Source organism: Aythya ferina (assembly GCF_964211825.1).
Source record: "Aythya ferina genome assembly, chromosome: 3".
NCBI lineage: Eukaryota > Metazoa > Chordata > Aves > Anseriformes > Anatidae > Aythya > Aythya ferina.
The window spans coordinates 115,050,617-115,122,049 of NC_140298.1; the positions used below are offsets into that span (position 1 = coordinate 115,050,617).

General features: G+C 48.5%; 1 protein-coding gene across 2 annotated transcripts; it reads right to left on the minus strand.

Annotated features, from left to right (window-relative positions):
* Positions 1-6,696: 6,696 nt before the first annotated feature.
* Positions 6,697-38,362, minus strand: TNFRSF21 (TNF receptor superfamily member 21). 2 transcript variants are annotated; one of them, XM_084513431.1, is made up of 7 exons: positions 38,047-38,362; positions 33,258-33,912; positions 30,880-31,371; positions 17,832-18,097; positions 11,595-11,648; positions 8,964-9,183; positions 6,697-8,175 (listed from the first exon to the last, which is right to left on the minus strand). In XM_084513431.1, the coding sequence occupies exons 1-7, from the start codon at positions 38,104-38,106 to the stop codon at positions 7,946-7,948; spliced, it is 1,977 nt and encodes a 658-aa protein (XP_084369557.1). In that variant the 5' UTR covers positions 38,107-38,362; the 3' UTR covers positions 6,697-7,945. The 2 variants fall into 2 exon arrangements, with proteins under 2 accessions (XP_084369557.1, XP_084369558.1); XM_084513432.1 differs by lacking the exon at positions 11,595-11,648 and having other exon boundaries at positions 38,047-38,361.
* Positions 38,363-71,433: the final 33,071 nt, after the last annotated feature.

Sequence of the window (71,433 nt, forward strand, 5' to 3'; positions counted from 1 at the left end):
GGAAGTATCCTGAGATCGTACAGAGTTATTCTCCTGGTTGTTTGTGTTGGTTCACCATACCTTGGCCTGAGAGATGGAGCTGATTTTTTGATTTAAACTGGCTTCATCCCTGCTGCCCATTTCTCCCACGGCCCCGTGGACTAGCCCAGGTTGTCCCAGGGGACCCACCCATGGAGGTGAACCACACCATGGAGGTGGAGAGGTGCACCCAGGAGCAGGATGGTTTTGCCACCCACATCAAGTTGTGAAACTATTGCTTAAGAAATCGCCTTCCAGAAACACCTCTCAGACACAGCTGCTCATCTCTTCCTAAATCCAAAATTCCTAAATTTTACTGATTTTATTTTATATGAGATTTGTGCCCGTACTCTGCACAAAGTGCACAGCCCTTTTGCAGCCCAGAGGCCCCAGACAGTTCTGGGGGAATCCAAAGGGCTGCACTTTTGCACTGCTGGGTTTCCAGAAAAATATGTTTCAGATTTTTAGCAGAGCGCTCTGGATGACAGTCCATCTGTGAAGTCCTTCGAAAGAAACACAAGCTCACTGCTGATTTCCAAGAAGGTGTGAATGCTTTCTGCTGCCTCGTGGTAACAGATAAGAGTCAAACAATCTTAAAAAAAAAAAAAAGCAAAACAAAACAAAATAAAATAAATAAGGTTCCCCAGTTTGCATTGAAACTTACAGGACCATAGATTGTAAGGCTCAGCTGAGGTGGCTCAGATGAAGTCTTCATGTGGTCATGCCTTGAAATCTTCCAAGGACAGAGACAGCCCAATCTCTGGGCAACCTGCTCTACTGTGCTCAGGGTGGAAATTTTTCTCCTCATACCCACCAGGGACACCTCTTGTTCCAACTTATGGACTCCATACAGCTGAATAAGGACTTCAAAATCCCAGAGGACAACTTCGACACCTCCAGTATTGAAGAGAAAAGGAAAAAACCAAGAGGCCCCACCTGATTTTTAGAGCATAACAGAAGTCTTTCATCTTGGACCCAAGGTGTTTTGAGGTTAGGGATGAGGTGAGCTGAGGAATGATGATGTTTCCAACAATAAAAAGGGAATTTTCCCTCCTGGCACTGTAGCCAGGTCTGCAGACTTGCGAGGGTGGAAGATTTCCAGAGGAGAACAAGAAACAGGCTGGCTCCTGTGGAGTCATCCCCCTCGGGCTAAGGAGGACCTAAATGTACACTTCCCTGCTTCCTCCAGCGTGGTCTAACAACTGCTTATCAGGCAAAAAGTGGGCAGGAGCTCAGCTCCCCACCAGGACCTGCTGCTGCCAATCGAGGAGCTCCTGCAGGGCAATTTATTCCCAACATTAGGAGAGATATAAATGAAAGGAAAAATTAGAACTTGCAAGGTCACACAATTTTACTAACTTAGAGGTTGAGCTATAATGGGGATAGCTTTATTCTTCACCCCAGCCCTATCTCCACCTCCACCACCACCGTTTTGCCTCTGCCTGGATGCATTTTGTTCCAGTTAAAACAAGACCCCGTTAGATATGCTTGGCTGCCTTGCACTTTTCTATTTTGGAGAAGATTTGGGAAGAGGGCTGCTGAGAACGTTTTTAAACAGATTATGTGATAAAAGTCCCAGCAAATCTGCTGCATGGAGGAGGATCCAAATTTAGTTGCATCAGTCACTGCAGAGGACATTTTTGCAGGGCAAGAACATGGGACGGAGTCAGCCCGGGTTGGCTTCACCTTCAGATGGCTCCTGGGACACACTGGCCTGGCTCCTGCACCTGCAATTCCCTCCAGATGCCTGATGCTGATTGAGAAATTGGCCAAGAGGCAATGAAGGTGCTCTGCAGCTTGACAAAACCCACATCCAACTATTTGGTGAATACGGAGCTTGTCACAGGCTCAGTCTCAGCCTGGTGCTCCAGGAGGCTGAAGCCCCACAAATAGTAAATCAACATCAAAAACATATCCCCGTGGAGATATCCATCCCTGTGGCTGCTCCTCAGGCTGGAAGAAGCCAAGGCATGTTGGGGTGGTTCAGCTGCTCTTCCCTGGGTGGGGATTGATAAGCATCCAGGGCCCAAAAAATGCTTTTGTGGGTTGGGATGAGCATCTGGAGGAGGGGAAACCCACGTGCAGTGATATTGAAGGTATGGCATCCACGGCAGGGGATTTTGGCTTGGCATTCCCAAGAGATGAGCCCTGGCTGGAGGCCACCAGGAAGTCACTCCCTGTCCAGCCAGCCTGTGCACTGAAACCCGGTGGTCTTCTAAAAGCCTCCCAAAATGGAGTTAGGATGACAAAACAAGGTCAGATGCTGAGGGCTGAGCTCTACAAAGCCTCCTTCACCCAAGAGAAACCCAGCCTGGGGGGAATCCAGGGCCACCAGATGCAAAATCATCTGCTGCTGAATGACCTGTGGGTCTTAAGGCCACTAATTGAGCAGCAAACTGCAATGAAATTAAAGAGGAGTCAATGGCCCTGAAAGTGGGTCAAGGACAGCAGAAACCCTCGTGCCTCCATCCTTTCTCCCTTAGCCTCGTGCAGAAATGATGCCATTCATCAAGCGTTTGCCCACTCCTCTTCCTCCACCTGAGCTCACACTGCTGCTTGTGACCTCACTTAAATGCCCTGGCCACTAGCTGTGGTGCCACAGGAGTGTGTTGCTTGTATCATGGGCCAGCAACATATTCATGGGGCTTTCCTGGCCCTGGCAGTCTTCTTCAGGCAATTCTTCACCGAGAAGGATGAGGTAAGCCGTGAGCTAAAACTCAAAGAGTAACTGTGAATAAGGGCTGAATTTTGGAAAAATAAGCCAGCAGTAGCTGTGGTGGGTTTTACACCAGGCTCTGGCTCTTTGTAGGACACTCGCAAATACCAGGTGAATATTTGCTGGCCCACACTTCTGTTTTCATGTGTGCATCCTGAGGAGGTGCAGGCAGAGGGGAGTTTCATGCAGGGGACACCAGGACGAGGCAAAGCATAGAAAGGGGCAGATCCTGATGCTAGCAGTGACCCTGTGCCCCTCAAAAAACCTCACACCTCTTCTCCCTACCAAATATACCTGGGCATAGACTCACACATGGGGCTTTGCTCCTGCAAGCTTTATCCAGCATTTTTGCTTGAAAAGTGCCTCTATCCTTAGTGTGGGCTCCCAGGACCTGGAGGAAACATGGCTTGGGGTATCTCAGCCCGGGCTGCATTGCCACAGCCCTCCTAGCTTAGAGTCTCCCAGGCCCCAGAAAGCATCTTGGTGGGGTCTGATGCAAAGCTGCTCTGTCGTAATTCCTTGGGCAAACACGTGCAACCTCAGCAGTGTGGTGAAAGGATTGAGCAAAGGGCTGATTTCTCTAGAACAAACCTTGCAGAGAAGTTTATTTAGAGCTGATTAAAACAATCAAACAAACAAAAAGATTAAAAAAAAAAAAAAAGTTGTCTTGCAGGGCACACAAACATCTCCAGAAAGCAGTTTCCTGAGTTTATTATTTCCCTGCTCACAGATAATCTTGCCCCCCCTCTGCTCTACCACACTGTGAATCAGTGAAGGAACAGTGATAGAAAACATATTTTTACCCCCTCAACGTGACTGAAAGTGCTTGGGAAATCATTTCTGGTGGGGAGAACAGCATGTGCCCTTCTGGCTGGGGCACTGCCCCCTGCAGTATGTCACCCCACAGGAAGGACTGGCTCCTGATTTGGAGTTAGATGCTTGTTAGGGGTTCATTATGTGGCAAAAGCAAATCCACATAGCGCAGAGAGGAAGATTGCTGAAGTGGCTTTTGTGCCAAGATACTCAACGAATGTTTTTAGGCACCTCCTGAGCCCTGCCATGGGTTGCCCAGAGAGGAGATGGAGTCTCCTCCTTGGAGATTTTCAAATCCAAACTGGCTGCAACCTGCTGTAGGTGGCCCAGAGGTCCCTTTCCCACCCCAGATCTTCTGGGATTCAGTGAAAGGCAGGCAGCAGGAACCATGCCAGGCACCTAAAGCTGCAGAAAGCTTTGGGCAACCATGCTGGGAAACCCCACAGCATCCCTGCCCCAGCTGCTGGTCAGCATCTTTATCACCAGTTTAGCTGGAGGCATCTGGTTTCTTTCTTTCTTTCTTTTTTTTTTTTTTTTTTCCTTTCTTTCTCCTGGATTTTATAGATTAAGGAAAGGCAGGAGGCTGTGCAGGCAAAATTAAATTACAGCAGTCAGAAGGAAAATGTAAACCTTAAATGATCGCGTGGTGAACGGGAAGCCTCATCCTAAAGGCTGGCTTGGTAAACAAGCCAGGATGTCACCACTGCCACCCACCCCGGATGAAAACACTCACAGTGACTTATTTCTCCTTCATTTTCCCGTTTCCAGTTGCCCTGGAAACTTCCTCCTCATGCTATTCAGGGGAGCAAAGTCCATCAGGAAAAAAACCCTGCGGCAAGGGCTCGGGGTGCCAGGGCCACCCAGCGGCGCCCGTCCCCATGCCCCCTCGTCCCCTTTCCACCCGTGGTGGCGGTGTCCTTGGGGTGGCATCGCCCACCTCGGCTGTGCACACAAAGGCTGCACAGAGCCCTCCTCCTACACACAGACTGTGCTGCAAGTCCCTGGCAATTAGCTGACGCAGAGGGAGAGCCGCAGGGCGGAATAACCTCGTGCCAGAGCTTGGCTGCGCCAATTTGTCCATGTTGCAATTAATTCCCCGTCGGGCCGAGCTGGAGGTGGGCTGGGATAGGAGGAAGCTGTACCGGGTGCCTTGATCTTCTGCGGGGACCTCCTGCGAATCACAAAGAAAAAGGTAATTTAAAAAAAATCTCCAGACTTCACTTGCAATGGAGGCGTTGAGTACGGTGGGAAAAGCAGAGCCCTCCAGTCCCAAGGATGCTGGAGGCACCTTCAGTGGGTTTTGAGCCTTGTTTTCTGTCCCCTCTGTCCGTGACCACCACCCCAGCAGCCAAATTCCCCCCCTTGGCTGTCCCCACGTTTCAGATGGCATGCAGGGACACAGACACTGCAACCATGACTGAGGTCTAAAGCTTTTCAAACCTACACCAACCCTACCCAAACATCTCAAACCTGCACCTCTCGCCTACTGATGCAGTCACAAGGGCGTGCTTTGAATATATACTCTGCAAAAAAAAAAAAAAAAGCAAAATGGGGTTTTATACATATTATTTATGTCTTTATAGTCACAGCTTTGCCTTTCAAAACCCTTGCTCTCAAGAGCTTTACCCTTTCCAGTTGCACCGTGCACAGGTCTGAACATTGCCCTCGGCACCTCAAGCCACGCACAAGGACGAGGACATTATTTCTCTGGGTCACAAACCCACAGAGACATTATTTCTCTGGGTCACAAGCCCATCCACTCCACCCAGGGGATATTTTCTTAAGGCATGGGAGCTGGTGCAGAGGAAGGGTGCGGGCACTGGGCTTGTGGCTCCTCGCACCTCCCACGCCCGAAGTGCCAGGAAATACCCTGCGTGCACCAGGGCTCAGCTGCTCTCAGACATTTCCCCCGCACACCCCCAGATATGTAAAGTATTTCTCACGCGTGTGTCTGCTTATATATTGCAGAGAAATGCTTATGCACCCAGCGGATGAAATCGCAGCTAGGAAATGGAAAGGGATGGAGCCAGGGACAAGATCAAGGGCCAGGTCAAGCCAAGGAAGGAGTGATGCTGAAGTGTGCACAGAAGGAGCCCAAAGGCTGTTTTGCCCCACTGTGTGCCACCAGGCCAGGTTAAACGGGATGGTGGTGCTCCAGGAAGGAAGCACTGTTGATTCTGGCCTTTACAACCCATGGGACCATCACAAAAAGGACAAATCCCCACTTTCCCAGCTGGACCAGGCCCCCACTCCAGGAACCTGTTAAGGATTACCTACAGCAGGTGGTTTGTGCTTATATAAAGCTATCGATTGAGCACACCAGTGCATGCCTTTCCATATGCTTGGCTGCTCCTCCCTTGTCAATTCTTGCCCAGGCAACCCAAAACCGCTCCCAACACAGAGATAAAAACAAAACAAACACATGCTTGCCAACAGGGTGGCACTCGGCTCCACCTCAAAATACCACTTTCAGCAATCCAGCATAACCAGGCACACGAGCCATGCTCAATATTTCTTTGCAATGCTCCGAGCACACACTGCAGCCACCGAGAGCTCAACGCCTCCTTCCCAGAAAGGGGGAATCCCATCCCAGCGCTCCCATTAAAGGCTCTTGCTATTTTGCTCTGTATTTCTGTCCGTCGGAGGTATTTCACCCAGCTTTGTGGTCAAAGGTTCATCCTTTCACCCTTAGCAGGGATTTCCGATGCCAGGCAGAGGGAACACAGAGCAGAAAACACCCCGTGCAGCTTGGTATACAAAATGACAGTATTATAAAACAGAAGCTTGCGTCCCACTAAGGTTTCCATTTGTAGAGCAGAACGAGGGCTGTGTTATTTGGGGATGGGAAGGATGTTGCTAACACAACAGGGCAACAGAAATGCCGCAGCTATGAGCCCTTCGCTTCGCGGGGCATCAGCTCAGCAGCTGCATCCCGGGAAACTGATACTTCACACACCCCCAGCCGCCCTCAAGGCAGTGTTTGCAACAGAAAGCCAAGTGCATTTTGGCCTCAAGGCTTTGTACAGGCTGAAGAAGCCCCCCCTGAACCCCAAATCTCTCTCTCTTCACCCCCCATCGCACCCTGCAGCCCCTGCTCCGAGCAAGGTGCCCCCCGAGCAGGGTGTTAAGGAGGTTAACACAGAGGCAGGTCAAGTAACAAACACCTAGTATTTATTAATAAATTAGTACACTGGAAGGCAATTTTTTCAGTTCATTCCCCTCTTCCCCCACTCCCACCCCTTCCCACAAGGCAGCACATGCCACCCTAGTATCGTAATTTCTTCAAATTGAGCATATTACAGACTGTTCATTACGGGAGCATAATAGTTGCAAATATAATCAGACAGACTTCTTATAACGATGCAGCTTTTTTTTTTTTTTTTTTTTCTCCTCCCCCCCCATCCCCTCCCCCCTTTTTCTTATTGATAAAAAGTGAAGTGTGATTTGAAGAGACTATTTTAAGGCCAGGCAGGATCTCGGGAGAACCTCCCCTTATCGGCCATGTCTGTATAAAAAACAAGAGACACGAGTGTAAAAGCGTAGCTCGGTAAGTCTTACACCGCAAGGAGAGCAGAACCAGCAGCCTTCGCCTCCCCGGCTCCAGCACCGGCGCTGTTACGACCTGCTGTCCCCTTCAGCGGCCAGGCAGGATGCTCCTCGCTTGGGTTCCCTTCCACCGCAGGCAAAGGACTGGTTTAGGGCTGTTTTCTATCAGTGTAAGGTCGGCGGAACCGAACCTTTCCTTTCCATTCAACCGCTTCTGCTTTAGCTTATGGGAGCACAATGCATTATTGTCCAGGTGAAAACCATACAATAAATAACCGTGCTAGTAAAACCGCAGCAATGGGCGTGAGCTATACGATAGCACATGAAAAAAGTCAGCTGGGAGTGGGAGGGGGGGAAAGCTTAAGATGCATTAAGAGAAGGTAACCAGCAACAATCGGCTTCGCGTGTTTCACCGTTCACCACTCCGAGGCGGAAGGGAGGTAGCAGGAGACGTCGTTCAGAGGAACAGCTTTGAGAGAATTGAACCAGGCTACAGAGCAACCCCAGGGCTCAACACCTAAGTGACACCGGCTTCGTGGTCTTTTAGTTCATTAACTGCATTTTAAAGTGCATCGACTGATTTGATTGGAATGAGAACAAGACAAAAAAAAAAAAAAAAAAAAAAAAGACAGACTCCGAAGGGGGCAGAGGGTGCAAAGACTTTAACTGAGAGACAGAGTTAAGGTGGAGAGGCGCGACACTGGCAAGCTGCCCCCCTCCAGAAACCAAGGACACCTCGAGGAAATACTGGCCATGTATTCTACAGCAAAACCCGCCTGCGCATCGCCGGTCGTCTTAACAAGTGCCAAGCTAGTTCTAGCAGATATTCGGAGAGTGCGTGGTGACCAGTGCCTACAGTAAATCGGGAAGGTGGCTATAGACAGAGTCCAGGAGGGTTTGGCTGGCTTCCTGGCTCTTGACGCCGGCGATCTCGAATAGCCTGTCCAGCTTGTCCTCCGCCTGCGGGATCTCCTCTATCACGTGGAGCTCCTCGGGGTTGAGGATGTGCAGCATGTCATCGAAGATGGGCTGCAGGTCGCAAGGGTCCAAGCGCACCTGGCGCAAGACTGTGTCCTTCTTTTCTGCAGGAGGAAGGAGCAGGTGGTTAACAAAACACTCCCCTCCAAGAAGCCTCCACTCGGGTTCCTCCAAGGAGGAAAGCTCCTTGCAGACCCGGCCCATCCCCTGCTGCCCCCTCGGGGAAAAAAAAGGGGTGAAGAAGGTGGCAGAAACGCTGCAGAGGCACCTCATGCAGGATCCTGCTAGATCAAATACAGCAGTTATAAATGCTGAATGGCCAGCACTGAGAAGTGAAGGTGGGAAGGGAGCCAGAAAAGCTGAATTCTGCTATTTTGAGTTGTTTTCACTGGGTCAGCTTCATTTCTGCACCCGAGTATAGATTTGTGAGATTGCCTGAGCTCAGTGCTCCACCTTTGTGAGAAGTTAAAGATGACTGAAGGCAGCAAATTAAATGCAGCAAATTAAACCCCCTCAAAAAGCGGTGGGTGACTAATGGTGATTTACATCTCACGTCACACAATGTAGCAAGTGGGACCAACGGTGAGAGGAGAATAGGAAAAAAATATTATTTTTTTCATCTCATGCAATAACACACCCCAAGGACCACAAGCCCCCCTAGACATCCAAGGATGCTACACCTCTGACAGCACCACAAAGGAGTTCAAAACCTTTAAAGGCATTTTCCCTCCCAAATATTTGCTATTAGGATATTCCTGGTCTTGAATTGGCATGTGATGAACAGTTACTTTAGTGACAACACATCCCCATGGTGGGGAACATGCTGTGGTCACCCTTTGGGTACCACACATGGCACTTTGGTCCTCCCACGTCCCCAGGAGGACTTTGGTACCTTTGGTAATAAAGGAGCCCGTCCGGCTGAGCGCAGAGGAGCCGCTGGAGGTGGAGTCACACCGCAGGAGGGGCTCCGACTCGTCGACGAAGAAGCATTTCTTCTCCGAAGGAGAGGGCTCCACGGTGAGGACGGTGGCGTCAGGGGGTTTCGGGCTGGGGCTGGGCGTGGGGCTGAGCGGGCTGGGGTTCACCGGCAGCGCCAGCTTGTCGCCTTCCAGCTTCGAGGGAAAGGGAGAAGGGAAAAAAAACAAAACAAAAATAAACCAAATTGAGCCATGAGGATGCTACACGACAAGCTGCTGCTCCAAACCATCCACATCCCAAAGGGAATTTGCGGCAGCTTTCAATACATCCCAGCCCATCCTGAGCACAAGCCAGGAGAGCAGATGTCTGTGAGAGGTCACCACGTGCAGGGAACCTCCTCGGAGGGGACCTGCTGACCCAGAACGGGCACCAGAGGTGACTTGTGGGGGACATCAGTGCTAGTATTAGGTGTATTGCACGCAGCTCAGCAGGCATGAGGGGGACCTGCACCCCTGCTGGGAGCAACCACAGCACCGGGGTGGCATACGCAAAATGTCTGCCCAGGAATTTACTTACTTTAACTGTCTTTTCCTTTGCACTGTTCCTAATGCCCAAAGTACGGCTCCTAGGGGCTAAGTGCCATGATGACCTAGCAGGTGATCCACTCCCATCCCAAAAAACCTACTCCACAGCTCTCGTTTCTTAAGAACGAGGCATAGCCTGGCTCTGCACTTCCAACCAAGAGCTACTACCCCCTCGGTGAGGTCCACGAACCACGCACACTTGACCAGGGTAGCAATGCTGAACCACTTCTGGTGGCTTCAGATGCCAGTTCCTCACGCATTACTGGGATTTCAGCTTTTGGGGACACAATGTTCCTGATTTACATCCACTCTGCCTTCCAGTTGGGATGCTGAGCCACATTCCAAGTTAATCATTTGTATGCCCCGTCTGGCCCCTGCTCCCGTGAGCACCCCATTAATGTGTTATGGAGAAATCCATCCCCACCTGACTCGGGGTCAGAAAGGACAAGCAAGGCCTCGTGTTGACCACACCATCACCTCTGCACCTTCACTTTTGCCCCATAACCCTGAAGCAAACCATCAGCCTGCGTTTGGCTCCACGGTCGCAAAGGCACGGAGAGCCCAAAGCGCCACGTGGACCTGTGGAGATGCAAACCCTCCAACTCATCCCATGCCTTGCATCCTTCTTCCCATGCTTCAGCAGCCAACATTTGATGCCTTCAGCATCTCAGAATCCCCTTGGGGTGGGGAGCCTCAAGCACAGCATTTTTGGTTTCTACTCCCACAGGCAGGAGAGCCTCAGGGCTGCGTCCCCATGTCCCTGGCCAGCAGCTCTGCCCCTGCTGCTCTGAAGACCACAGATTATTTAACATCATCCCAGACCCTGTGCCCTTGCTCGACACACCAAAGAGCAGAATTCTCCTCCCGCAGAGACCAGACATGGCCATTCCTCCCTGCATCCCTTCACCTGCTGCCCAGAAATTAAACAAAAAGCTAAATCTGGATGAGAGGCAGGGCGCTGCAGAGCCACCTCCATGCTGGGGAGGGACAGATCCAGCAGCAGAGGCACAGATGTGCCCGTGCGTTCCTCATCTGTGTCGAGGAATTCGCCGCCCACAAATCACATGTCCACTGAGACGCCTGTTAGCTCACATCAAATTCACATTTCAGTCTGTTTGTGGAGGAATAAAAAGGCTTGTGTGGTTGTTTTCTTTATTTTTTATTTTTTTCCTTTTCTTTCCCCTTTTGCCCCCATTGAAAATAAACAGGGAGGAATTGTTCTGGCTCAGCGCGTTATGCAATAGGCGTGTTATAAATAAAAGTCAGCTTTAATTTTTAATTAAAAGAGCCTGCATTCTGCTCTCAGACTCCCTCCCCGAAGCAGTGCGCTGACGAGCTGCAGCCCGCTGCCACCAGCGGGGGAGAAGCAGTGCCTGGCTGCCCTCCAAGCTGCGGTGTGCTCCTGTTTCCCCTATAAAACCAAACAGGGTTCATTTCTCCCTCCTTCAACCCCATTTAGTATCCAGCTGCAAACCTGAGCCCTGATTTCCACACCAGACCTGGCTGCCAAGGACCCCTGAAATGGAAGGCACAGAGAAACCACCCACCTCAACCCTGCCTTCCCAGCAGAGGGGAAAACACTTCCCAGAAGCGTGCGAGTTATTTGGAGTTTAATTAAACAGCTGCTAAAGCACGCTAGAAAAAAAAAATCACCCGGGGTTATTTGACTGTAGGCGTCCTCGGAGCCTGAACCCTTGCGAATAGCTGAGCGTTCGTCAGCTTATTAGGCAAAGCAAACAGGATGCTCGGATGAGCGTTAATATTTAAACCGCGGGAGGAAAGCAAGTGGGAATGAGGGCTTTGAAAGGGCAGGGAAAGTAAAAGGTTGCTCTGAGGTGAAGCCTGTGGAATAGGTGTAAAAACACCATTCATAGCCTGTGACTCATCTGCTTGAAACCAGCGCCGCAATTCCTATTTCAAGCGAAACCACAGCAGCCGTGCCCCTGCTCGGGCTGGAAAAAAAAATAAAATATAAATCCTCTGCAGTACTTTTGCCCTTCCAGAGCGACTGTATTTCTCACCTTTCCATCATCGTTAGAGCAGTCCTGCATTTGCCACTGAGGCTGCATTTGCACCTGCACAGACAGACAGACAGACAGAGCCGTTAGATGCGCGGTCCCGCGAGGCGAGGCGAGAAGCTGATGGCTTTTAGCAGAACACCAAGCGTGGCTTTGACGCATCAGCAACCTCCTGCAACCAAGCGCAGGTCCATCCTGCTGGGATGCTGAGCCTTTTTTCTTTTTTTTTTGAGCACTGCAGCAAAAAGTTTGCAATGCCAAAAAAAAATCCTGAAGGCTCTCCTGTATGCTCAGAGCTCTTTAGGATGCAGCTCTAACACGCTGCAGCATCCCCTTGGATCTTGAACTGGCTGGGAGGATGCTCTATGCAGGGGAGGATTTCTGCAGGCTGTTCCCAAATGCCTTTTGGGGAGGGAGGAGGAGGACAGAAGTAGAAGGAAGGCGTAAGCCTGGCCTTGCATTCATTTTATGTAACATTTATGGAACTGCCCGGTGCCAGCACGGTGATCCCGCTGGCTCTGCTTGAACTACTTGGTCCAATTTTCTGGCTAAAAAACGTCTGCCTTCATTTTACTGTACCGCAATAAAAGATCAGCTGGGACAAACGAACTGCAACCCCTCTGCTATTTTTATTTTAAAAATCAAATCAAATCAAAATCCCCCTGAGGTGATACCTCCTAGCGAGGCAGCAACCAGCCGATCATGAAAGCCCTGGGGACACAAAAAACAGCCCAGACCCCAAACCACCCAGCCTGAGCACCGGCAGGTCTCAACCTCAGACTGCATCAGCTCAAAACAACCCTTGCAAGCCGGTTATCAAGCTGCTGATCCGATCTGCAGAAGAAATGCTGAGGAGGAGGAATGCGTTTGTGTTTGCTCAGTCCAGGCGGCTCCTCCAGGGCTCGACATCGCTGTCTCCGAGTGACACCGGCCTCAGGAGCTTGGCGGCCTCAACCGTGGGAGGATCGAGCCTCAAACGCTGCCGAGAGCCGGGAACTGCTCCTTCTCGGCCAAACCCCAACCCCCAAAAGGCCGCGTTTGGGGTTGGGTCAGCCCGGCTCTGGGCACGGAGCCCACAGCAGCTGCCGCCCGTGCTGGGGTCAGGTCGGGTTTTTCCTGCCCAACACAAATAGGGATGAAACAGCCGCTGCTTTTAGAAAACAAGCACAATTCCCAAGGAGGGGAAACCTCCGCAGAGGGAGACGGTGGGGTGATCAGGTCAGGCGGCCACGTGTCATCCCAGAGGGGATAAATTTAGAGTTGAGGTCATGGCTTCCCGGCTTGCCAGCCAACAGATGACACCGGGCAGACACCAGGCCCGGGCTGTAGGCCTCAACACAGAGCTCATGGAGGAGACAGGAGGAGAAATACCAGTCTGCAGGAGCCCTTAAACCTACAGGACACCCTCACGAGACCACCATCTGGATAAAGAGCTGGATAAAGAGCATCCAAACTCAACTATGGGCCGAAGAAGTCACTGTCTCCTTTGTTTTTTTCTGATCCCGCCATCTTCCAGTTTCTCCTCACACTCCTGAGCCCAGTACACTGCAAACCAAAAGGAGATGGGGCTACAAAAGCCACGAAACCTCAAACCCAGCTGCACCTGCTATGAAGTTATATTTGTGCTTATCTCCAGTTCTCCAGCCTGGTTCAAACACAGCCTCAGTTCACTGAGAACTGACCCAGGGTTTAGAGCAAACCCGCCAAAAACCGGCGATGCCCAGTCCTGCCACCACTGCGAACCCAACCAGCCCTACTCCTTCCCCTGGCTCCTAGCCACTTCATACTGCAGCTTCGTGCCAACACACAGTCAAATTACTGGCCCCAGCCCAGTTCTGCTTTGACAAAAGAGGAAACGAAGCAAATCCACAGGAGCTTGAAACCGCCCGAAGCCAGGGCTGGATGCAAACATTGTTGCGCCAGCCTCCTGACCCAGAGGTTTTGGCCTGCAAAAGAGGAAGAAAAGGCCCCCAAAAGTGCTGCCACTGCCTCACCCAGGGCTTTCACATCCCTCTTCTGCCCAGCAACCCCAAAAACTGCACAGCTTAATGTCGCACACTGCTAACACTGGGCTTTTCCTCTGCCATATGTGCTGATTCACAGGATTATCTGCAATGGGAAATTAGCAATGGACCTAAATCTCACTGGGCTCAGGGCTGCAGTTCTCCTCTCTGTATTCAAGCCCCTCCATGTCTCCCCTACTATCTATTATTTTGCTGCTGAATACCCCAAGCAAGGCTGCCTGCTTCCCTCCATCAGCTCCCCAAAAGATCTGGGGAGCCAGCAAAGCCATAAATGTGACGAGCTTGGAGCCGCGCTCTCAGTAGCAAACACAGCATGGCTTACAGGCACCACTCAGCAGCCACCTGAAAATGCTCTTATTCCCCAAATTTCCACTCGGCGTCCATGCCGCATTGAACTTTTCCACTTCTAACCCCCAAACTGCAATCTACAGGGGCTGCAGTGAATTCTCCCTCTTCTCCGCCCTTCGCCTCCCTTTTTCTGCTGCCGTCAGCATCGCTAACCTGGGGTGTGCCTGGGCTCGCATGCTGCCCTCGCAGCCACCCGTCTGCCCTAGCAAGCATGCCTGGAAGGGCAGAGATTTTGCAAAGCCTTCCCTACGAGCTGGAAAAAGAAAGCCTTCGTTGCCAGTGCTGAACGGGAGCCGTGCAAACTCAACATGCCCCAAACCCCTTCCCGCAGCCACCGTGCTCTTCTTTGTTTTCTGGATCAGCGACTGCTGCAAAAACTTGTGAAGTGATTCAGGGGGCTAATCCAGTTTTAACCTAAATTCACGCAGTGTGGTGTAAAACCAGCATAATCTTTTGTTGCTAAAAAAGCTGTCAAGAATTCAGTGGAGCTCTTCTTTACGCAAAGGAAAGTCTTCATGCCACATACCACAATGCTCCAGAGGCTTACATTAATTCCCTTTTCCTACGTTATCAACAGTTGTAAGTATTTATATTTCAGAGCCCCAGAGGCTCCTGTGGGCATGGGGCACTACGAGAGCAGCTTTGCTCCTGTAGATTGCACAGGCTGAAGATGGAAGCTGGATACGGGATCTGGGACAAGGATGCAACAGAGAATGGGATGGTGAAGGAAAGCTGGATTTAGGGTACTGATTTGCAGCCTGAGAGCTATGTCAGCTCTGAGCTGGGGGTGTTGGTGTTTTCTTCTTCACCTTACCCTACCATAGCTGTTTTCTGCAGGAAAGGGGGATTTCCAAGCATTTCCCCATACCAGCACATGCTTGCTGCTTGCTCCTGCGCGCACAGTGCTGGCACCGCATCGCCCCGCTAGCTGCCATGTGCATTACTGAGTCGCTTACAGGAGCCCTCACTCCCTCACAGCATAAAAAGCTCTTTTTATTTTATTTTTATTTTCATTTTTTTTTGGCAAGACTGCTCCCACACGGCTCATTGCTCGAGGGATGTAACGCAGCACCGACTTCTGCCACGACTCCTTCAGATCAAACCAGTTGGGTGCAGAGAGAAACCGCCTCGACCCGGGCTGTGTTTGGACAGACAACTTGTTGAGAGCCAAACAGATTAGCGCTAATTAAAGGCTTTCATACCAGAGCAATTAAAAACAAACCCAAACAAAACCTCAGTGTCTGCTCCCAGCATTTAGCAACAGGCTGCCCTGGCCAGGACTGCCGCGATGCAGCTCAGCTGTGGGCTTGAGGCTCCAGGCCTTGGGGGCTACCTTGCACAAGACGCTTCCCACAGCTTTCTGCCTCTCTCCGTGTGTCCCAGAGGGATGGAACAGCCCCTGAGGCTTTCAGCATGCCCAACCTGCAGAATCTGACTCAAGGAAATGGGTTACAGCAGGTAACACCTTGCAGGATCCATGCCCTAGGGCACTGCTAGGATTCAGCATCCCACGCCCTGCTGCAGCGAAACCACCAGCCTTCAGGAACAGCCACAGGTATGGTTGATCATTACAGACTCATCCGAAAAAAAACCCAAAGGATAGATGGGGGAAGAGAAAGTGCCAGCTTGGGTGAATTTGTTAAAATAGGCAGAAAAAAAAAATCCCACTTTCTACAGGCAAAGCAGACAACATGCTTGTTTTCCTCTTAGCACGAAGATGAGGGTTTTGTGTCTACTGGGATTCTTTAAAAAATGAAATCAAGCACTTAAAGTATCTCAAACACAGTCAAATCCTAATAGACAAAGCTTTGAGCTGCTCACCAGAACACCCCTGAGGGGCCCTGTAGCATCTCCACGTGGTGAGCATCAATTCCCCAGCGCCTTCTACCCACTCAGCCACCACAGCGATTCTGTAGGGTTTCCTCCCGGGAGGCTGATTGTTTTTTTCTGGCCCAAGTTTCCAAGCACCTTGCCTAACAGGCACAAGATCCAGAAAGCCTGTGTACAAGTATCTACAAGATCAGGGTTTGCTTATTCTGCAAAATATCCACTCACTGGATTTTCAGATTAATGGGCACTCATCTAAGCAAGTTCCTCAGTCATCCGAAGTCCAGGGTCTCAGTGGGTCACTCTATAAAGCCAATTCCCAAAGTTAACACCCTCTTTTTTAATTTCTTTTTTGTTGTTTGAGAACAAGCACTTGATAATCCTGGCAGAAACAGAGCAATGTTCAAGAGCATTGAACGCTGCACAATCTAGGTCTGTTAATTAGATATTGTGCTGACAAACCAACCCCAGGTTTTATCTGATGTCCTAGCCCAGCACTTTACTGTAACACTCAAAACAGTAACCAGGAGAACAGAGTTTACTACCTGCTCGAGGAGACCAAAAGGACAACGTGTCCTCCTGGCACATGGCACAGGCTGGAAGCTTTATCCACATGTACCAGAGACTTGTAAGACAACAAGTTTGTTTGTTTTTTTTTTTCCCCTCTGCCTGATTTCCTAACTATAATTTTGTCTCAGGCTTTCACTTTTAAATAAAAAACAAGCAAAAAAGCCCACCAAAAATCTTGGAGGATGGTAGGAAATGGAGAGCGTGACATACTGGAGTAAGAAGGAATAAAACAAATTATGAAGCACTTTGCTGATGAACTCAATGCAAGCCAAGGACTTCCACTAATACATAGAAACTGGTTTTGTGCTGTGGTTACGAGAGGCCAAGATGTTCAGAACACAGCTGTGCTACACAAAGTCATGCAGGGTATGCAAAGGGACCAGAGGCCTGCTCAGAGAGGCCACCTGGGGATGGCCCTGCCCCAAAAAGGGGATTTAGGAATCCCCTGCCCCACAACCTTCACTATGTACAACCATGAAGGTGCCTTGCCTGATCCCCACAAGCTGCACGCAGAGGTTTGTAGGAAGCCACCTGCTTCTCTTTGGGTAGAAATCACTTCCAAGACCAGCAGGAGGTGTTTCATAAACTGGTTTAGGGGAAAGAGCCCTCCATTGACCTCCCCACCTCCATCTATGTATTGTCCCATTGGCTTTCACGTTCAGAAGAAGCCCAATCCACCACCTTCCGAAACTTCTTCAGAAGACCACTGAATTACAGCCCCTCAAAAAAAAACAAAACCAAAAGGTCCAACAGCTAGGGCAGCAGGTAGCCAAAACAACCTGAAAAGGTCACCAATGTTGGTTTTTGATCTGTGTTCCCAAAAACATCAACCCAGCCAAGACCTTGCTACAGGATATCCTGCAGCCATTATTTATTCTCCAAAATTATGGGAAAGCCTGTTCTATAGTCAGAGCTGCTGCAGAAAGGCAACAGTTCTGGAGGACAGCACACACGGACCCTTTATCTATGCAGGGGACATGGCTGTCCCCATGCCACCAGTCACCACCATGGAGGAAGCAACTCACTGCTCCACAGTGGCACCATTTAGAGCTTGAGGATGCTTGGCTCTTCCCACAAAAACCTGGTGATTCGGTAACGGCCTTTACAAGTGAGTCTAAAGGGGGATGCTACCTCCCCAGCACAAGGACCAGGTCCTCCATGTGACCTTCAAAGATACACACAAACCACCTCCTGCTGACCTTCAAAGATACACGCAAACCACAATGCACGAGACCCGAAAGTTGATCAAAACTCAGAGAAACCTCACTCAAAAGCTTGACAAAGCTCTGCTCAAAAGCAACACAGGGCATAAACATAAGCCTTTGAGGAGCTCTGGGGAGAAACAGTGGTCCAGCTACTTGGCTTTTTTAGCTAAGCTTGAGACCACAGCTGAGTCCCAAGCACCCAACCACAGCAAACCAAGGCATGCAACGCGTCAGAGAAGCCAGCATGAAGCCCAGCCCGGCATTACCGGCGTGGTATCCTCCATCAGGCCTCTGATCTTCTCCACCACGTCGTTGCGGCGGTGCTGGCGGAGGGCACTGATGAGCTGGGCCAGGCTGGCCTCGGGCCCGCGGATGGTCCAGTGCTGCAAGGCGGCGTAGGCGCGCTCATGGTCGGCCGCGTAGCCGTTGGAGAAGGCGGCCACCTCGCGCTCGCTGGCGTTGCACAGGAACTGGTAGATGTCCTTCCACTGGCTCCCCACCTGGGCTGCCACCAGCTTCAGGATGTCAATGCCTGCGGGGGACAAGAGCCACAGGTGAGGCATGGGGGGGCCGGGAGGCTCAGAGACACACAACGTTGCACACATAAGCTCCAGGAAAAGGTTTTCCTGTCCCTAACCTAAACAGGCACACTTTACTTTTTGTTTAATAATAATTTTAAAAAAAATCCTCATTTTAAATAATAAATTAATATTTTTTTAAAAAGAGTATTTTAAGCAAGAGGGAACAGCTTATGAGCCTGGGGTGCAAGGAGCTTTGCAGACAAGCAGCCCCCATAACATGTTCAAACACATTTCATAGAATCATCGAATCATAGAATCATCAGATCCCAGAATTACTAAGGTTGGAAAAGCCCTCTGAGATCATCTGGCCCAACCATCCCCTACCAACAAAGTCACCCACTACACCATGTCCCTAAGCACCACGTCCAACCTTGCCTTGAACACCCCCAGGTACGGTGACTCCACCACCTCCCTGGGCAGCTTGTTCCAAGGCCTGAGAACCCTCTCCATGAAGAAATTCTTTCTAACATCCAGTCTAAACTTCACCTGCCACAAACTGAGGCCATCTCCTCAAATCCTATCACTTATCACCCAAGAAAGGAGACCAACACCCTCCTTGCTGCAGCCTCCTCACATAGTTGTAAGAGAGCCAGGTCTCCTCTCAGCCTCTTCCCCAGACTAAACCCTAATACCCTCAGTTGCTCCTCATAACTCTTGTTTTTCTAGCCCCTTTGAAGAGCAAGAAGATCAGGATTTCCCCCAGAAAAGCTCTTGAGACACATCAATTCAAGACTGGGAGAATTTCCTCCCTTTAGCTTTGGGAGCAATGCAAACAGCACTCCTTGCCTCGGCGGTCAGGCATTACACCTTCAAATAAACCCATTCCTTCCCCCTAAAAGCTCGTGTGGTCTGTTTTCACCCAGCTGAACACCACCTTGTTCAGAACAGCCCCACAAATGGGAGACTTCGAAGATCTGCAAGAAGCAGCTCACTTTTTCCACAAAGTTACCACACCTCGGGAATCCCCACGAGCCAGCGTTCCTCCACGGCTATGCACACCACTTCCCCTTCCAGCTACAGACACAACATCTCTATCAGCAGAAACAGCTGCCATGGGGAACACTACACTAGAGCCAGGGCCTTTCCTGCTGTAGTAAAAAATTAGCAATTTTTAAAGCTGTCTAGGCCCAAACCTCCAAAGTGCATCTTCAGGTCTCAGCCCTGATATAGCTAAATATATATTATATAGCTAAATATATGCTATATAGCCTGATATAGATATTTTTGACCAACACCCCTCTTCTTTCTGTTAAAGCAGGCTTATCAACACCTGCCATATCAAGACACCAGTTGTTCTTTTCAATCTAGATAAGGACGTGGCATTTTCCAGTAGCCACCAGCCTGAGGTGCTCAGAGTATCCAAAACCGGTGTTCAACCCGCTCTACAGCAAAAACCCCAAAACCCAGACTTTTACAAGTTTCTGCCCTCCTCCCATCACAATCCCGATCCCTTCCTTCCACAGATTTAAGAGCGAGACCTGGTGATGGGTTGGGGACTGCAGCTCTCGCTCTGCTTCTCCTCTTCCTCCCCCTAGGAGGGTTTGCCCCAGCTTGCTGCTGGAAGGAGCTGGTGGTTTCCAAAATACGTGTGTAATTTTTCCCCAGCCATCCTAGCTGTGTGATTGCTGGGCTTTGTCCTCACACAAAACCTCAGCCCACCAGCCCACCTGGGGTAGGTTTGGGGGAGAGGGAAGGAAAAAATAATAGAAAAAAAAATAGGTGGGAAAGGGGAGAAAGACTTTGTCATTATTCAAAATAAACCCAAGACAAAAGAAATGTTCCCCAGCATTAAAGAACAAAAAAAAGGCCTGCCAACGCGCTATTGTGCTTTATGACGGGGCTAATTATCCGAGGCACATAAAAAAATGTTATTGCCCATAAAATCTCAGCACGCGGCCGCCAGCAGCCATAGCAGGCGCTTGGTCTGGTCTCGTTGCGTGAGCGGCTGTGGGAGGCAAGGAGCCGGCCGCCCTCTGTTCAAGTCAACACAGGTCACCTGTGTGCTTCCCAGAAAATCCCAAATTCCTCACCCTCGATGCCTGTGCATGCCTGCAAGCCATCTGTATGGCACAGCAGCCGCACGCACCCTGAATGGTGCCAGCAACCAAGCCCTGTGCCTTCGGGCGCTATGGAGCAGGGCTTGGAAGCAGCACAAATGCAAACTGGGGTTTGGGGTTGGATCCTTTAAAGCAGCGAACGCAACAGCTTCTGGGATAAAAGCAGCAAAGAATCTCAATTTTGTCATTCAATCCAAGGGAACAATAAGAGTTTAGCTGGAATAGGAGGGTAGGAAAAGCTCTGCAAAGCTTGTGCACCAAGATACAGGTGGGAACGCAAAAAGGGACGAGCATGGCTGATGCTGCTCATGTAGGGTACCTGCAGCACACTGCTCGATGGTAGGTAGCATTAAAATGCAATTGCTGTTTTACAACCCATGCAATGCACCGAGACTTCCCAGAAAAGCACCTGCTCCTGCCTACGCACTCAGTGCTGATAAATCCCAGCCTTTATTGCTGCGGCGGGGAGAAAAGTTTTCAGCCGGCTGAAACTTGATTTGCACTGGCTTTACACGGCATCTCGTCCGGATGTTCCTGATCGAGATTTACAGCACCAAGCAGAAATGCGCCTCCTGACGTTTTCCATTTTGGTGTATTTAATCTCCCAGTTCAACAAAGTGGCCCCACAAACATGTTTATATCTCCTGGCAGTGATATCACAGGGCACCAGAACGCACCGCGCAGTGGAGAACTTAATGGCGTGTAATAATCTTTAGAGAACAAATGTTCCATTAAAAATGAATTTGGAAATTTCTACCTTAATACTATAAGAACCTTAAACTCATTTTCTCGCAACTATTAAATGAATTTAAGCCCCATATGCTCGCTACATTCACTACAATGTTGTGCAAACACAACCCCGAAGAGATATGGAAGAGACAGACTTGAGCACAGATTTGGCTCGAGTCAGAAAACCATTTACTCCCTCTGTTCTGAAAAATAAGATTAAAACCAGGACATGACAAGTTGCTGCCGCACGCTGCCAACTATTACTGCTCCAGCCATTTACAGTAACTTAATTCAGTTGTTCAAAACTAAAATAAAATGTTAATGCTTCTAATAAGTTTACAGTCCTGCTATTTCCATATCTCTAGGACCCTTATGAAGTCACTCTGTGGAGCACTAATAGGGCCGGAGCTTCCTGGTGGGATGGGACAGGACAGTGCCCACCGGGGTGCAGCACATTTCTCATTTCACCTGCATGAAATCTGTTCTCTCCCATCCTACTAGGAGCATGGCCCAAGGAACCTCAGGTCTTCCCCACCTGCTGACCACGTGGATCTTCTTCCACCATGCTCATCCACATGCTGAAGCTGGAGCTGTGTCTGAAGCCCTTTGGAGGTGAGTAATCCCAAGTAAAATGGTTGAGCTCGGCAGGGACAGAGCTTGAACCCATCCGTTTCATGCTTCCTATGGTCACAGCCACGTTGGCATGACGCTAGAACTGTTCTGAGCTTGTGGATAATGGAGAAGAGCCTGAGGAGCCCTCCCTCCTGCAGGAGGCCCTGTGGTCACATCTCAGGAGGCTTGGGACCAGCACATCCATGCATCTCCTGTTCACCCATCCAAATGTTGTGGTGGGCCTCTCCATAGAAACAACCCAATATTTTGAGGTCCAAACCACCCTGACTTGCTACCTTAGGCAAAGCTTTTCAAAGATAGCCAATCTCACTACTTTTTTTTTTTTCATATTAAGACAAAAGCAGATTTTCTGTAGAAATTGAATAATGCCATTTAAACATGGTGTTTAATTTGTCTGCCAGGAAACTGCATGGGTATCGCTCCCTAGAAGACAGCTGCAGTGCAAGAGTAAAGGAACTTGGCAAAGGGATGGCTCATCTGAAGTCCCTTTGGGGTTACCTCAAGAGTGCTGATATAGGATGGCACCTCCATGAGCCCAAAGGAAATGTCGGGGTGTGGGGTAGGATGGTGGTGGCTTCGCTATAGCCACCAGGCACCCAGCACAACAGCCTGGAGGAAGCCTCTAAGACAGCCCACTTGTCCTCTGCTAGGACTGGCTGTACAGCTCCATCCCAGCAGGATATGGCCCATAACCAAGGTCAACAAGTGTCCAGGTAAACACCATGTCTGAGGGTGTGCATACGTGTGCAGGAACTGCTGCGGCAGCTCCGCATCCTGTCTCCAGCTCATCTCCACCCAGTCTTACATAGAAATTAAAAAAATAAACATAAAAAATGAAACATACCAAAAAATAAAACAAACCAACAACACAAAATAAAATAAAATAAAAAAAAACAGGTTGCCCAGAGAAGTGGTAGATGCCCCATCCCCGGAGGTGTTCAAGACCAGGTTGGACAAAGCCCTGGTCAACCTGGTCTGGTGGGTGGTATCCCTGTCCATGGTAGGGAATGCGATGGCCTCTAAGGTCCCTTCCAACCCAAACCTTTCTGTGATTCTGTGATAAATGCTGTTTTGCCCACATGACCTGACTTTCAGTTGCTTATTTTGAATCAGATTGAACATATTTTCCCCTCACGTTTCCATCTCCTCTACATATCTCGTGCCTCTCTCTGGTTCATAGTTCAGCTGCTGCCTTTCATGAAAGCCACCAAGATGGCCAAAAAAAGCACACAGGACTTTCACATGCTTTCATAGCTCTTGAGCTTCTTTCGGACAAATCTTGCTCAACTCCCGTAGCCCAGCTGTTTCCAGGTTGGGAACAAACCGAGTTCTTCCATGACTGTGCAATATCACACCATGCAAGAAGCCTTCAAGACACCACTGCCCTGCCATCACTGGCTGACATCTGCCAACAAATTCAAGAGGAGTTGAAGGGCTACCCTGCCAGAAGGCCGCACCCATCCACCCAAGAGCACACAGAGAAGTCTAACCACAACCCAACCACAGCAAAACTTCGTTTCCTTCCCCTCCCCACCCTCTCATGAACAAAAAGCTGCCGTCGTTTTCATTTTCAGAGCTCAAGGCAAGCGTGATTTGGTATTCTTCAGAAGAGCGTTGGCTGAGAAACTGCTGCCTGTAAGGGGAAATCTCATGCTCAGGTCTACAGAGCCCTCCTAGGCCCTCCTGATGTCCCTCTAATAATGAAGGAGAAGGGGTTAACGCATCAGCTGTGTTCTTACATGGAAGCTAAGGAGATCCTCCACCACCTGCAGGGATGGGGCCCACCAGTCCTCCCCAACCCCTGTAGCATCCCTGTATCAGCCTGAGCCAGGGTCCCCAGCACCTGGAGCTTCCACTACGTGCCTACTGATGCAGCTCTGTGAGCAATATTAATGGCTCTACCCACGCAACAACCAGGCTAATGGCTTGATCATCAACATAACCCAGCCCTCCTGTAATGAAGCCCTTGAAAAATTTCTCTCTTCTCCACCAAAAAGGCAACAGTGGCAAGAAAAAGAAAGCCCCGCATGGCAAGGGCTGCCCTTGTATCACCTTCTCCTTCTCCACCCGCTGTTTTTTTGAGCACACAGCAGCATGTGGAGGGATGAATCCTGCATCAGGCTGGCAGATTTTGACATTTGCACACATTTCAAGGATGGAGAAGCATCACGGGCAGGCAGCTGAGCCAAAACGTGTGCAAGTCAGGCAGGAGAAGGGCGGTGATGCAGCCCGACCCTCAGATAAAAGCTTCCCATCGCTGCTAGCCCAGCTCTGCTCCTGAGCTCATCCCACCTACCTCCTCCAAATATCTTCCTGACTCATGCAGAACACAGCCCCAGCAGCCTATTTTTACCTCCAAAAATACGCCGCGAGCCTACAACTCAGCTGGGAGGCAGCACATCCAAATCCCAGCTGTCCACAGCTCGGGCTTTGAAATCCCCGAACCCTGATTGATGCAAAGACCTTCCCAAAACGAGGATATTTCACCACCCTCCCCAAAATAGGGGGAGTTACTGGAAGATGAATCCTTTCACCACAAATCCCAACTCTAAATAAGTTTTGGAAAACGTGCATATGATCAAGACAGGCGGGAAGGACATTTTTATGAGGACTTCTGAGCAATGTGATGGTTTTTCCCATGGTCAGTGCTGGTATCAGATCCTCCCAGGAGCCAGTGATTCACATCCTCAGCGAGCATCATTTGGGCAACAAACCACTATTTTTTGTTCTTCTTTTTATTTTTTTTCCAAACCAAAAACCTTGCAGGGCAGGAAACGGACTCGCGACAAACACTTCCCACACCCTTTCTGGAAACTAACTCCACCAAGACGGTTGAGGAAGGCTTGTGATCATCACTGGGAGTTTATGGATGTGTTCAGACCCGGGGACCTGAGGGTCAGTGCTGGACAGGAGCATTACAGCTCTCCATCACACCTCTGGAACCAGCACCAGCCTTGGTCCTGACCCCTTGGGACATGCATAACCTGCCCACCTCCACAGCAAGGTCTCCCTGTGGTCTCTTGACCTCCATCTGCTTGGGATGCTGCAGAGAAACCTGGCCAGGCAGAGCTGCTCTTCCTTTGGTTAAAAAGGGAACGGTCAGTGTAAGCACTCCATGTAATTATTACATTTTAAACAGCTTTTGTAGAGTTAATTTTCATTATAACCCCCTTGGACAGGCAGGTAACCCTGAGCAAGCACACTGCCGCAGCCAGAGTCATCGATACCGAGACACACAGATGCCAGCCTGAGGATTAAATTCACTTGCTGGTTTTTTATGTTTATTTTTTTCCCCACTCAGATGAAGCCCTGGCAAGCGGGTAAAGTCTGCCTCATTACTTGAGGAGTTATGTGCTAGGGCCTCACGGAGGTGAGAAATCACAGCTCTCCCCACACAGAAGCAGGTGCAGGGTTTTCTGGGGAAAAAAAAAAAAAAGTCTCAAGTGTGTTTTTTCTGCAAGAAACACTGAATTTCTGTGCCATTAACACTCAGCTGTGCCTTAATGGGCAGGCACCAATCCCCATTCCTCATGCTCCTTATTAAACTATCCAGGAATTTTGACCTTTTCTTGTTGCTGTTGCTTTTTTTTTTTTTTTGATGACTTTTTTTTGGAGCAGATTTTGAAGCAAATGGACCATTGTCCGGGGCAGCCCTGTGCATACTGCGGACAGATGGCTGGTGTAGCAGCACGCATTAGAAGTGATCGAGCACCAGTCTCCTGGCCTGCTAATGCAATAAGACTCAGGAGCAAGACATAATAAACCCGCCCCTGATTAGGTTTCCCTTTAAGCAGAGCAGCAGTCGCTCTCTCTCATTTGTGTTTTCCACAGCTCCCTTTCACCACCCAAGCTGTGGTCAGCCCCAAAAAGGTCAGTTTGGGGGCAAACCTGAGCAAAGCCAAAAGGCTGAGTGGTTTGAGGAACACGGTGATTCAAACTCATCGGGTATCACCGCAAAGCTCCCATGGCAGAGCTCTGTGTTGCTGGAGTTGAAGGGCTGCTTTATCCCACCCTGACACAAAGCATCCCACCTCCACAGGTGCAGGATGTGCAGGGCTCTGAGCATCCCCATGGTGTTTTCATTTCATTTCTATTTCATAGAATCATTCAGGTTGGAAAAGCCCTCCAAGATCACCTGCTCCAATCATCCCCTACCACCAATGTCACCACTGAACCATATCCCCAGGCACCACGTCCAACCTCTCCTTGAACACCCCCAGGGACAGTGACTCCAACACCTCCCTGGGCAGCCCATCCCAATGTTTTATAGCTCAGTGGTACCCACAACACCCTCTGAGTGCCTTGTTCATCCCTGCCCTACCCATTTTCAAGCTCCCTTTCTCTGGGTCTCATTTTCAGGAGGACCGGATGATATTTGAGGGCCAAACAGACATCTGCAGATACCAGAGGAAAAACAGCTTTAAAAAACAAACAAACAAACAAACAAAAAAAAAACCCTCTGGCCTGTTTGTTTTGGCAGGCAGACAGACATTAATCCCTCAGCTCTGCCAGGGGCACGTTAGGGTTTGCACCCAGGCACAGCACTGCTCCTCAGTCAATAAATTATTGGCAGCAACAGGCACATCTGCCCCTGGGAGATGCTGCTGGCCATCCTGCCCCTCGCTGCGGTCCTTGAGGTCACCACAGCGTGAGGCTGATTGAATTCTTACACCTCTCCCCAGGCTCTGCAGATGTTCAAAAGGAGAAGTAATGGGGTCCCCAGTCTGCTGGAGACAGAATATCCCAACAGCCAAGACCCCAAATCCTAATGCTTCTCGCCTTCCCAGCATCACCTCTTGGCTCTCCCCTCTGCTTTCAGACAGGGCCTCAACTCAGAGCTGCTTCCAGTCAGGGCTCTTCTACCTGCAGCCCCAGCCCCAGCCCTGCTGCACACAGCTCTGCAGCACGGCTTATTTCCCTTGATTACTTAACCAGAGGCTTCCTGGCTTTGGTCTCGCCACCCACTGCAATAACGTGCAATTACCAGACTTGAAGGAAAAAAAAAAAGGCAAGTGGCATCTCCTGCCAGGCCAGCACTGCCAAGATCTGCTCCTGTCTTTCAGCTCCAAAATTACCAAATCCTCTGATTGCCTCTCAGCACGGCATTTCAGGCAGCTTCTTCTATACACAGGAGTTTTTACCCCAAAAGACCACTTTTGATGCAGCTCATTTCAGTCCTTGCCTTTCACTCGCTGCTACTCAAGAGGTGGAAGTCAAAGACAACGCTACCATGAGTTTCTGAAAGATTATTTCAAACCCACCCTCATGTTCAGTGCAGACTGGTGTAATTCTTGGAAACCCCAAAGATTGCAGGAGTCAGGCTTCAATTCTCTTATTTTTACTAAAAATTCAATTTTCTATGTGTACTAAAAGGGCTCCACTCATTCAGTTCCTTGCCTTTGGAAGCAGCTGAAGAAAGGGAAGGGGATGTGCTAAAATAAAGGGAATGTCTGGAAGAAAACATCTCCACTAGGCAGGGCTGCTCTCAGTCTTCCAAAAGAAAGCTGCACCAGGTTAAAATCATTTCCCTGTACCCACACTAATAATTAACCACCACTTTCTTTGGAAATGGTGGGCAAAATGCCCTTCCCCTTCCCACCTGCAGGGCAGGAGAACTGAGCCAGATGAAGCAGCCAGAGATCCAGCTGCACCATCAGCACTGCTACTCGTTTAGATCCCATGAAATGAGAACTTGGGGTTCTGAGGGGAGCCAAAAAAAAAACCCAGGTGGGGACAGACGTGGGGACATGCTGGCGGTGCTAGCTCAGGCCAGCAGGCACTGCAAGCTCTTCCCAGACCTCCGAGCCATTTAACCCAGTGAGAAGTGCTGGCATTTGTTGCCTGAGCTGGAACGTGTCCATGCTGAGGGCACAGGTCTTGTTTTAACACCAGCCTCCCAAGTCGCCTCTAATTTTAGGTGTAGGCAGTTATTTAAGGCACATATTATGACCAGGGGGAGCACGGGGAGTAGACACCTGCTCATGGGAAGATGAGGACAAGTGAAATGCCCCCAATAACAACTGCTGTCGAGGACAGCAAGCACATTGCAGGTATTTCAGCAATTCGGTATCGAGTGCCATCAGGAACAGGATTTAAGCCACTGCTTCCACTGAGGTCTGTCAAAGCAGCAACAACGTGGGCAGAAATAATTTAACACTGCAGATCCTGTGTGCGGGTGAGTTAATCACAGTATTACTACAAAAAAACCCTTGCAAAAAAAAAAAATATTGAAAATAAAAATCACACTCCCACCCCCAAATCTTCCTTTTTCAGGAAGAAGCCCAGCCCAAGCGAGATGCTCTGCTCCAGCACCAAGCACTGCTAGTACCGCCCTGACCATGCTACACCCAGCTGAGAGGGATCAATCCTAAAATCTTCCCAAAAAAGGGCAAAATCTTCAAGGTTGGTCACCATGATCGCTCCAGCACCACCGGAGTGCACCTCCCCAAGCACAGCTCCTCCGCACCAGGGCTGGGGCACCCATGTCCTAGTACGTCTTCCCTTTCAAAGGTTAAAGCTGTTTACTGAAAGGATTACGAGGGAGGAGCTGCAAAACTAGGAGGAAGCAGGGGGGGAGACTGTGCGCAACTCTTACGTAGGCAATAAATGCCCCACAACCCTGCTCCCGTACAGGTTGGGAGGTCATAGGGATTTCCTTTCTGCTATGGTCTTAAGCTCATTTTGGGCTACGTTGACCGTTGTCTGAAATGTTGCTTAAGGACGCAGCCTGCAAAGCATGGTTTGGGTACAAGAACTGCTCGAGAAGCAGAAAGCCAAGCTGTGCTGCTTCAGCTCTGCAGCGTACCTTGGCTGCGTGGACAGCTGTTTAAAAAAATAAAAGGTTGATTTTGTTTTACTGTGTTGCCTCTCATTTCAAGTAAATGAAATCTGAAGAGCTAGACACTTCAACATACACACGCAAAAAAAAAAAAAAAAAAAAGAGGGATTTCTACACCACCATGGAGAAGAAAAACTTATGTGCCTGGCACAGCAGAGCACCACCAAAGAGAAACTAATGAGCAGGGCAGATCCAGCTAAACACAACGCAATTTAGGCGACGTCCAAGCTGCCCTTAAAGCAAGACAAAGCATTAATTGGTTCTACTTGTTTTGCCTTTGCAGCAAAAAGTTCAGCTGAGGACATCTGATGGCAGGAGCAAGCCACGAGGCCACCTGGACAAGCAGGCACCAGTGTGACCGCTGGGTGGGTTGTGCAAAACCCTACTGGGAGCCCTGAGAAATGGGAAATTCGCCTCCAGACTGGAGGGGCTGATCAGATACTGGGCCAGTTCATTAACCAAGTGCTGCTTCTGCAGTTACATCACCTCGTTTCCCAAGGCGGAAAGTGAACTTAGCAAACACGTTGTGAATTTGATGCACTAGCTGAATTCAGCTGTTAGAGGATGACAAAGGGAAGAGGAGATGTGTCCTGGGAAGCAAAGGGTGACCCATAGATTACACCGTCCCTCTAAAAGGATGACAAGATCTGTGAAGGTGGGGTTACATCTGAATGGTCTCACACAGCCTCATTGCTCACCACGTATCACCTTATCTTATCTGCGTGGTTTCTTTAACCTGACTCATCCTGGGTGAGCAAACACAGAGCCCTGCCCAAAGGGAGCAGATGTAGTGCAGGCGTTGCAGGAGGCTTCTGAACCACCAGGTCAGGAGCCACAGCTGGTTCTGCCCAAAGCAGCTGGTTTGCTCCTGCACTGGATTGCTCCCCGAGCTGTAAAAACTCAGCCCCTGCTCCGGGATGACAGCATTCACTGCTCCGAGACAAGGAAAGAAACAATGAGAAATTCAACCAACCCAAGGGAACTGGTAATTAAGATCTTGGGAGGGGAATAAAAAAACAAAAGGGAAAAAGAAAAACAGACTACAGGTTAGTAGCAACCAGCCCCTTTTGGCCAATGAACCACAGCTGAAGTGCTGAACCTTGGTATTCCCTGAAGCGTGCACAAATAAAAATATTTAATAGGCTCTGCAACCCTGCTGCAGATCACTAACCATAGCCCAGGGTCCACGCTTTTGGTACCACTGATTTTAGGGACAAAGAAGTACAGGCCTTACAGAAAAAAAAGATATTGGAACTTATTGCAAAAGGGAAAAAAAAAAAGCGCAAGAAATGGCACCCTGGGAATTCAAAAGAGTTAAAAGGAAACTGATAAAAAGCACAAACACGAGAGAAGGCACAAAGCTAATTCCATCACGGCCTTATTGGTTCTGTATATGCATTAATGAAAGCAAACAAAGTGTAGGTCTGTTAATCAGCAGGAAGGAGAGCAGAGTACATAACAAGACGCCCTGCTCAAAGCCTTCTCTGCTTTGTACTTAAGCACCCACGGATGACTGTCATCAAGCACTGATCTCTCTTAAAACCCTCAAATCTTTTCTTTCCAATCTGCTCTTCACTTGGGTCCCCTTGTTAAAAGTGCTCTTCTAAAGGTTAACCAGGAAGGGATGTTTAGCTATTCCTTAGTCCTATCTTCAGGATAAGGGGGTCGATTCTGCCACGGTGGCTGTGTGAAGGTAGAACCTCCTGGGGAGCCCATGACCACTCAATATTCACATTCGTGCCACCATTCATTTATCATTGACTTTTATGAGTCCCTATTTAAGGCCCCAATGGTTCATCTTTAACTCTCATTGAAAAGCAAATAGCAAGTTTTTCCACCAGAGGACCAGAAAACACTAAGAAGCAGAACCCCCAAGATCCCCCAAGCACAAGGAGCTGCGCCCATCTGTGACACAGCCGCTAAGGATAACCTCCCTCGCTCCAGCAAAGGAAACGGGCTGGGGAATGAAGCCAGTGGTCAGGATTTTGGGCCAAGAACCTGAAATTGAGGTGCTGCCAACGGGCGGGGGATGACTCAGCCTTGCAGAAACAGAAGGGGTGAGGGGAAAAGGACAGAACAAAAGATAATCAGACACACGCCTGAGTCACTGGTAGATAAGGAGGGACGAAAACAGAAAAGAGGTGGAAGGGCAGAGATTTAAAAAAAAGAAGTCTTCTTTTGAGATCCTCCAAGCAAGGGGTAGGTAGGAAGCAGAAGCAGAGGAGCTAAGGAGAGGTGATGCTCCCTCCATCAATCACTGCGTCAGGAATGGGAAATGTGCCAAGGGAACAGGGATGGGGAAAAGCCAAGGATCAGCTGAGAGCTGGGACATCTGCTTGCCCTTACCACTGGGCTCAATGCACCAGGAAAGCGACCCAGCCATGGGGTGGCCCATCCAAAGCACTGCGAGATCGGAAAGGGGAGAGGACACCGCTCCCCAGACCGGCTGCTCCAGCCCCCGGCTGGTACTGCTCACCGTGCCCGTTGCAGTAATAGATCCACTTCTCCCTGTTCTGCGTGGGGGTGGTGGACTTCTTCATAATAGCTTTCTCCACAATGGCACTGGGATCTTGCCTCGGCCCTTTCTTCAGAGTCCGTGAGCTCTTCCTGACGCTGCAGACCACGATAACCACCAGGACCAGCAGCAGGAAGAGGACAATCATCCAGGGCAAGTGTTCGTTGATATCGAAGTGCTGGTGGACGTTCTGAGGCCCTCTCCGGGGTGGCCTGTAGGGCATGCTGGACTTCTCGCCCCCTGCCATCTCCAGGGCCGGCTGCTTCTCCAGAGCTTGGCTGGTGTGCTTGTGCCGGTAGCTCTGCGCCTGGCCGGCGGTGCCGGTGCCTACCAGGCTCCCTCTGGTACCCCCGGTCTCGTTGGCCGAGGTCTGGTTGTAGTCGCTCGTCAGCCCCGTCACACCGTCGGCCGCGGGTGGAGAGGGAGCCAGGTCGGGAACTGAAGAGTTCAGACCTGCAGGAGGAGAGGAGAGCTCAGTGTCACGGCGCTGGGGAGGTGACATGGAGCCACAGCACAGCCTGAGACCCCTCTGAGTGTCTGCATGGCCTGCAGGCCTAAGCCCAGCACCAGGCAGCGAGAGAGGGAAAGCCAGACCTTAATGTCACCTCTGTATCAGATAGCTACTGAGTCAGGTTCAAGATAAAACTGACTGGGTTAACACTGAGTGGCTGCTCAACAACAAAAAGGAGCGATTAAAAGCACATTGGTTGTCTGTGTTTGACCCAAATTCAGCATTTCTTAGAAAACCCGTAACTTTGAGGCAGTTGGCTTTCTTTTCCTAGCTTTACACTGATATTATTATTTTTATTATTTTATATTTTTACTACATTATTAGCTTTACAGTGATAACGGAAAATTTGGTATTTGGGCTAGGAACACACACAAACATTAGCTTTACTTTTTACTGATGATGGAAAACATTTTCATATGTGTTTTTAGCCCAAATACTATTAGCTTTACAGCCATCATAGAAAACTTGGTATTTGGGCTAGGACCACACAAATTCAGAGGCTTAGTATCTCTCAACCAACTCTTGTCAGAGAAGCACAAACATTTTATCAGGCAATCAGGCGTGGATGCATCAACTCCAAACGAGGTTCTGAAGTGACTGAGATGACCCAACTTCCTCCTAAGAGCCACTTTCCACTTTTATTGAGTTTTCTTATCAACAAGCAGCGCCTGGTGAGAAGAGGAAGGGCGCTGCAGCACGAATTAGAGCCTGCTCTGGAAACTTGGATGTGAAGATCGTGTCTCATCCCAGCTGAGCCAAAGCGCGGGTGTAACCATCTGCGATGTGAGAAGCCAAACCGCTCTGACCAGGACACAAACAGGGAAAACGCTAACTTTTATCTGCTTGTCTACGGTTGATATCAAAGTTCAGGGAACACCCTCCCTTCCTCACCCAGGGAGATGCCAACGTCACATCAGGCTTCTCATTTGTTAGGTCCCAGAGCCCTGCAGCCTACAACCATCACCACCTCCCCGCACCTGTATTTACTGGCTCAGGTGTAAAGGGCATCAAAAATTGCCTTTTATTGTTGAAATGCCCCATTTTGGACACTATCAAGGAGTGCTGAGCAGCAGCTCACAAAGAGTCCCATTGCACCCAGCCATGGCTGAAGCATCTCTGCTAAACACAGCAGCACCCTGCCCATGGGTTCTCTGCCTGGTCTCCTACCCCAGCAGTCTCCCAGTGAAGAGTGTGACATGTCATTTCCAATTAAGTGAGAGAATGGGGAATTCAAGATAGTTTTCCCCACCAGTGGTAATTAGTGGAAGCCTTCGAGGTTAAAGAAAAAAAAAATAATAGCACAGCCTAGGTGCAGTTTTGGCAATGGTCCCCATTCAAGCCAATAGTGATACAATTCAGGGCAAAACATAGTAGGGAAAGCACAGGCAGAGAGGCAGCAAACCCATCAGGACACCCAAAAAACCCATCCAGAGATCCAACAAACCCATCAGTGGGGTGGAAAGAAGCCCCCATCTCCCTGCAGGGCTTTGCTGCTGCACCCACTCCCTGCTCAGGTTTGCCACAAACACACCGAGACTTGTGCCAGCACAACACGTGGACTGGAAAAATGGCTGGGGAACACGATGTCCTCTTAATCCAAACAGTAGGACAGCCAGAAGTCCAATCAGGAGTAAAATCTCGGGGAAAATATTATTAAATGTGGTTTAACACAAGCAATGGCAACCTGATGTAGTCCAGAGCCATGTCCTGGCCAAAAAAGCAAAAGCACCATCTGCACTTGAGACCAGGTTGACCTCCAACAGCCTAAAAACAACTGTGACCGAGGCAGGAATGCAATCCCATGGCCGAAAACAGCTGTGCACGTTACCTTTGGGAAGATGAGCAGTTGGTGGAGCCTCGTAGGTCTCTCCACCTGCTTCTGCATCTGACGAAGCCAAAGATGTGCTTGGCAGAGACGCCGGAGAACCGCAGACGTTATCGCTTTCCTTCGTCCCCGGCTTGACCACCACCATGTTCTTCCCGAAGCAGTCCGTGTAGGTTTTGCACTTCATCACGCTAGAAGGCACATCAGAAAAAGTACCACGGGGGCACGGCTTGCACCTCACGTCTTCCGTCTCGGTTCCTTTCTTGCGGACGCCCCAGCCGACCGGGCACACCGTGTAAGGGACGCAGGTATCGTTCGTCTGAAACGTACCCGACAGGCAAGTGCACTCGCGGTCGGTCAAGGCAGTACAATGGGTTTTCTCAATCATTGGCAGTTCGCAGGGCTTTCTGCAAGGGTGGCATCGCTCTATGCCGTTCTCGTGCTTCGTAAAAGTCCCGTCCGGACACGGGCTGCACTCCCTTAAGGTGCTCTTCGTGCAGTGCTTGGACACGTAGGTTCCCGCGGGACACTTGTCGCAGATCAGCTCCTGGTTGGTGGCACGGTCGAGGTGGCGGTACTTGCCGGCGGAGAGGCTGATGGCATTCTGCTCGGAGGTCAGCTGGGGCTGAGCGCCAGCGCTGCCAAGGAACACGAGCAACTGAAAGACAAAGGCAAAGCGTTAGTGCATCCGGGGCCCCCAGTGCCAAATTCCTTCTGGAGTGCCAGCCCGGGACAGGGCCACCGGGGCAGCAGGACCACGAGGGAGGTTTTGTCCTCTCAAGGCTGAGAGGTCCCAGCAGTGCTCAGGCATTTGCCAAGAAGACAAAAACCACGCAGGCGGTGGCTCTGACCTGCGGGACTTCCTTCCTCTGTGTTTGTTACCCTGCGGTTGCTCAGTTATTTGCCTTTTAAAATAAGGCAAAACAGGATGAAATCTGGGCTGGCGTGCGGTACCAAGTGTGTTCTCAGCCCCGCCACCCTCCCACACCCCTGTGCAAGGGTAAGGCTTGCTTCAGGGGCTCTGCTTCAAGCCTCCCACACCTGAATCCACTTGAAACCAGATTTATTTGCAACAGGAGAGGGGAAAAAGGATGCTATTCCTAAGCTCTTTTAGGGGCTCCACTGTAACTTTGTTCCTCATTGCATCAGATACAGGTAAAAGCTCTCACGTTTTTACACACCAAGCGCACCCAGCTGGGTTTGGCTGGATGATGACTATGGGTCTGTTCACCTCCACCTACTTCTAGCCCCATGATTTTTTTCCCTTTGGTCCTTTGTGTTGGTACCATGGGGCTGCTCCTTCCCCAGGAGAAGCCCTCTCTCCATTTCTACCTGGGGGACCTCTGGACCACAGATACGCATCAGTTAGGCCAGCAGAAATAACGCACGGAAAACAAAAGGCAGCTCAAGAAGAGCTGCCACAATCTCATCCAGCATGCAAAGCAGCTGGAAATGCATTTCCAAACAGCAGCAGGCTGAGTTCAGAAGGAAGAGGACCAGGATAACATTACAGCAGCTTTACAAAGGTGATTTCCTACACTAAGGTGGGAAGACCACCAACCCTAACGCTTCTCAACCAAGCAGCCAAGGACATAAATCACCTTGCTAGGCTATACGGGACCTTGCTCTTGCTCTGCTACGTATCCTGGGCTATCAGCCAGCAAGAATATATTATATAAAAAAAAAAAAAAAGCCTCCAACAACATGACTCTGCAGAACACACATCGCAGCAGAGCTGCAAGCTGCGCCGCGTCATTTTTGGTGCAGTCTCTTGCTTCCTGGAAAACACATGCTCTGGCAGCGCATTTCTCTTTCACCTGCTAAATAATTTATGGCCGAGGATTTGTACAAAACACTTCAAGTCTTTTTTTTTTTTCCCCTCCCTCCTGAAGCGGCAATTACAGAGGCGGCAGCAGCAGACAAGCCTGCAGGAGTTGACAAGGATCCTGCGGTGGCCAGGCCAATTACAGCACGTCAAATTAAAACAACAACAACAGAAAAAAAAAAAAAAAAAAAGCGAGAGGCTGCTCTGGCAGGCTCTAACGGCTCACCCGATGCATGTTCCACCCCTCCCTCCTGCAAGACACGATTTCACGAAGCACTCAGCTCGCGCTACAGAAACCTGCCACCCGTAATCTCCCTGACGCAACCGCGAATTAGCAAACCAGATGCAACAGGATCCAGCCTCCCCGGGGCTCACCAGTGCCCTACACGGGGGATATGAGCCCGTGTTGGACCCTGGGGGGGGGGCATCAGGAGGTGTGGGACCAAGGGGGCTCTGGTGCATGCGCAGCTCGGCGCTTATGGACAGCAGCGAGTCGCAGCGGGGGAAGGCTGAGCAGCCTGGAGCATCCATGCGGGTGTCGTGTGGATTGGTGCTTCTGGTCCCTAAAAATAACCCGCTGCTGGGAGCGTGCGGCTGGCAGCGCTCGCGGCACTGTGAGCACCAGCCGGGAGCAGGAGGATGTCTCTGCCTGGGAGGACGTCTCCGCCAGGGAGGATGCCTGCTGCTCAGACCCACCACGAGCAGCACAAGAATGGAGCAGGGTCTCCTTAGCCACTGGATTCCAGTTCGTTACTCCAAGCACCAAGGCACACAGGGCAAGAAAAAAACACAGAAAAAAGGCATTGGTGCAAGATGACCCTGGTACGACCAGATACCAGCACACCTGGGTTTGATGCAGCTCCTCACGCCTGCAGAGCATCCCCAGCTCAGTGCCCACGTCCCTCCCTGGCCACCCAAACCGCCTCCAGCACATGGAGGACTTCAGTTGGGGAATGGGCTGGGATGAGGGAGCCCCTGAGCTGGCAGACGACGCAGGCATGACCCATCTTACTGCCAGCAGCCCGGTGATGCAGCCAAGCACCTACGCAGCATCGCCATCACCACTCTCTTCAGTTGCAGCCACTCATCGGACGGAGCTGATGAGCAATTTGCAGGGACAATAGTTTGTAGGGAGCTACCCGCCTCCCAAGCACATGTACGTGGGATGCGGCAGGGAATGGGCCAGCTTGTGCAGGAGCAAAATCCGCTCCTCAGCCCTGAGAGGCTGCCAGGAGAGAGACAGAAAGTTGGCGAGAAAACGAGCATTTGGGTCCGAAACAGGGCAAATTTGGGTTGAGTGTGGCGCCGCCCCACTGCTGCCAGCCCCGCGGTAGGGAGCAGAGCAATGGTAAACTTCACAGCCATACAATGCATTCAGCAAAAAATAAAAAGAATAAAGGTGACTTAAAAAAATAAAAGAATTAAATTGACTTTAAAAAATAGAAAAAAAAATCATTAAAAAAAAAGAATAAAGAAAAAGCAACTAAAGGCAACTAAACGCAGCGTATGTGATGCTGGTAGAGCGAAACCAGAGCAGAGGCACAGGGCTGTAGGTGAGCAGGGACTGACAGCACCAAGGTGATAACCCAGGAACTGTTTCCAAGTGAAAATACCAACATTTCCTGAATTCGTTGAAATTGCAGCTAGCCCACACTCTCCGTAGCAATGCCTCAGCCCAGGTCGGGCTGCACAGCTCCCCTTCCCGAAGGTCAGCTACACTCTCTGCGGAGCACCTCCGGGAAGGCATTCGTGACACTGAAGGTGGAAAAACAAACAAACAACCCCCCCAAAACACCAGTAAATAGGTCCAGAAGTTTGATGGCAACTTTATGGAGATAAGCAGCCCATCTCCTGCCCTGCGCCCCATAGGCAGGATCAAGTTACAAACTCCAAAAACACCTGGGACGAGGGTCTTGGGGAAGAAGGAAAGCGAGATTTCGCTTCTTTAAGGGCGCTGAGTTATTTTCAGCCAGTTTGGGGTTTAATGAAACTGAGAGTCCAGGGCTTGGTCGACTCAGCAATCCCACTGCCATGGCTGGGAAGGGCAACGGCAACAGGGGAAAATGCCAAAACAGCAGCACAGGCGCACGGTCCCCGTGAAGGGGAACTCAACAGCTCTTCCCACACTGCACATCAGCCGAGAATCGCTGGCTGCAGCGAGCCCACTAGAGGCAAACGAAGCCCCCACAGCCCTCTGAACACACCTGGGATGCACGAGCAAACAGTGATCCAGGCGGCAGCCACGAGAGCATCCCACCCACGACCTTGCCATCAAATGGGAATTCTGTCCCACGGCTCATCTGGTCGCACACCCGCACACATCCAGGTTGAGGATGCGTGTGCACGAGCAACGCTTGCCTGCACGTTTGGATCCTTACCTTCACTCTGGGAGGGGGGAGAGCACTCCGCTTGTATTTACCCACGTACTCGGACCCCTTTGATTTTTCCTCGGGGAAAAAGAGGCCGGGGGGAATCCTGACACTGCCGACCACGCAAAGTTTTGCTTCGCGTTCCAAGGGGCGATGCCGCTCCCCGTGCAAGACTCACCCCGTTGCGGCTGCCCGGCGATTCCCCAGTCCCCGCAGCAGCTCGCTAGGACCCACCTGGAGCCCAGCAGGAGCGGCCGCGGCGCTGCTTACACAACCCAGCCGCAGCACGGACCCGCCGCCCCCAAAAATCCCTCCGTCTCTCTCTCCCCAAAACGACAGCGTTTCGCCCCAAAGCGCCGCTCTGCCGCGGTCCTACGTGGGATGGCAAAACGGGGAAGCCGGGGGAGCTTGGCCTCTCTCCCAAAGCACGGGGGCAATAAAAACAACATCAAAAAATGGGATGAAGGAGGCGAGGGTTGAGAATAAACACCCCAATAAACAACCCCAACACCTCTCACGACCCCCGGGACGCGCAGGCATCCCCGCACCTTACCACCCGTCCCCCACCTCAAATCTCCGGACCCCCCAAAAAACTCACCGAGAGCAAACCGGCGAGCACTGGGCACGCCGCGGCGGGGCGGGGGGCGGCCGCCCCCATGGTGGACGGGGGGTCGGGGTAATGGGGTGGGAAAGGGAGGGGGGGGGTGGCCGCAGCGAGCGGGGAGGGGGGAGCGCGGGCGCTGCCCGGCTAACGGCGCTGCTTCATGGGGCGGCGCGGGGTCGGCAGCGGCGGCTGCTGCCCGCGGCGGGGGGCGCCCATGGTGGCGGGGCCGGGGCCGAGGCCGGAGCCGGGGCCAGGGCCGGGGGGGGGAGCCGAGGCGGGGGCGCTGCCGCCCGCCGCGCTCCCACCTGCCTGCGGGGGCTGCCGCTGCCGCGGCGGCGGGGCGGCGCGCACGTGGGGGCGGCGCGCCGGCGGGAGAAAGAGGCGCGCGCGCGCGCGCGCCCGTGGAGGGTGGGCGGCACCGCCCTTTGTGGCGTCACCGGGCGCGCGGGGCCGGGGCGCGCCAAGGGCGCCCCCTTCCCGCGCGGCGCGGGGAAAGGGGAGAGCGGTAGGGGCGGGTGGGAATTTGGGGAGCAAGGGGAGTTCAGCGGGGTGGGGTTATTTTATTTTATTTTATTTTATTTTATTTTATTTTATTTTATTTTATTTTATTTTATTTTATTTTATTTTATTTTATTTTATTTTATTTTATTTTATTTTATTTTATTTTATTTATGTTTTATTATTTATTTTATTATTTTTCATTGTTTTATTATATTTTATATTTTCATCTTATTTTATCTCATTTTATTTTATCTCATTTTGTGTTTTTTTTTTCTCCTGTTCTCTGACGCGAAGCACATAAGGAGTAAGGGGAGTAAGAGGGAGCAGCAAGAATCATACAGAGACACGGAATGGTTGGGGTTGGAAGGGGCCTCAAAGCCCATCTAGTTCCAGCCCCATCCAGCTTGGCCTTGGGCGCTGCCAGGGATGGGGCACCCACAACTCCTCCGGGCAGCCTGCGCCAGGGCCTTGGTGCCCTCTGAATAATAATAATAAAAAAATCCTAATATCTCATCTAAACCTACCCTAAGAGCGGAGCTGACCCCCATAAGAGGGTGAGCTGGAAGCCCTCACAGACAAGGGCCAGATCCTGCAGCATCCACACAGGATGGGCAGGGTGCTGGGCACAGCATCCAGCCCCAGGAAACAATGGGAAAGACCTGGATCTACCCAGGGAGTCAGGAGCAGCAGGGATGGGGCCAGAGATGAGACTCCATGGGTCCAAGGTCCCACCAGTGCAGGGGTGGGGTGGCCCAGGCAGGGCTGGGCACCAGTAGGGTTTATGGGTGCCTCAGGGCACTCAACATCCATGGGTGCATGAGATCCAAGCCTTCCATGGTTATCGATGTTGCTCATTGCCCATGGTCACACACCTGATTCCCAGAGCCTGCAGAAACCTTGCCAACCATCACCTTCTGGGGGCATCCCGAAGGCAAATGAGACAAGGCAGGGTTTTGGTGCCACACCAAAAGCAACGGCACATGTCCCCCATGAATGATAGAAAATCTCAAAAAAGAGATAAAAAGAGATATCCTCACTCTGCAGGAGCGTGGGCTTCATCCAAACCCTTCTGAAGTCCGCACAAAGCCTCCTTCTGACTTCAGGGAGGTTTGAATCCAGCTGAAGGCTCCTCTCCCAGCCGAAGCAGACCTTTTCTCCCTGCACTTTTCCCCATTCCCAACCCTGGAAAGGAGCAACGACCTCAGGGAGCCTGGGAACGAGCCCGGAGCAGAGCTCCTCTCCCCAACCGGGATGGCAGCGGCAGGACAGCCGTTCCCAGGAGAAGACCGAGTCACGTCTGCAGGGAGAGGACCTTCCTCCACAGCTGACTGTGCTGCAGAGCCCTGCTTCGAGCTCCTCCATCCCCTGGGGCCACCAGGACCAGGAGCAACGTGCTCATCCCAGGAAGGGAAGCCAGCTCCGTGCCCCCACAGGAGTCCCCATGCAAAGCCCAGGCCACTGGGGCTGCCCAGCATGCAACCTGGGATGCCCACAGCTGCTTGTAAATCCAAATATTTGGGGTGAATAACTGGCCATAACCCAGCTGGACTCATGGGAGGGGGCTTTAAGTTTAAAGATGTGCAGCTTTCTGGTGAAATTTGGGGTGAGTCTGGGCTGACGGTGGCTCTGAAACCACACCGGGTCTGCTGGCGGCATAAAAGACCTCAAATTGGGTTAGGGAAAAACAGGAAAATAATCATCGGGAGGACGGGGTGACTCAGGGGACTGGCAATAAGCTGGATCATTTTACTGCCATGGACTGCATTCTAATTAGTTATATCCGCTTTTAATTATTGGTATTTATACAGAACCTACAGGCTGTCCATGGATTATCCCCAAATGCACAGGCTGCTCTGGAAATCTCTCCCCCATGCCCCTTGCAGCCTTATTTGAGACAAACCCTGGTCACGCTGCCTACACGGGGTCACGAAGTGCTGCAGGAGTTGCTTACTGGTGCTCTTCTTGCTGCCTCCCTGCTTTTCTGGGTCTTCAGAAGGAAAAAGGGGAAGTGGGCAGCTGAGGTTAGAGCTTCATGTGAAGGGTTTCTGGCGGCGGCAGCCTCCAGAAAGAGCCTCCTCGTCTCTTACATTCGGTTCCTTTTTCCCCCTTGTGCCACCCCGCGAGTCATGCAGACGCTCCCGGTCACGGGCTGCGGGATCAAGCAGGTCAGTGACCTGGGAACTCTTAAAAAGCACAAAGCGGGGGGATTTTGAGTCGCAGTCAGGGAACCTCGCTGCTCACATTCATCACAGACCCGTGGGCTTTCAGTAAGGTGGTGGCAGGAGCGATGGAGCGATGCCCACCCTCCTGCTTTGCCACCAAAAGCTATCTTCTGAAGCTGCAATGTCTCCTCCTGCTAGGAGAACCCAGAGATGTTTGGTCATTGGAGGCTGTTTAAAGCCCTTCCCAAAATTTCATGAAATGGGAAGAATTTTTTCATGGGAAATGTTAAAGGATACCCTACACAGCCACCACTTGCTTCGTCCTGAGGAAGCCAGAAGCTTGTGGGCAGTGATTTTGCAATAAAAGAAGCCAGGCTAACGAGGCAGATATTATTTACTTAGAGACCTTTTCATGGACCATCGCTTTCACATCTCCTGTACAAAACGTATTTCTATATTTCTGGTTGCTGTTACAGGAAAACAGCCCCTGCATGGGAAAAAATTCAGTTCCAATTCATATGGAAACCACATCTACCGCTTGCACAAGCATAAATCAGGAAGTTAAACTGACACAGTCTGAGGACTTACCCCGGGTGAGAGGAAGAAGCCTCTGGGTGGGGGTTCTCACCCTTGTGGTCCTCCCTGGGATCTCCAGGGAACAGGGAAGGGAAACGTCAACCAAGAGCAGCTGTTCCCAGCAGGAAGATTTATATATAAAACACACGTGTGTATGTATATATGTATACGGAGGGGTTTTTAGCAGGATCTGTGGCAAACGTAGGATGACCTGCGGGAAAAGTCTTTGGGGTGGTCGAGGCTTTTTGACGTGGGTTTGGTGGCCATCACCTCCGAGCTCTCCTTCCTGTGCACAAGGCCGAGCAGTGTGTTTTCCCAGGTGACCCGAAGAAAGGAGAAGCTGGGCAGCAGGCAGCAGCACCAAGTGCATAAACGGGAATTTAACCTGGGGTAACATCTGTGAGACACCCAGTGGGCGCCGTGGGGAGATGCTGCCGCAAATGAAGCGCAGCTGGGGCTGCTGCTTCTCCCCTGGGGAGAAGGGTGCAGGGAAATCCAATCATTTCCAGGTCAGCGGGCAGCCGTAAAGAAGCTTTCCTTCTGCCCCCAGAGCAGCACGGTGATGCAAGTGCTGTGAAGCGAGGAAGAGAGGTTTGTCTCTCTTTCATTGGGCTGCCTGCACACCCAAATTGGTGTGGGTAGAACAAGCCCGGCAGCCGCCTCTGTGCCTTTCAGAGCAAGATTAACAAAGGTGTGAAAATTAGTGTTTCATTCAGGGTGTTGCAGCCCTTTGATATATACAGAATATTGTTTTGCTGGAGGTCCTGCAGTGCCTGCTTTGTCCCTGCTGGCTAGGAGCAAGGCTTGCCCCAGCCGCTCTGACTTCAGGTGCATCACCCAGAGCCCTTGGTCATTTCCCTGCCATGCTCTCTGCTGGGGCATCCTGGTGGTTGGGGTGTTAGAAATGAAAAATTACACGTTAGCCAAACATCTTGCTATGCCCCTGAGCTTACACTGGAGAAATCAAGCGCTTTCCTGGGAGGACTGCATGAACTTCTTGGTTTAGCATCAAAAAAGACACCGGATGAGCCCTGCTGGTATGGAGATGAAGCAGCAAATGACCCTCACCACCTTGAACCCAGCATGGTTTGTTTAGCTCAGCTCAGCACTTTTTTATTTATTTTATTTATTTTATTTATTTTTGTCTGGAGTGAGAGCTCAGAGCCAGATGTACAGCCCTGGGGTTATTTTTGGAGCCCCAGGAGGATGTCACTTCCCGAGTGACCTTGCTTGGCTGCACCCAGAGGACCAGACCTCGTTGTGGACAGATCTTGAATGATCTCAGTTGCAGCTGAAGGTCTGTGTCATGGCTCCCGTTACCAGTGTGGAGGATCAGATATCCACAGAGGCTTTATCCCAAATGCAGGAAAAGCATCGCTAGTTAGAGATTTGGGGTCTTGGCACCACCGACAACCACTACGCAGCCAAGGGTTAGTCACCAACCTTCAAGAAAAGTGTCACTCTTTATGTTCTTAGAGCAATGGGATCAACATAGGTGGGATAGATCTACTTTTTGATGTGGTACCTCTTTTTTAGAGGCTTTTAGGGGAATGGGTCTGTCAGTCCCAGGTGCTCCCTGATATATGGGTTGGCTGCTGCAAGGTGGCATCGGCACGGAGGGGTTAAGCCCTGTCGGTGGCTGTCCTTGTCACCACAGGGAAACAGACAGAGCAGCTGGGGACTGCATGCTCTTTGCACCTTTAGTGAGCTCTTGCACTCCAGCACACGTGCAGAGTATTGAGAAACCTCACCCAGGTTTGGCTGTTGTGCAGCAGTTCTGGCTGTGAGGTGTCTATGGAACAGGCTGTCCGTGAAAATGAGCCAGGACATAGTCCTAGAGAGCCAAGATGCTGTGCTGTCTGGGGGTAAGGCTGTAATAATAAAGGCAACCTTCCTGGCAGCAACAACAAGGCAATTAAGGACCCCTCAATTTCCAAGGGTCCTTACAAACACATCACTAATCTTCAGCCAGAAACAGGGGAAAATTAAGTCAGCTTGGGTACTCAGGGATGGTGCCGTGCTGTGAGCCTTTCCTCACTGCCACCCTACAGCTGTCCTTGCCCTGTTTCCCATCCCAGCTGGCCTTCTCCATTTGTGAACAAAGAAACTTAACACCAGAGTCCTTCACGGAAAGGAGGAGAGGCAAGGGAAACAGGAAAGCAGATAATGTAAAAACAAACAAGCACCCCATCCAAAGTACACAGAGAAATGTTCAGCTCTCTCTTTCTCTTTGCTTTTCCGGGGCCCCCTAGGAAAGCTGGCTACTTCCTCCGTCCTGCAGCCTCCTGCTGTGCTCAGTTCACTGGTGTCACATCTCAGGCCATGCATTTCTTCCAGGAAGATGTCCACCCATCCATTTGTCCATCCATCCATCCATCCTTGCATCCCGCTATCCACTGCTCATCATTTGTTATTTGTTGACTTCTCTTCCATATGAGGAACCCTCTATTGAGCTCTATCAGAAGAAGACCTGATAGTGGTCACATCAAGTTGAGGTGTCAAGGTTACAGAGTGAGAGGGACCTGACCCTGGGACAGCAGTGTGCGTGGAGCTCTGGTTTTCATCGATGGGTTTGACTTGTGTTCATGCAGGAGAGGAAGGGGAGAGCCTCAGAACAGGAGCACAGGATGTGCATTTCTGGCTGGATCGTCTGATGAGTGGTGAATCCCAAGAAAGGGATGAGCTGTTCCCTGCTCGTTATTGCTACCAGATGATTAGGGGACTTTTATGATCATTGTTTTGGATCATCTCATGCTGACTGTGACAGAGGAAGGAGGTCTGTGCTCCCGTCCCCCTTGCACCCCACGCTCAGTGCTGAGCCCCCCTCCTCTCCCGCAAGGCTTTGTTGTGGGGCTGGTGTGCAGCATCCCGGACATCCCTCCCCCCCCACGAGGTCCAAAAGCTCCATCTGGGGTTGTTGAATGATGCCCAGAACAATGTGTTGTGGTTGGAGTAACAAGCCTGGGATGCCTGGGAGAGCGCCAAGGGGCTCTTGCTCCCCCTCTCTGCTGGTGCTGGGGGGTCAGCAGCTTTGGTGGCTGTGGTGTTCGTGGTGGTCCTGCAGCAAGGGGGAATAAGCAGCCCCCAGAGCCTTGTTCCCAGTCAGGAAGGCTGGCATTTGGCACCGACTCTGCCACAGATGTGTTGTGTGGCTTGGGCACAGCTGTGTAGAGCATGCCTTCATCATCTCAACAGCTTCCTTGCAGGTATTGAGGATGCTACCAGACACCTCCTGAGCCTTCTCCAGACTGAACCAGCCCTGTACCCTCAGCCTCCCCTCCTGAGCTCCTTGGTGGCCCTTCACTGGACTCGTCCTCTTGTAGTGGGGGCTCAAAACAGGATGATACAGTCTCTAGATGGGGTCTCACTGGGGCTGAGCTGAGGGAAAGGACCCCCTCTCTCAACCTGATGGTAAGGCTCTACTTGGTGCAGCCTGGTATGCTGTTGGCCTTGTTTGCTGTTACAGCACATCACTTGCTCATGGTCAACCTTGCATCCACTGAGACCCCCAGGTCTGTTTCTGCAGAGCTGCTCCCCAGCTGGTCAGCCCCAGCCTGTGTTGTAGCAGCAGGTTATTCTTTCCCAAAGACTTGGCATTTGTCCTCGATGAAGTTCATGATTATCTCTGATCTGTCTAGTCAAAGAGAATGATCTCTTCTCCCAGCCACCAAGTGATAAGACAAGAGGAAATGGCCTCAAGTTGCACCGGGAAGGTGGATGTTGGATATTAGGAAAAATTTATTCACCAAAAGGGTTGTGACACATTGAGCAGGCTGCCCAGGGAGGTGGTTGAGTCACCATCCCTGGAGGTATTCAAGGAATGTGTTGGTGTAGAGCTTAGGGACAGGGCTTAGTGGTGGACTTGGCAGTTGGGTTAAAGCTAGGTTAAAGGTTGAACTAGATGATCCTAGAGGCCTTTTCCAACCTGAATGATTCCATGATTCTGTGATCAGCCTACAAGTGCCTTCTGGGCTTGCCCTGTTCACATGGATTTTTTGCTTTGGAATGGTTTGGAAATTCCCTTCCAGGACCTACCTGCATCTTAGGAGTCAAAAATGTCTTGTTATGCTTCTCTGCTTATTTAGGATATTGTGAAGGCTGGAAGCTTGGGCAGTTGTGCAACATGTGTGTGGCAAGGAGCTAGGCTTTGGGTGGCCTGGATGTCTGTGTCCTTGCTTCCTGGTTGATTCCCTTCGTTTCACAGGTCACCTGGGGCTGAGCCAGCCCTCAGAGCCAGCTTGGTGCAGGGGACGTTTGGTCCAGGAGCTGTAGGTCGTCTTCCTTTGGTGTGAGCAAGTCCTTGGCCAACAAGGGTATTAGAAGATGGTCATCACCTCCGCTGATGGAAGGCAGAATAATGTTCTCCAAGGAGTGACAGTGCACAGAGGCAAGCTGCCGTGCTCCTGGTCTGAGTATCGTTTAGGCCACACTAAGCCAGATGTGTAAGAAGACACCAGCACATTTATGAGGCTGAAGACAAAGACCCCCTTTGCTCCTTTGTCAAGGAGCTCCCATTCTTCCCCAGCTCTCCACAGCAGTGGTTTGGGGTCTCACCCTTGCAATAGAAAGGTCCCTTCCCCAGACCAGAGCATTTATTGTGATGCTGACATGTAAGGAAGCATTCCCAGGACTTCCCCGCTCCGGGGCTGCTCATTCATCTCTGGCAGACAGAATGGAGCCTGTCACAAGAGCAGATGCAGAGCAGGCAGAGCTCCCCATGAGATCCTTCACCACCAGAGATGATAAACAGATGGGGAAATCTGCTGGGAAATGCATTGACGTAAGAAGTAGGTGAGAGGCTGAGGCATTGTCCCCAGGGATGTGGAAACACGCTGAGAAAGCCGGAGGCAAAGGCCCAAATGCCAAGGCACAATGGCTCTTTGATTCCCCCAGACAGGGAGCTGCTAATGGACCATTTCCTCTCCCACCCCTCCCAGTTGTCCCTGAGATCTCTTTTGCCCTCGTGTTCCCTCTCACCCTGACTCCTCTTTGGGATTTCCTCTGACCTGCTTGCTGCTCTGTCCCTGGCCCTCCAGTGTCCCTCTGTCACCAGAGCTGCCCTCGAAGGACAACATATTGGGGCAGCTGCAACACAGCCCTACAAAGCACAGCCCCATGGGACAGCCTCGGCCTTTTGGGTTGCCCAGAGAGGTTGTGGGGTCTTCTCCTTGGAGACCTCCTCTGGATGTCCCTTCCAAGCCCAACCGCTCTGGGATTCCCATCCAGAATGAGAGCTGGGGTCAGGCTCTTCTGGACCTCAGGAAGGTTCAAGCCTGGCCCAACAGCTCTCCTTCAAGGGGTCTGCTCCCCACGGCATCGCACTGGGGCTGTGTCACAGTGAATAAATCCTTCTCTGAAGGAGGCTGTTATCCAAAACCATAAATACTGCTTGCACTTGGCTTAAGTGCTCCTGCACCCACCAGGGACCAGACCCACACGAGGCTTTGGTTGCTTCTGAGCTTCCATGGGCAGGGTGATGGACCCCAAAAGAGGGATGCAAAAAGGACCCTTACGTTGAGTGGAGGCACCCCAAAGTCAGCGGGAAGCGTTGACCCCAGGGGTGCATCCGAATTTTACCCATTGGGGATGTGATGGAGCAGGGGAGCCAGCAGTTTTTCTTGGAAAGTCTGGAGTATGGCTCCTCTCCCAGGCTCTCTGCCTTTGTCTGGCTCTTCATGCACATCCCAGGGGAGCGGGAGAGCAGCCTCAAAGCCTAGAAATGCAGTTATTTGTGTATTTGGCATAATGCAGCTCTCTCTATCCCTCCAAAAATTAAATGGGGAGCAGAGACCCAAACGCTGCCCACCCTGTCCCAGCCTTGTCCCACAGCACCAGGCACACACGGGATGGGAGCATGCTTGGGAGATTCATCCCTGACGCATCTGCCTGCTGAGCTGGCCTTTGGTATTAAATTTTAATCACCAGGGTTGAATTGTAATAGAGAAACCGTATAATTGCACTTCGCATCCTGGCCCCAAGGCCAGGATGCAAGCATCAAAGAGTCCCTAATGATGAGGTGAAGTTGTTGTTGTTGTTATTATTATTATTATTATTATTATTATTATTATTATATTTTATTTTATTTTTATTTTTATCTAATACAACAAAAAATCTGATTGTATTTGGAAGTCCAGGAACCAAGATGCCCTGGGGGGAGGCAGTTATCAGGGCTGCTTTCTTCATGCTTGTGATGCAGAGCTGCCAGGAGGCTCTGACCACCAGATCTTTATTGCTTTTGTAATGCTTAATAGCGAGCAGCGCTGCACAGACCTTTCTTTATTCATTCCTCTCCACAACACTTCACAGCGTGCAATAACTCAGATTTGTAAAATTGAACATGCACCTTGTTTTAATGTATCATCTACTTCTGTAATGAGGTTTTTAATTGCCTGTCCTAGAGTCGTGTGTTCTCCGCTCGGTCTGGGGGCGCGAGCGCAGCCATCGGCCCGTGCCAGCAGTAAGTGGTGCATTTAAATCTTCACATTAACAACCCAGAGCAACATGAGCAGGAACACAGAACAGTCATCATTAGGAATTGTTTTCTCGGAAAAATAAATAAATAAATAAATTGTGGAAAACCATGCCAAAAATACAAACAGATTTTTTATTTTTTTTCCCCCCAAAGGGAAAGGCATTGCACAGTGTTTTGATTACTGATGGTTTTCTTTTCAGCTGACGCGTATCCAACATCTTGCACTTGGACTACAGTCCAAAGGGCTGGGCAGAGGGCTAGAGGACCCTCTCTGAGGTTGTCCAAGTGCCCTGTCCCAGGAGATTTTGCTTAAATTGCACCATCCAGCTTCCCTGCCCTGGTTTGTTTGCTGCAGGGACATCGCCTCGTTCCCTGCTTTGGTGGGGCCACGTGCACTGCTGTGGTCCGTGCACCCCAAAATGGGTGTGCTGGGGTGGAGAAGGGTCAGAGAAAGGTAACTAGACAGTTACGGGGATGGGGCAGCTGCTCTGCTGCCATTTAATGTCATTTACTCTTGTCTCAGTTGAATATCTGCTCTTCGGAAGAGTTGGCTGTATCACAGGGCTTTTATCATGGCTTTTCTCTCCTGGCAAAACAAAGATAAGCCCTTCCACCTTTCTACTTTTTCATATCTTAATCTTTTTAATTAAGTAACATCCTTTTGAAAGTGTACCCTAAACAGGAGACTTGCTCCATCTGAGACCTCATTAGCATGGAGCAAAGCCGAATAATTGCCTCCTCTGGCTTACACACAAAGTCTCGTTATTACATCCTGCAAAGAGATTTGCTCTTTTTGTTGATATTTTCCCAACAGCAAATTTCTCATTCCCATCCTTTTGTGACTTGCCCTACCTCCCCCTTTCCTGCCCTGCCGTCCCCTGGTGAGAGCTCCCTGCTGGATTTTTCCCTCCTTCCCTTCCTCATTGGATCTCATCTTGCTCATTTCAGACTTTTTCTCCAATTTTTCAAGGTCATTTTGAATTCCCATCCTGGTCTCTGGGGTGCTCACACTCCGGTACTACCCATGTATTTTATAAGTGAGCTCCCTGGGCAGTTGTTCGAGTGAGTAAAGGGAAATGTTGAATAGCCCAGGCTGGGAGGATGCTGTTCAAAATGTCTCTCTCATCTGGCTGAAAACCATCAGCAGTGTCTTTTATTCAATTGCTCATAAATTCCCTTTGTGGAGGTTTTACCTAACCTGTATTTATTTCCTTAACTAACAAGAACTTGAGAGGCAGCCATATGAGACCACTTTAACAGCCTCACCTGCACCAAGGCACACTACAGCTATGGAAGAGGGAACCCAAGCTGAACATTACTCTAGTTTTGGCAATTTATTTGACAAATTCATTTTCTTTCCTTATTACCATGTTTCCCTCTGGCTTTTTATCAACATTTTTTTTTTTTTAATATAATTTTCTCCGGGACCTTTCCAAGGCTCACCATCAGGCTCCCCATGTGTAAACCTTTCTTTTCAAAGAGAGATTCCTCCTGGCCCATGGAACATCTCCTCAGCCCCAGGAGCTTGTGGGGTGACAGGAGCAGGGCAGCGATTTCACCCCATGGCACCAACCTCCGTCCCACCTAACCCACCCTCAGCAGAGCTCTTTCTGCCCTGAGGTTTGATGAATGTGCAATTAAAATGAATTATCTGGTCACAAGGAAGAGCCTTTTTTTTTTTTTTTTTTTTTGTGGACACAGCACTGAGTCATCCCTTTCCTCTTTCTTTTCCCTCTGACGTATTTATAGGTCCTCCTGTTGCCTTCCCACCCTCTTTAGCTGAAACTCATTCATCCTACCCTCGCGGTTTCGCAATGGGGTGTTTTTGGCTGGAAATGTGTAACCAGCTCCCACGGTCCCCACCTCCCTTGGCCCTGTGGGTTGCACCAGGACCATTGGGGTGGGGATCCCTGCTTCTCACCTTCCTCCAGGCAGCACAAACCTCCTGTTGCAGCCCTAGGAGCTACCAACAGCTTCTCCGCGTGTGTTGAACTCAGCCATCTTGAACCCAGCATCCCACATCTCTCCTCATTTAAAAAAAAATAAAATAAAATAAAAAAATGAGTTTTGTCATTTTGTGACCAGCCTGCTGGAAATCAGCCTCCCCTCTGGTCCTCATCCAGCTCATCACAGTCACAGTCTGATCTGGGATCTGGAAGATCTTCACCTGAGCTGAAACCTTGTCACCAGCAGCACGAGGACCCAGTGAACTGCCTGTCACCTGCCCAGCAGGGTGTAATTACAGCTCTTCGTTAAAACGCCCTGTGCTGTGGCTCTTCTTGATAACTGCACACAGAAACCTCTCCCTCCTCCTTTGAAGGATGCCCATCTCTCCTCCCGTGGCCACGTGCCCTTGCAGCGCTGCCTCCTTACCTCTGCAAGGACAGAAGTGGGCTCGTGTGCTGAGTTTGTGATGCAAGGTGTCCCTGCAGTGGTGGTGTCTTAAGAAATCATGTTATTTATTAATCAATTTTATTTATTTTCTAGATTCCTGGGGGTTGCATGGGTGTAGTAGATAACCCCCGTGTTGCCCTTTCTCCTTTGCTAGCCAGAGCGAGGCGATGTGTCATCCTTCTGGGATCTCATCCCGTGACTGTGCAGGCTGAATTCTGTATTTGCTGTGTTCAGGGAGGGGACCACTCACCTTCTGGCTTTGCAGATCCTCTTTTTCCCTTCTCTGCCCCACCCAGGTTATCTGTTGTAACACAGAAACCCTATAAGAGAAAGAGAACCAACCCTATGAGAACCCAGCGCTCTCCCTCCCTCCTCCCGTATCCGCTTCAGTCTGTCCCAGCACCAGTCTCTGGGCTTCAGAGACACAATAAATCCAGGGTATAGATGATATAATAATAGTAAATCACCCAAAGGGAGTGTCACAGGCAGCCAAGCCCAGGAATTGAGCTCTCATGGTTTTCTTTGTCACAAGATGGGTCTGGACCCTTCCAAACCCCATGGGAACAGGGGGCTGGGACTCACAGGTTTCATCTGCTACCCAACCCAGCAGGTTAAGGGAACCTGCATCATCACAAGCAAGACACTCAGGATGTAGGAGAAGAGTATTTAAAATGGACTTGGAGTCATATCTTGGCTATGAACAATTCAGGAAAATGTTATAATCAGTTGTGAGGTGCTGGTGCAAATAATGCTATCTGTAGCAAGAGATTCGAGCATCCTTTCATGGGTCTTCCTCTTCAATGCAAGAGTTTATTTTCTGTATGTAGCAAAATAGAGCCCTTCCTCCCTCCCCATTTTGTGTTGAACAAACAATGCTATGTCTCTCCTGCCGCTGCAGTATTAGGGAAAACTGGGTCATGCATATAATTCTGCAGAGGGAAACAAAAGGCCATTCTGCCCCTGTTGGAGCTTTTATTTATGGATGCTGTGGCACATTATGGTAATTTTCATTTGAATCCAGCATATAAATTAATAGCTAATAATTCAGTAGCAGCATTTTTTACATGCAGATTTGGGAGAGATTCATGCCACAGTGGTTACACTGTAAAATATGACTTGCACATAAAACCGCTTGCAGACCTTCCAAGGCACCAAATTCCCATCTCCAGTTTGCATTCTGGCTCTTCATGCCTTCCCCCATCCTGGAGGATGTTGTTAATAGCTGATTATTTCCTCTGTTTGTATTCTACACCATTTTCTAGACATTACGAGTGTGTCTGCATGCAAAATGGTATGCTCAATGGATTTATTGGAAGTGTAATGTAGACATCTGTTCTGTGCTCGCAGAGGGGCAATTCGAGGAAGGTGGTAAATTGTGGAGGCACAGGGATATGTCACATACGCTTGCACGTAGGCTGTATGTGTTGGCTTTATAGTTGCTCATGTACAAAGAGGAAAAATTCAACTTGGGCTTTGGTGAACAGGCTGATATCAGCAGGGCTGAGTGTTGGTGTAAATCTCCTGCTTTCTGGCACACTTCACTGTTCCTTTGTGCTCCCTGTGCATTTGGCCATGCACTACCTCTAATCACGTGTGCTCCCAGTGACTCATCGCTGTAAGAGTGATCTCAGGCCAAAGAGATGAAAATGAAATGAAAATCCAGAGAAATGTTTCCATGGCTGTGACAGACCGCCCCCCTGCCTGAGCAGGGCTGAAGCGAAGATGATAAAGCAAAAATCACAGCCATTATCGCCTTGGGGTTATCGGGCCTGATCCTGCGGGGTGACACGAGGTCTCAAGGCATTGATATTTTCACCCAGACATGTCCATTCCTGCATTTCTCTAGCAAATCTGAGGTAACATATGGTCTGGGAAAGCAATGCTCTATTTTACCCAGGCATACATTCTCTCTCCATCATTACACATCACCTAAAAACTCAATTCCTTCTGCACCTTCTTGTTTCTGGATTTGTTTTTCACCCAACAGTCAGCTAAGGCTGAGGGGCTGCACTCCCACATTCCAGCATCCCCTGGCACTGCAGTGCCTGTATGTGCTTTAACCCCCAAAACAGCCTTACTAAAAAAAGCCCTGTGTGTATTATTTCTCTTCCTTGACACACCAAATAAATTGTGTGACTTGAGGTAGTGCTTGTAGATTAAGAGTACCCGCATCAAAGCTGCTTTTAACTTCCAATATTAGGGTAACTCAGGGGGATTTTCAGTAGTCCAAGCCCTGGTACCCATCTCTATGGCCTCGGATGACCTGGGAAGAAAAAAGGGCAGCTCTGGGAGCAATGGCTGCAGCCTTCCTGCTCCTGGAGGAAGCTGGCACTGAAATAAACTTTTGGCCACTCTCAGCATCTTTGGGCTTAGGTTAGATTGGCGTAAAAGAGTTGGCATGCCCTGCTCCCAGCCTGCTCTCTGCTCAGCTCCTTCCTTGCTGGTTTTGTTCCTACCGTAGCTTTTCTGCTTGGATGCAAGGAAAGCAAAATGCTACTGAAAAAAAATAAAATACGGTGAAGCATATGCACGTTTCATTTTTAAGGGGTTTTCACTGCATTTAATTTATCTTTCCTTTAATACACCAGTGACATTTGCGTATTCCCAGAAATGCCACCCATGAAAGAAAGCACGATAAAAAATAGCTGGGCGTAAAGGCATCCTCCAGCGGCAGGCAGAGGGCTGCACTGCAGATCAAAGCAGCTCCCACCCTAGGGTTTGCCTCGTGCAACCCTGCTGCCACTTGCAAGCGAAGTCGGTGCCTGGAAAGCAGCAAGCATCGTTGCACGGGGATGCTCCCCCACCATCTCCTCTGCTCTCACAGTGTGCTGCTGCTCCAACACTTTAAGGACTTGTCTTTTCTAGGAAATTGCAGGCAGACGTAAAGGAAGATGTAATGCTAGCAGTATTGCTGGAGGCGGATAGTTCTGGGGTGTGGATATCTCCCAGCTCTGGGAAGCTCTGTGCCAGGCACCCAAGTCTACAGGAGCATCTGCAGGCTGGTGAATGAGTCCACTCTGCGGACACTGGGGATTTAATATCACACATCCTTCACCAAGCAACTGCTGTTTGTACCCTTAAACTGGGAGACTGGAGGGAACAAAACATCCCTGCAATTGTAGCTGACAAGTCTGTAGGCAGAGAACGACACTTCTGATCTGCGATGTTGTACATGGCAGTGGACTTGGGTGTGAAAACAGAGAGGCAATCAGCCCAGAAGCATATTTTACCTAATCCTGGCTGGAGATCTTACCCAGCACATGTGTGTGCCCGTGTCCTTCCCAGGAGGATGGAGGTGAGATGCTCCAGAGGTCCACGTCTGGCCTGGGCACAGCCCTGGGGCTCTCTGGCTCTGGGCTTGGGTCCAGCCCTGGAGCTGCCCAGGTTCATGCTCTTGGGCAAATCCTTGCCACGGGGATAACAGTGCCTGATGCCAGTCTCCGAGGGGAGCACTGAGGCTTCATTAGCAGGTGTTTAGGAAAGGCTTTGAGCAGGGAAAGGGTACTCAGCGTGAAAAATGAATGAGCATCAGCAATGCCAAAAATGCATGTGATAGAGAGGGAGAGAAAGACGATGCTGGAGGACTAAATGCTCCAGGAGCAAAGAGCTGGCCCAGCCCTCAAGGGCCTTTTTCAGATTATCTGGTCCTGGAAGACTTACTCCCACCCTGTGGCACTGGATTTCCCTCAGGAAGAGATGACCTGCACCTCCTCACCTGTTTGATGATGTCTGTATCCTTGTACGTAGAAACATCTGATGGGAACTTGAGGAGCACAGGATGTGCCTTATCGCCCCTGGCTACCCAGCCCCACCTGCTGCCCCTCAAACTGCCCATCAGTAGCTTCTGACATTTTTTTCTGTTTCATGCTCGGGGTCTTTACAGTCTCCCCTGCACTGTCTCCTCTCCTCTCTCTCCTGTTCTCCTGGTTGTCCTGAGGCAGCTTTTCTGACCCCATGCCACATTTCGCTGGTTTGTCAGTTTGGTCAAGTGCTGCTCACCATACATCGTTGCTGAGATTTTCTTTATTTCTTTAGGGTCTGTCAGGTTTTCACTTGTGGTCAACCTGACTTGGCGATGTTGGAGCATAGCTTCAGCTGCGGCCATCAACTGCTCTTCCTACATTGGCATCAGAAGGGAAATATCCTAAAGATGCCCACGTTGGTGGATGGCCACAGCAGGTTCTATGTGGGCTTGAAGAGCATGGGAGCGTGTTCTTCTGTCTGCAGCATTGCTTTTCCTTGCCCACAGGCTCTGTGGTGGTTCCTCTCTGGCTAAAGTCAGCATTGTCACTCTAGACAACACTTCTTTATAATTTTTCTTAAAATACACCACTTGCAGCCTTAAAATATGCCATATATGCAGTCTGAGGAACACCTCCACCACCCAGGGGAAAATTCAAACCATGCTAAACCTCCACTCTGGGTTTTCCATCCCAGTACTCCACTAGACTTGAGCCATTCAAGCCATCATGCTTGGACTGGAGCAGCTCTCCAAGTGCAGAGGAGACCCCAGCTCACTGATGGACCAGCTGCCTGATGACCATGGGCAGACACAAGCAAGGGAATGGGTGTGGGGATGAGGGAAAGAGGGGATGGGATGAGCCTGGGCAACTCCGTGGCTGCTTGCTGAAGCCATACAACCATCCACATGTGTCCACCATCCAGCTCACCAGAACTGAGAGAGCCAGCGAAGCGCAAGGAAATCAGCAGATTTTGGGCATCTGAATGTCTGGGAAAATCACTGTGGAGGAGGTCTTGGAAAATTGGGGTCTTCCCAGGTGGGGCTTATTAATGCAACCATTAGGATGTCCTTCCAGTCTGGGAGCAAAGATTGGGGTGGCTGAGGCCACACTGAGGAACAACCATCGTACAGAAACAGCAGCTAGCTTGGGGTAGGTCTACAAGCCTCTGCTGAGTTCATGAAGCAGATACAATGGCTGTACCAAAATCACTGAGCATTCAGCACATATTGTACAAGGAACAGCCCCAGGAAGCCTGCCACAGTCCTCCTTCCACTTTTCCTAAGGCTGAACATCCTCCTGGGTCCAAACCAGAGGATGCACCTTCCTTGGCTACCAGGGCAGGTCCCTGTGGAGATCTCACCAGGAGCTACAGCACTCTGGGCTTTCTTTGCACTTGTCTTAACCCAGGAAAAATGTTGGTGAAAAATGTGAAAATATGTAGAAAGAGTCTCTTTCCTACTGCTGTGCCCTAGGAGGTGAACCCTGTCCAGAGCAGTCATCCGTGGGGCTCCTCCTGTCCCACTCTCGGCCAGCTGGGACACGAAGCCTCTCTCTGCACCTCCAGCAGCGTTCCCAAAGGCTTGGATGGGAAAGGACCTTTTAACCCTAGTCCTCCCAGGCCTCTAGCAAAAAATATCTTTGATCTCTGGTGTTTTCTGACTAGATCTCCCTTGTGATGTGGTTCTGAGAGGGAAGGAAGCTGTCCTTTGGTCTCAGGACCCAGGTGAAAGTAAGGCTGTCATGTGCACGTTCTGAAAGTGCCCCATGCGTCACACACACTCACAGGGAAACGAGGACAGTTCCTCACCCTGTCCCCGAGGAGCACAGCTGAGCAGCTCCCAGTTAAAGCACAGCCAGGTTCTCCAGATGAACTGCATGTCACTTCCCACGTCTCTGGGGCAGCAGCTCTGACATCAGATTATAAAGTGCTACCAGCACACCACAAGCAGTCGCTCTTTTGGGTGTTTTTTGGGATCGAATCCTAGCTCTGAGCCCCTTTGAATTGGTGGCCCATCATTAACGCAGAGCAGTGAGATGAAGCAAACTGTCTGAGAGCCAGGACAACTATCTTAGGGATCAGGAGCACTTTTGGAACCAGTCTTTGGACTCACATTTCACATCCCAAGGGCTGCCCACAGCAGTGGGGTCTGCAGAAGATCGGTTCTGTTGGATCCAGGTAGGACTGAGCATGAGATGCATCAGGGCCACAAAGTTTTGCTGTAGTCAGAAATATTTGCTGTGTACTGCTTGTCCTCTGATACATTAAGCATTTTTCAAATAAGAGGTGTCTTCAGAGAATGGTAGCCCATGTTGGAAGGGACTTTGGAAGTTGTCTGGTCCACCCCTGCTCAAAGCAGAGCCAGTGTAGATCAAGGTGCTCAAGGCTTTGTCTGGCCAAGCTCTGAATACCTCTGAGGATGGAGATAGTCACAGACAAGGACAGAAAACAACTGTCTTTCAGCTGTTCTCTATCCAGATAAGTTCCCAATATTTACAGATGATAGATCTTTATATTAAGGACCCATCTATGACCTAGGAGTCCAGAGGAAACACATGAATTGAACAAACACATAAATGTGTTTGAAACACATAGAAAAAAAAAATGCCTGAATTGCTCTTTAATGATTCATCAAGATCTGGTCTGCAGAGACACTTCCAGCTGGGTGGAAAATACTGAACTTTGGACCTGTTCAGTACAGGGTCCTGTACTCTGGCTCTGCAGCCAATTTTGAAAGTCTGACCACATCAATACCACACACGAGCATCCAAAGAGGGCAGCTGCATCCCCAAACTGGGTTGGGATATTCCCAAATCGTGCCCAGGAACTCTTTGGGGATAGCCATGCCAGTTACTATTCAACCAATTTGATAGTAGGGACAGCTGTGGGGCACATTCTCTGCCACGTTTTAGTTTGTCAGGACAGAGCTGCCCTTAATTTCTCCTCATAAGCAGCTTTCCACTAGCAGCTCTCTGTGCAGCCTTCCACAGAGAAAGCTTTCCCAGTCAGCCCACTCTTTATCACAGGGTAGAGAAAGGAAGGGAAAGGGAATGAAAACTTTGATGTTTCTCATATAGGGGAGGGAGATTCAAAGGATGGACACAGAAATCACGGAATCATCAAAGTCATAAAGGACCTTCAAGATCATCAAGTCCAACCATCAAATATTGGCCATGGGACTCGAAATACATGTCTTCATGCTGCTTCTTTATAATAAACATCTCGTGTGACCCTTGACAAATCATAAGCCTGCATCCTGTTGGATCATCTCGTTTGATTTCTTGTGTGACACTGAGTTATAGCGTGTAACCAGCTCCTCCTGTTGAGTTCAGCAGCTTGTGTTTGACTACAGCACAGATCTCCCATCTGTTCTTCATTCTCAGTCCTTTTTGCTGCAACATTGCACTGTGATCTGATACAGATGATCCCCCTAAATCCCCTGAATCCTTTTCTATGCACACTTCCTATCCTATATGCACTATCTCTGGTCCTTATTCCCCTGTGTATCCTACTGCTCTGAGTGACATTCATCCTATGCTGTTGGAAGGATTACAAGCCACAGCACAACTGCTCTGCCACTGCTGGTACTGATTATCCCACCAATTTCTGCAATTGCAGCTTTCACCAGCAATGATATTTATTTTTGTTCTCAATGCAGTGGTAAAATCAGTCGGTGCTGGAGTTAGCAGCTCTGCGCCCAGAGCCCTCCTAGGGACCCTAGGAAGTGGTGACCTTCATCTGCTCTCTGCTGACCTGGATCCGTGTCTTCTGCTGCTGTAGGGTGAGCATTTCCCTGCTGCAGAGAGTAATTCCCTACAAAAAAACATAAGCTCACAGCCCCTAGGTAGTCACCTCTCTCAAGAAAACTGCCCTCTCCATGATGTTTCACAAAACCCACAAAAGCTTTTTGACTGGCGCCAGTTATACCCCTGTCACTTAAGGAAGGGGGATATTTGGTTGCCTGGAGCTATTTGCACCATTTCAGGCTAAGCAGGTGTTGCATGGGACATCCCTTTTGGCAGCCTGGGTTACCCTATACCCCATGAGGCTCACATGTTTGTGCTACTGCCCTGTTGAGGTTCCTCCATGGGCAGACCTTAAGAGGATCCCATTCTTTCTTTTGTAGAAGAGAAGGAAGCTGCTGGGAGCAATGCAACAGAAATAAATGTAAAGTCTTGAGCATTGGCTTACCATAAGGCCTTGATGTCCTCAACTACAACCTTGTTTCTTCTGCAAAATGGGCATAATGTTTCCTAAAGCTGGCACAGAGGTTCCTCCACGTCTCAGCAACCAGAGACATGACAGACAGGAGGTGAGAGGGCTGACAATGCCAGAGCAGCCCAATTTCCTTCACATTAGGCTGGTATCTGCAGAGTTATTTTCATGCAGATCTGGAAGGAAGTCTCATAAAAAAAAAAATCACAACATGAACAGAAACAAAATCCTGCACAGTTTTGTTTTGGAAACACGGCAGCTTTTTGAAGATAAATCTGGTTTCCAAGATACCTGGCATCATTTGGATTAAAAGTAACTGGATTCTCAATGATTTCAGGGCTCTGCAGGGGAGGGGGAGCTGCCGGGACAGAGCACAGCAGACGTCTCTGCTCAATACAATAGGTATGTGCAGACTGCTGCTGGGTTTGTTATTTACTATAGTGACAGACTCCAGTGTCTGAATTTGATGTTAAATTTTGAAGGAGGTCAATGATGGAGGTCATAGGGAGGGGAAAAGGGGAAGGATAACTGATGTCATACCATCCAGGGGCATATCACAAAGCCTGCCTCAAATTGCCAGGAGCCTGGCAGAGCACGTAGGTACAGATAAGGCTGGGAATGAGACTGCCAATGGGTGAACAAGCATTTCTTTCAGATGCAGCTTTTCCCTTTCATTCCTACACTTGCAGGTAGGCAGCCTGTACCACCAGGCCATGGTGAGGAGCTGGACCTCATGAGATGTCCCCTGCAAGCTGGGCTCCCATGTCACACAAACTGCGGTGGTGCACACGAGCTGTGGGATCTCAGGCTTGCTGTTGTTATAGGGGCAGTGAGATGGGACTGCAGGCACTCCCTAATGACCCTCCTGCGTGCCAGCACCGTGCCATCTGGGAGGTGCTGGAGCTGTACAGGTGGTGGGCAGCACAGGAATCACCAGCCTGAATTATGGCCAGGATAGAAATTTACTGACCTAAAGCCAACCACCTCACGGTCCTATAAATATCAGTCCTAAGCAAGTGTAGAAATCCCCAATACCTTGTTGTTTAGAAATCCCCAATACCTTGCAATAAGTCTTCCGTGAGCCTTGCCGTTTCCAAATTTTAATGAAGTCGATGTTTTGATTGTAGCAAGCACTATTGAATTATTGTGTTAAGTAGGCTAATGATTAACTGATGATTAAGTGCTGCTAAGGAAAAAATCACCCAATTTAATTTGTTATTTACCATAAAGGTATTAATGAATTTTAACTTGCTGCTAAATCAACCCCATGTTAAAATTTCATCCACAACACACTCTCTGCCCAGTTGAGCCATCATGCCTCCTACAAGTGCAGAGCAGCAAGGGCAGATGGAAAGGCACGTGGTGTCTTTCTTGCTCCAGTTCACAGCCTTATATTTCAACCAAACTTGCCCACGAAGGCAGGTTGGCACTGAGGTGCCCATCCCATAGTCCAGCCAAGGTGCGGATGGACAGATCCATCTGAGGATCTGTACCCTACACCGAGGGCATGGGACTGAGTTGTAAAGCAGGGCAGGGACCCTGTAGATTGACGCAGATATTTATTTATTTATTTTTTTCCAGGAAGGTAGGCTGCAGCCGTTTACATTTCCCTCCTGAACTGTGCTATGCAGTGACCGCTGAACCTGGCACTGCCCTGGTGCATACTGGTTCTCCCCCAGCACCAGGCACATTACCACCAATGTCTGCAAGGGCAACACAAGGGAAAGGGGCTTTCTGTGTGGAAATTCAAGTAGGAAAATCTCGTTTCAATTCTCGATGGCTTTATTTTCATAAACGCCAGCACTCAGACGTACAGAAAATAAATAGGAGAGTGGAACTAGGGGGAGTAAAGACAGGAGGATTTCAAGAAATTCAGCAAAAACTGACAGTGATGGTGCTGTAGCACCTGTTTAAGGTGTGGAAATGCCCACACAGGCAGAGCAATGTGTGTCCTGTGGGGATGGAAGGGCTCTGAAGGGGCTGGGTATGGGAAGGGAACATCTTTCAGCCCAGGTCTGCTGTTGTGGCCGAGCTCCCCACTCAGGGGCTGTGCAAAGGGCAGCTTGCTGCAGGTCAGGCTGATGAGATTTTTCTGGGTCTCTTCAGGACAAGACAGTGAAGGAATGGTGCCATCCCACACAACTACACAGATTATTTTAATGCTACCCTGAGCTGTAAAGGGAGAGGACGCAAAGCACTGTTACAGGCAAAGTAACAGGATATTAGAGAACAAGGCCATTTTTCTAGATATCAGGTAAAGCTGCAACCCCTCATGCCCAGCCTGGATGTTTCTGTGTAGGTAATGAACCGTTTACATGATTTAAACTCCCCAGGTCCCCAGGCTTGCCACCCATGACAGATTTCCCTGATATCTCCATAGCAATCTGCTGCACAAGGCTGGAGCTGGAAAGGACGTTCCTTTTTCCATGCAGCCCTGCTTGTTCCAAGTTCAGATTTCCACAAGCGTGCCTTTTAAATTGACATGCATGCTGAAGCTAAATGTATCATCTATAAAATGTGATGCTCTTTTTGACCGTGCGTGGTCACGAGAGAGAGAAACTCTGGGTGCGAGATTAGGGGAAAAAAAATAAATCAAACAGAATGAACCTCTAGAGACTTACGGCATCAGCCACGGAGAAGAGATGATGAAACACTCTTTTCTATGCTGTTTTCTGCAGCATGTTAGAGGGCAGCTGCTGCCTTAACCTGTGCAGTGCCTGGTAGTGCAGGGTCCCCAGTGTGGTGTGTCTGGAGCCGGAGGGCATGGGGTGGGCAGGAGGGGAGGGCTGCAGGGCTGCTGAGTTAGTGGTGCCCTGCTGGTGCCCTCGGCAGTTCCATGAAGGCACCTGAGTGCTGAGGAGGTGGGATATGGTGGGTTGATGTTGTGCTGGTTGCAAGCTGGATGGCCAGAGAGGAGTGGATGGGTAGGATGTCTGCGAAGAACCAAGGCCGGAGTGGGAAAGATGTCAGGAAGAACAAGGCTTGGGCAAAACCTGGGGTATTTTGTGCTTTTGGGGCACCCCAAATTTCCCCAAGCAGAAAGCAAGAACTGCACAAGGACACACAAGCAGACTCCCACCATCTCCACCCTAGCTCTGCCCACGATGCAATGGTTAACCAGGCAACACCATGGCTTGCGGAGCCATCTACTGACAGAGAGATGCAGGACAAGGGATTTTTTTTATTTTTATTTTTATTTATTTTTATTTTTATTTTTATTTTTATTTTTATTTTTATTTTTATTTTTATTTTTATTTTTATTTTTATTTTTATTTTTATTTTTATTTTTTTCCTTAAAAGCAGAGTTTTTCCCAACCTTGTCCATGCAATGGCGACGTTTCTTGGAGCAAAGTTTCCTTCTGTGCAGGTCTTGCTCTGCCGGGTCAGACCATTCACAGGCAGCTGGGAACATGTCCAAGCCCCAACACTTCTGTTTTATGCTAGAGTTTGTGTGGATGTGAACACACACAGCTTCTGCCTGACCTGAGCCTGCAAAACAGGCTGTGTTTATTCTACAGCAGCACCAACTTATTCGGTTGGGCACAAGTGTGTGAGTGGTGGGTTTAAGTTAGGTACAATACGTGTTTTCAAAGCGCTCCATGCCTTTGGGGTAGAAACACACCTTTTCTTTGAAAATATAAACAGATGCTGAGCTACTTAGATTTGCAGGGCTGAAGTTTTGTGGAAAGAAGTATTTTCAGTGATCTAGAAATAAATCTCTTGATCTCTACCACACTTCAGTAGTGGTAGAGAACACTATATTTCCAAAAAAACATTTTATTTGGTTTTCTGTCTCAAAGAAAGGTAAGAGTAGAATGACATGCATGGCTTGGCAGTACCTGAAAGAAGTGAATTTTTTATCCCCCCAGGAAAACTGGAGATAGCAAAAGAGTCCAAACTTCAGGATGCAAAGACCTTCATGAAATGGAGCTTCTGACCACAGCTGAGTTTCATCATCTATTCCCTTGGTCTGCTTTGGTGGCAAAATGTGGCTGCCTTCATTAGCAGATGGTTTGAGAGGCGATGGCTGCCACGCTGGTGACTGCCCCAGTCCTGCCCCAGCAGCACGTCTGCAGGTCACCCATCTCATCCCTGCTCCTGCTGCTTCCAGCCGCCTTCTGCTGCCAGTGCCCTGTGTCCACCTGCACTTAAAAGCCTCCTTCCTAGCAGGGCCCGGGCTTCACAGCGTGGAGAACTGCTGGGGATTCACACTGTGATGCTCTGGCGGAGGTGAAATGATGTCAGAAATGAAGATGGAACAAAGAACAAGCAGGCCCAAGAAGTTAATGGCTGTGATGGGCATTCCCTGAGGATCAGGGGAGAAGGGGAAAGCTTTTAGAAGGAAGGCAGCTGAGAGAGCTGGATATTCATGTTGCTTTTGGCTTTCAGAGTGGGGCAGGGTGGCAGAGTGCTGCGTGCTGGCTAGCTCACTCAGAAAGGAGGACATGGGATCGTGGTGTCCCTGCCTCAAAGGCTGCCCAAGGCACAGAGCACACGTCTGACCTCTTCTCCTGGTCTTGCTTGGAAGAAATCTGAGGTTAAGGGCAGGGAGGGAAAAAGCAGGAACTCTAACATGGGCAGCACTGTTTCTTAGGGTTTCTTTCACTATCAGTATTGATATTCAGCTGCCTTTAACACTGTAGGGAGAATCTCCCTGACCAGAGGCCACCTTCAGAGTAGTTACCTTCAGAGCAGCACGGATGCTAGAAATAATCGAATCTGGCCCTGTTTGTATAGTTCATGGAAACTGGCTTTCATATTAGCATATCTACACTTAGATGGGCAGTGGCCAACTCATATAAAGCAAACAAATATTTCAGTTCTGTGTTAGTATAGTGCAAACATAGGAACCCTGATAGGAACAACCAGGTCTTATACATTACATAAACAATAAGCATGCAAATTCTCTCTCAAAAAATGACAACAACTCCAAACCCCAAACCCTGCCATGTGTAAAATACCATGCTACATCCTCTCAAAAGAGCCTCAGTTCTGCCCATCATATCAAACTGCAACTTCTCACCAAATTGTATAAGAATTGTATTATAAGAATATATTCTTATCTATGTATAAGAATGCTTAGGTCTAGTTGGGCATCTCCCCGGGTAGGCTCACTAACCAGCTGCATCAGGAAGCTATCTCCCACGCTCTCCAGAAACCTCCTAGACTGTTTTCTCTGGGCTGTGTTGTGCTTCCGGGATATGTCTGGGAAGTTGAAGTCCCTCATGAGAACAAGCACTGATGATTTCGTAACTTCTGCCAGCTGCCTGTAGAATTCTTCATCTGTCTCCTCATCCTGGTTTGGTGGTCTATAACAGACCCCCACCAGGATGCTTGCCTTGTTGGCCTATCATCAGGATCTGTAAAAATGTTGTGGTTTGCTATGAGTTCTGCATGTCAGTGTTAGTTATATGTTGCTGGATGATAGCTAAAAAGGTTTCATTTCAAAAGTAAATGTTCTCTGTGAACTTTAATCTTTGGTATGAGCTTATTAAATGGTTCTGAGTGGTAAAAATTTTGTTGTAAATTTGATTAAAAGAAAAAAAAAACTTTTTCATGCTCTTTTGATATTCACCATCTTCCAATTTTGATTGACTAAAATTATACCAGAAGATATATATTAGAAAAAAGATTTCAAAATGACACGAACTCATAATATCGGATTTCTAGTAGCGTATTAGTACATGCCAGCAATTACACTAAAAACGTATTTGATGCAAACTTTACCATCAGCTGTCAGCATTGCTCAAATCTCTCCACAACAGTGGCATATGTAGATGTATAATAGAATAATAGATGTTTATTTTTCACATCACCTGATCCCTAAATGAGAGATTTTACTAGTGTGTCATCCCCTATGACAGAAATGTCAAATATTTGGCTGTAGAAAAACTCATGCAGACTTTTTCCGAAATATTACACAGATATATTGTAATTTTTTTCAAATGATGAATGAGTCTTGTGAAATTACTTATTGTGGGGGGAAACAAGGCCAAGATTTGGTATGGTGTATTGTTTTGGAAATTATTTTATTCATTTCTGCAGTTATACAATAAACTTGTGCTGCTGAAACATACCAAAATTTACACCTGCCAGCATCTCCTGTGGAAACACAGGGGGCTGAAGTGAGCATATTTCAAAACTGACGTAATCTGAGCACTGACTGGTTTTAGTTCCCCATTCACACACAGGGTCATTTCCTCCCTTATTAATTCTGTCCTATTCCACGTTTTGTTCAGTTGCTAGTTGTATAATTCCCTATGAACCTTGCGGTTCATTTATTATCTTTGTGGCCCTCCGCTGGAGTCTTTCCAGGAGATCCCTGTCTTTTTTTTTTTTTTTTTTTTGGTACTAGGAAGCCCAGAACTGGACACAGTACTCCAGGGCAGAGTAGAGGGGGAGGATCACCTCCCTTGACCTGCTGGCAACACTCCGTTTAATGCACACCAGGATCCCATTGGCCTTCTTGGCCACCAGGGCATGCTGCTGGCTCATGGCCAATCTGTCATCCACCAGGACCCCAAGGTCCTTCTCCTCAGAGCTTCTCTCCCTCAGGTTGTCCCCCAGCCTGTACTGATACATGTGGTTGTTCCTTCCCAGGTGCAGGACTCTACACTTGCTCTTATTAAATCTCATTTGGTTTCTTCCTGCCCTTCTCTCCAGCCTGTCCAGATCTCGCTGAATGGCAGCACAGCCTTCTGGCATGTCAGCCACTCCTCCCAGCTTTGTGTCATCGGCGTACTTGCTGAGGGCAGACACTATTCCCTCATCAAGGTCGTTGATGAAGATGTTGAACAAGACCGGACCCAGCACCGACCCTTGGGGAACACCGCCAGTCACAGGCCTCCAGCCAGACTCTGCTCCGCCGATCACCACCCTCTGAGCTTGGCCAGTCAGCCAGTTCTCAACCCACCTCACTGTCCACTCCTCTATCCCACACTTCCTCAGCTTTTTAGCAGAATGTCATGGAAGACAGTATCAAAAGCCTTGCTGAAGTCAAGGTAGATGACATCCACTGCTCTCCCCCTGTCTACCCGTCTGGTGAAGCTATCATTGAAGGCAATGAGGTTGGTCGAGCATGACTTCCCCTTGGTGAATCCATGCTGACTACTCCTCATAACCTTCTTAACAATTGCTTGGAGATGGCATCCAGAACAAGCTGTTTCAACAGCTCTCCAAGAGAGGAGAGGAGAGGAGAGGAGAGGAGAGGAGAGGAGAGGAGAGGAGAGGAGAGGAGAGGAGAGGAGAGGAGAGGAGAGGAGAGGAGAGGAGAGGAGAGGAGAGGAGAGGAGAGGAGAGGAGAGGAGAGGAGAGGAGAGGAGAGGAGAGGAGAGGAGAGGAGAGGAGAGGAGAGGAGGATAGGGTACTGAACTGTTAAAGCTCTTTACTAATTGGTTATTAATTCTAAATTATTCATTTGTTTGATAGTTTTTAGTAATGTATATGAGTGTTTTGAACTGTTGGATTTTTTAACAAATATTTGTAGACAGGTCAGTTTGAATGGAGTTCCCTTAGGAATCTGTTCCACTGAGACTATTAAGGGTGTTTCTAATTTTCTTATTTTTCCTTTTGAAACTTTTGTACTACACCTCAGTACATACCCGTGCTTCTTGCTGAATATGTAGATATTGCCAGAGTATCTAATGAAAGATTATTTCATTCTTATGGAGTAAAAAATCCCACCAGGAAAACTAATGTTAACTCTGCTGTCTAGGCCAAATTTAGATTAGAATAATTATATTCTGCCTACCCAAATGTTTCCTGCAGGGCATAAAGTACACACTAGTCTTCATAGTCATTCAGTCTACAGCATCACTGAGAATGTCAGCAAAGGTACCAAAGCAGGTAGTTATCAGGGAATCTGAAACAATCCCATATAATTGTTTTACTGAAAGTGGCTAAAAATGCCAGTGTAATTCCTTTGCAAAAATAATGATTATAATGATTTTAACAAATTAATTGTCTTTAAAAGTCTAACGGAAGGATGTCTGGAAATTGAGAATGGTAATTCAGTAATTTCACAGAATTTCACAGAATTTTCTAGGTTGGAAGAGACCTCAAGGTCATCGAGTCCAACCTCCAACCTAACGCTAACAGCCCTCCACTAAACCATATCCCTAAGCTCTACATCTAAGCGTCTTTTGAAGACTTCCAGGGATGGTGACTCCACCACTTCCCTGGGCAGCCTGTTCCAATGCCTCACATAATCATACTGAATTTGAATTATAAATCTCTCCTGCAGTTTGTGCTGTTATTTACATGAGCTTTCTGGTTTATTTTTAGGTCACAGAAATTTTGATCACCTTTCCCAACAGGAAGAATCAGCACGCTGTGCGCAGGAGAGGACATTTTCCACAGAGAAGCCTATGCCACTGCTGTGGTAGGGATCTGAGTTATGATACTCTCCAAAGTGGGGTGGACGTTGCGGCTAAATCTCTGCAGGTAAACTAGCAACAGGTTCTGTTCTGTACTCCCGAGGTCAACTATGTGGTGTGTTTGAATTGCTAACACAGAATAGCCCTTAATCCTCTAAATCAGGGAAACTGCATCCACACTGCTTGAGAGACATGGCACCTGCCCAGTGCTAACTCCAAAGCTGTGCATGGGAATCGTATGAACAAATTTTGGATGTATCAAGCCAAAACTGAACCAGGCATCATTTCAGCAATTTTACAGAACAGAGAATAAAAATACCGTGAGCCGTTGACCCAACTGTTCAGTTGACTACAGCTAGCATAACCTGTGGGATTAGGGGAAAGGAAAACCCTGTAATAACTGCTCAGATATTCAGGCAACAAGAAATGAGTGAAATCTGAAATATTCCTATTCAGATATTATATATTTCCAATTGTAGGTTGCGTAATCTATAGTAGCCCTACTCCAAAACACACGGGCACAAGCATAAAGCCACATCTGGTTTGTGCTTGGGAATCCTCTAAGATGAAGAATCAGTGGAGATAGGATATCCAAATATAATAAATAATATAATAAAGTCACCAGAATAATTTAGAAAACATTGATACGCTTCAAGCTAAACATCAAAAATGTATCCTTTAAAAGACATTTATTCAGGACTTTGATCTAATCAGTATATGAACATTACTACACTTTTTTGAATTAAAGCTATGTCCTTGATGCTGATCTATCTACTACTTATGGAAAAGAAATCACACTCACTCACACAATATATTCAGTGTGCTTACACTGCATAAAGAATAGCCAGTAGCTGTAAATTGCAGCTGCTGGGACTGTTTATTTAAAGTGTTGCACTTTCTTTTTTTCTCTGACTAGCAACCTCTTAGGAATTACTTTAGAACTACTTTATACAGAAACATGATGCACGACAGTTAACTGCCAATCTGGAATAGAAATGTCTAGTATGTCAATTGTTTCTAAAACATATTTTAAATTGTAAGTATGATCTAGTACCTAGAATTTAAATTTTATATGTTTTTTATTCTTATTCTTATTATTTTAATGATAGAACTACATGGAATGTTTCCAAATAATGCACACTCTAAATATGTCATTTCTGAATAAATGTTAAACTTATTGAGAATAATCCAGGCCTAGGTGCAGTACACTTCCAAAACATTCTTGTTTGAAATACATATATTTTGCCGAACTGTAAAAGGAATAGATATCCTTGGCTATTGGTCTTACTTGTCATCATTTGTATTGGTGTAAACTTGGAGAACCTTCAGTAAAGTCAATAGACTGGAACTTGTACAAAACTTTAATATAAAACTGGGATAAGCAACAGCACTGACTTTATATTTCATTAAAAACTTATGCTTCAGTGATTATGGTTAATACATGCTCTTACGACAATGTGACAATTTGCAAAGATCATGAACTGGGTATTTGATGTCCATATTTATTTCAAGCTTCATTTATGGTGAAGGGCCATTAAGATTGGAGTTAATTAAAAAATAAATAAAAAAAGAGAAAAAAGGGACTAGGCTTTTACTCATAAAATTTGCAGTTAACTCTTACATTTTTTTGTTGTTGTTGTTTTTTGAAGTGAATTGGATTCCATGAAAATTTCATAAAGAGTGTTCCTTATATCCAAAGTGGAAATTTGATTTAAAGGAAAAACAAACAAACAAACAAAAACCACACACACATAAAAACAAACAAACAAACAAACAAAAAACCAGCACAGGTAGGATTTATACTTAAGCCCTTTGCTCTGTGTTTGTTTTTAATTCCAGATTGGTCATTTTGGGGAGTAAAAATTTCTTTCTTTTCTTGTCTTTGTTCCACAAAGGCCTCCATAAAACATTTGGAAATGTCTCACTGTTACCTTATTAGCAAGCACGGGATGAGAATTCAACTACCAAAGTTGTCAGAAAATTGTATTCCTATTTTCCTGCCTTATTAAGGATGATTTCTTACCTAGTCATTTCAGAAATTTCTTACCTAATCATTTCAGAAATACACAGGTATTTACTTGGATTAAAAATTGCAATGCCCAAGCAGTAAGGTTTTATTGATAGCAAAGAATTTACTCCAGATTAACTAGTTGCTCATTGTGATGCTATAGCTGATGGTCTGGAAACCATGGCTGATGGGCTGGAAACTGCAGAGTTTTGATGTTCCCCTTTACAGGACTGTGAGTTTCATCAGAGCTCTAATTTCCTGACTTCAGTATTATAAAAATAGCAGGAGGATACATTGTACTGAGGTCAAAATGTAAGTTTTATAAGTTTGTTTGTTTTATAACATTGTTCATTTGGTGAAAGTCCATTCAAGCTGCATTAAAAATATATATCATATTTTAGCATTTAAACTACATATTTACAGGGCTGATATTTAAATCCTGATGCTTAATTTTTAGTATGCCCTAGAGAAATCAAACCAACCAAAACTTGTTTAGTAGGGCACACAATCTAGTTTCTGATTTATTCTTTATAAGCCATTACAATTTAAATTGTTACTATTATCAGAGAAAAGCAGGGATTGAGCTACATGGCTTCTACATGATGCTGAAAATCTGTCTCTACTGTATACCACATATTTTCCAATTGAATAGGCAAAAGGAAAAAAATATTGCCTATATTTGGTAAAAGGCAGACATAATCCACATGTATTTACAATGTTTGACAGAATATTGTCTGGGAACAGAATCAGGTCTAGCAGATGCTGTATCAAGTCCTAGCTTTTCTCTTTTTGAACTTTGTGTACTCATTCCAGTCTGATAACCGTTCTACCCAGCTTTGAGCTCAATATTCCAGACAGTATCCAACAGTATGCAAGCTTTGACTATACTGGAAGTATAAATAACAAAATCAATTTAAAGACAAAATATGTGTATTGCAAACTTGTTTTAAGTATATATACATATAGATATACAATGTATATACACATTCATCTGTCTACTTTTTTTTTTTTTTTTTTTTTTTTTTTTTCCCAATGAAATTGCTCACACAAGAGAATATAAACTTGGAAAAGGAAAGATATTAGGAGATTATTTTTATGTATCCAGTAGAAATTACACTTTGAAACTACATCCAGAAGCACACAAGTATGCATAAATGTTATTAAAATTAATGAGGTTTAAATACATGATTCAAATTAGACTTGCAGTTGCACATTTTCATGAGCTGAGATGGAGTTAATCTTCCTTCAGCTGGAACCTAAATTCGCATTTAAAAATTTGCATTAAAATCTAAGAGGGTCTAAAATTGGATCCCTAAATATTTAAAATATATCTTTAAAAAGTGTTGCAGGAAATACCTAATTCCTAAATAAAATTAAACAACAACAACACAACAACAACAACAAAAGAACTTAGGTAATTTTAAAAATAGCTAAGCAGATTTGTCTTGTCAAAACAATCCAAAAGAGGAGCATTAACTACTGTATGCAATTTTAAATACCTCAATATTTCTGACAATTTTATTCCTTTTTTTTTTTTTTATTTGCAGGTTTGGGGATGGGAAGAGAGGAAGGTAGGAGAGAGGGAGGGGAGGTGGGAGGGGAATCTTTTATTTTTATTAATTTTATTTTTCACTTTTTTAAAAAATAATGAATTTGGAATTAATTGATCTCTAATTTTGTCCTGTGCATGGACAGTTTTGTAATTAATACCCTGCTGATATTTGAATGTTAATACATTATGATAACACACAGGAGAAAAGTATTCTTAATTCTAACCAAAAAGAGTAGTATCTAAACTTTCAGGGCACACAATTTGCCTATTTCTCAGGAACGGAAGATCTGTGTGTAGCCTATTTCAGACATAAAGTTGTTGTCTATCTATGCTCTAGAGCTGAGTTCTCATTTGTGAGGAATTTCAATGGCTTTGGAGATTGTGAACGTTTTAAACAAAATTTAAATAAGCTAGGATTTCTTTTTTAAGAGTCTGATTTATGGATATTTTTTACCTTCTTTCAAGTGAATTAAGTGGATACAAAAGTTGAAAGCAATCCTTGTTTACAATGCATGCACTGAGTTTTGTACAGTTTTATCTTTTTTTTTCTCATAACTATAAATGGATCTTTTACCCTCAAATCATTAAACTCTTGAAATTGAAAAAAAAATAGTGGACTGCAAAAAGCATTCCTTGCACTGGACAGCAACTGGATGGACTGATTGTGTAAGACAGGAGAGATCCTGTTGTGTGTGTAGTGTATTCCACTAGCAAGCTTTAGCCCTGATCAGCAGGAAGGCAGGGACAAAACTGAGAGCCACTTTGTTTAGACTCACTGCTGGCTGGAGATGGGGGCATGAAAATGCAGCAGCCTTGCAACTATTGGGCTGGGACAGAAGAAATTCCCCTGGGACCAGAAACCTACTGGATTCAGCTATCTCTAACTAACTGTACTGGAAAGCTCAGCTTGTCTCCAAGCCAGAGAGGACATAGAGCCTCCACCATTGGAAATGTTTAGGTTAGAGAAATTTTCTGTCGAGAATGGTACAGATGCAATTGATCTCACTTGGGGCAGAATGGACAAGCTAAATGAGGTCACTTCCAGCCTTATGATTTCATTAATCTTCGTTATTTGGACTGTTATTCACACTCTTGGAAATAAAGACAGCCATTGACCGAGCAGTGCTTGTTCTTTCTGACAGCAAGGAGACCAAGAGGTGAGCTTGCAGCCCAAGGGAGCCTAAAAAGGTGAGCTGCAGTTGCCTGAAGGGCAGTTACAGCCAAGAGAGTCAACCTCTGCTCGGTAAATAACTGATGGTAAATCACAAGGTAAATGAAAGCAAATTGCAGATTGGAAGGTTCGGAATAGACATTTAGGAAAATATTCTTCATTAGGACAGTGATACAGCACTACAGAATGCTTGTTAGAGCAAATGAGGGAAAAA

Coding starts and splice junctions, on each gene's coding strand:
- TNFRSF21 (XM_084513431.1), bottom strand. CDS start 38,106: ATGGGGGCGGCCGCCCCCCGCCCCGCCGCGGCGTGCCCAGTGCTCGCC. Junction 33,913..38,046: donor TGCTCGCCGGTTTGCTCTCG/GTGAGTTTTTTG, acceptor TTTGTCTTTCAG/TTGCTCGTGTTCCTTGGCAG. Junction 11,649..17,831: donor TGATGGAGGATACCACGCCG/GTAATGCCGGGC, acceptor CTGTCTGTGCAG/GTGCAAATGCAGCCTCAGTG.